Source organism: Cricetulus griseus, chromosome 4 (genome assembly GCF_003668045.3).
Source record: "Cricetulus griseus strain 17A/GY chromosome 4, alternate assembly CriGri-PICRH-1.0, whole genome shotgun sequence".
NCBI lineage: Eukaryota > Metazoa > Chordata > Mammalia > Rodentia > Cricetidae > Cricetulus > Cricetulus griseus.
Genome location: NC_048597.1, coordinates 6,686,443 through 6,747,390, shown reverse-complemented (window position 1 = coordinate 6,747,390; position 60,948 = coordinate 6,686,443). Strand labels below are relative to the sequence as shown.

The 60,948-nt window shown below is 44.0% G+C and overlaps 2 protein-coding genes across 2 annotated transcripts; both read right to left on the bottom strand.

The window, feature by feature from the left end:
- Positions 1–896: 896 nt before the first annotated feature.
- Paxbp1 (PAX3 and PAX7 binding protein 1) lies at positions 897–32,887 on the bottom strand. Its single transcript, XM_027415748.1, is given in 20 exon segments — positions 897–2,003; positions 3,472–3,626; positions 5,543–5,689; positions 8,751–8,817; positions 9,428–9,504; positions 10,194–10,315; positions 10,823–10,967; positions 11,933–12,132; positions 13,331–13,446; positions 13,532–13,631; positions 16,817–16,940; positions 22,260–22,449; positions 22,969–23,186; positions 24,059–24,162; positions 24,615–24,836; positions 25,441–25,617; positions 30,383–30,511; positions 32,269–32,471; positions 32,473–32,521; positions 32,524–32,887. Coding segments are annotated over 20 exon segments (3,027 nt in total). The 3' UTR covers positions 897–1,885.
- An 8,307-nt stretch (positions 32,888–41,194) lies between these two features.
- On the bottom strand, positions 41,195–41,860 carry CUNH21orf62 (chromosome unknown C21orf62 homolog). The gene has a single exon (XM_035444102.1). It carries the CDS (start codon positions 41,831–41,833, stop codon positions 41,195–41,197), a length of 639 nt encoding a protein of 212 aa, XP_035299993.1. The 5' UTR covers positions 41,834–41,860.
- Positions 41,861–60,948: the final 19,088 nt, after the last annotated feature.

Genomic DNA, 60,948 nt, shown 5'->3' with positions numbered 1-60,948 from the left:
GCTTCAGTGGTATAGTCTGAAGGTTTGCAGAGAAGCCAATGCCTTGACTTTGAAAATGAGCATGAGGCTCCTGATAAACCACCTCAAAATATTCACACTGATACTTGAAGCCAGCAAATGGTACATGACTAGGCAAAAAAATCCGAGGTGGTTTTGGATATTCAGTAGATCACTGTGGATAGCAGGAGTCCTACATGAAATCACAAGTACTGTTACAAAGGATGCCGAAGAGAATCAGATATTCATGAGGACCAACGACAGACTGGAAAATTATGGTGGGAACCTTCATAGGACACGAACACTTCCAATTTCTGGCCTTCGGCACTCAACAGAGTCATTATTTTAAGACACTCAACTAGTACATGACACTGTTACCGCAACTGAGAATTCCCTTTTTAGTGTTCTTTACTCGTTTAGGAGCTACAAATACCTTGTGGAGACATAAAGACCACTATTTTAAATGCACACTTCTGTGCTACTTTTACCTCGTATCAAGAGTCCCAGGATAGTTTCAAACCTGTTCCTGAAAACTAGGATAGAAAGTCTCAGGGCTTATCTAAGAGTTACTAAAAACATAGAAGAATGGCTTATATGACAGCTTGGAAACACATCGTTTAAGGCCCAATACCTATTTGTGTTTAATTCACTGACATTGAGAATGAGCATTATAAATTTTAATTCCATTCAGGATCCCACAAAGTTAAAACAAAAAAGTCACCCAGAATGACTACACGACAGTAAGACTGACCCTGCAAACGTAACACAACTGATGGAGAAAGGACACTGTCCTATGTAACTATCTGGCTTTAAGAGTATTCACTGGACTGCTAACAGCCTCACTGTACGCATCATCTGAAATACTCTAAACTTAGTCACCAGCAAAATACAACAAAGGATGTATTTAAAAATTTAATGCTTGGCTAAAGCTTAATTACACATAATTATCAAACAATAGTCCTTAATTTCCAAAAAGTTCCTCTTTTGAAAACCACAGAATCAGAAAGCATTAACTTTAAAACAAGTTTCTCTGAGTATTTACAATGTGGTATAAACATTACAGAAGACCACCAATAGTAAATTGCCTGGGTGCGTCTAGTCAGCAAGGCATATTCTTTATTGCATATATAACTCACATATGTGGGATTTAAAATATGATGGACAATAGAAATTCATGTATCTATAAGCTGGGCCGGGAGTAAAATCATGAATGAGAAAGGACAGTCAGCCTTAAACCATGCAGTTAGTTTGTGGGCTTATTGTCAAAAACTAAACTGAGCTCCCACCCCAAACTCGTAAGCATCACCTGCAGCGCATATTAAACCCACACTGGCCTCCAAGGCTGATGTACAGACATTATACACTCACTCACTTCGCTCTCGTATAAGGCAGCAGAGCACAAGTGACAGAAATGCCAGCCAATGGGAGTGAAGATCCACCCACCGCCTACCAGCCCTTCTGTTGCAGCAACACAGTGTTCCCTAAATTACTGCGTAATTTTCTGTTGTTAAAAAACTTCCTCTGTAGAAAAACACTGCAAATTTCCAGCATGAAAGTCCACGGTGGTAGAAATATACATATATATGTGCATAATTACACAATTTACACTGCACACACATCATTTATAGAGGACACTTAAACCAAGTTAATTTAATGACGATACAAAATACTTCCATAAACAAAATATGACAGGCAGTAAGGAAAACATTCATAGACTCCTAGAAATAATCTGAATTCCTTTCGTTCTGAAGAAATCACATTTAAGGACACAGTATTAATATAATGTTTTTGTATTTAAACAGTTATCTTACAGTTTAAGAAACTTTACATATATACAAAATTTACACACTGGGAATGGTAGCAAAGCAAACACTTTTCGGTCTCAGATCTATTTTCCTTCAATCAGAGACTTAAGTTCTTTCACATTGTGGTCACTTGCAACAGACACAGCATGATCCAAAGCCCGAACACTTGCAAGAAGCTTTACTATCTGTTTTATGTTTTCTCTAAAAGAGAAAAAAAAAAAATCATCATGTTATATTGAGATAAAATTTGTTCTTGATTTTACAACTACCTTAGAGAATCTGCAAAACAACTTTTCCAGGCATACATTCTTAAATACTGAGAACAAGACATGCAAGCTACAACTGTTTTAAAACATCTGTAGGGCTAGCAAGATGGCTCACAGTATAAAGATACTTGCTACCAAACCTAATGCAGAGCTGCTCTCCAAATCCTGCATGGTGTAAAGAGAGCCAAACCCTGGGAGCTCTCCTCTGCCCTCCACACATGCACCGTACAGTATGTACCCCACTCTCAAAACAAACAAATGGAAAAAAATGTATGTTATTTATCCAAACAAAACCTATGTTTGAATGACTGGCCCAGAAAAAGAAATTCATTCTAAACAGAAACAATTTTATTGTGAGAAATGATTTTCATCAATATCTGGGAAGAAAAGCAGTAAAGATCCCAAACCCCTTTGGAGTTCTGTCTCTCTGCTTCCCAAGCAGAAAGCCCCAGCTCTTGTGGAGCACTACTTAAACAAAAACCATTTGTCCTCATTATCAGCCTATGAAGAGACAAACTTTCAACTCCTTTAAAATTGATTCAATAAAGCCTAGTTCTGCTTTCCTTATCAGACCTGCCTTAAGTCAATCCACCTTGTGAAGAAACTCGGAGATACTGACATCAGAATTCTGGAGAGGATGAGAAAATGCCCATCTCCGAGCCTCCCTCCAGGGTTACTCAGTACGGAGAAAACAGAACACATGTCTAACAAGCTCCAGTTGCCCCTATGTTTACAAAGTTCTTAGGCTAGCCTGAGCTCACTCTGAAGCCCAGGCAGGCCTTGAACTGCCTCAGGCTCCTAACAAGCAAGCTGAGGTTCACACTTGTGAGCAGGCTGGGGTCTGTCCTAGAAATTTTTCATGAAAATTAGAAATACTGTTCCCAAAACAATGAGGGAAAACAAAACAAAACAAAAAAAACAACGAGGAAATGGTCCAGAGCATAAAGGCTCTGAAATACTCTTTAATACAGTCCACACGTCAGTGATCATTCTTTCCAGGCTTCACATCCCCATAATGAAACATTACAGGCGAAGAATCACTGTACCCCAAAACTCACAATCTACTCAATTCCTCATGGCAGACAAAAATACAAGTTTATCCACTGCCACAGGCATGACCCTTACTCTAAGTTTTCTCTAAAAGCATCCAAATTTAATGGAATGGGGAAAAAAAAGACAAAAATTGTACAAAAAATTATGTATTTTGGTAGGGTTGTAACAGTAAATAAATGTACAATTTAAGAGAATATGATCAGAGTACATCTTATATATACATACATAATATAATGAAATTATTTAAACAATAAATTAAGAAATAAGTTAAAATGACTCCACTTGATTTAATATTAAATCTGACTACTAAAGAAACTCTATCATTTCATTAACTGAAAAAAATAAATTACCTTGCATTTCTTTTTTCCACGTCAGAGCACCCAATACTATTTCTATAAATTGTATCTGCTAAATGTACAAGATACCGGCAAAAATTTTCTAACTGAGAAATAGTTCTTTCTCCTTTCAGATTCACAAACCACTGCTTGGGGAAACAGTTGATTACCTATGAAGAAGATGCAAATAAAATAGTTAAAACAGAATGAAATGTCAAAAAGCTAAAGCTACATAGTGGCTATCATTTACTACTATATAAGGTATCTTTTTTTAAAACCTGACTTCCTACATTAACTATACCGATGTCTGATTTTTTTACAATACGTCAGACACTCAAAACAAGATAACTTGTCAAGTATTTAAATAGACATAAAATTGATAACTGGTTGCCTTTTTTCCAGTTATCACTGTGACTTAAGCAAACCAAGTCCCCCTTATGAAAACACATGTATAAACATGGTACTAGTCTCTTCCTTCCAGAAAACTTCAGTGAGCAGCATTCATGTTGGTTACCGGAACCCATTAGCTCAAAGTAAAATTAAGACTATCTATACCAGAGATACAGTACACAGCCAGATCTTAACCCAGTGGAACAGGGGATTGTGACAGTCCAGTCTTAGTGCCAAGGCTTAAGAAGTATGAAACTGGCTCCCTCAAGAGGACAGTCTACTTCGTGCAGCTGTTATCCAAATGGCTAAAGAAGGCTGACCACTGTAAGAAGCAAGGGTTACTGAAGGAAAGACTTAGCCCTGGGACACAGCAGGTATAAAATAAGCCAAAACATCTCATTCCAGAAAGAAAGCACTCTCTTAAAGGGGGGACATGTTCACCAGTAAGAATCACTGGTCTGGTTCAAGGCCCCTGGTCTCTTCCACATCATCGACACTGGGCGCGCTCACTGGGACTCTTCCAGGACATGTGGGATGCCCTGGGAGTGGAGACCCTCAGCCCTGAATCTGAAGGTCCCACATCGCATCGCACCCCTCCCACCCCATGCCTGCATGTAAAAATGCCTGACTCACTGTGTCACACGGCAGCTTCCATGAGGAGATTGTCCCCCCTAAATCTTATTTTGTTTTATTGGGGAAGGGAGGAATGGGTGGGATCAGGACGTATGATGTGAAAGACACAGAGAATAAATAAAAAGTTAAAAAAGGGAGGGGGGCGAGTTGTACGACTGTAGGTTGCAGAAGTGTACTTCTCAGGATTAACCACATTCAGGGAGTGGGGAACAACCTTTAGCAAAGATGCAGAACCTGACTCTAATGGAGCAATCTTAGATGAGCTCACACCAAAAGCACATTACAAATAACTGCCTGTCACCTTCAGAGATGGCAAGGTTGTAAAGGTCAAGAGAGAATGAAGCACTCCTCCTGATTAAAGGACACTAAAAAGACTTGTTAATTATAAACTGGGTATTTCTTCAGCCAGTGAAGATGTTTTACATTACTGAAAGGCTGGAATAGATCACTAAGATTAGCCAACAGTACAATGTCAGTGCGAATGCCCTGATACTAATGGCTCTGGTCTAGCCATGAGTAACATTCAGCTTTGCAGGAAATATACACAAATATTTTCAAGGTACATGTCAGAGACTTAGTCTGAGATTTTGAAAAAATACTGTTATTAGCTAATTTATATTAATTTAATGATTGTTGTAACTGTTAATGATTATTACAAATACATAATATTTAAAACCATCAAATTGTATAACTTTTGACTGCAAGTAGAAAACCCAACAATATTAAAATTATTTAAATGAGAGAAAAATAAGTTATTCTGAACTGTTCAAAACAAACTATGAAATTACTCCTAAAATAAAAATTTAATTGGTATCTACAAAAACACTCACAAAACCACATATATAGACAGATACACGTTCAAATATCATATCCTGGCTTCTTGGTTAAGATCAATTGTCTTATTTTGGGGGGTTAAAAAAAGGTAACGTGTTTGGGACTCCCTGGGTAGTTTAACTGTTAACTTTTTAACAGTTAGTATTTATAAAAATCCTATTCTTCACACAGAGAGAACTGAGCTTGCTTTGATGTGGAAGCTTTACAACTACAGTGTTATCCAACTCACATTTTGGGCTTTTTTGATGCTGTCATCTCCATATTCTGAATTCTGAAAAGCCATGAGAATGTATCTATTTAACAAGCCATCTATTGACAACTCCTGAAGAGTTTTGTTTGAAAAAATGCCATACCACTGGAGGAAATTTCCCAATAGCTGAAAAGAAAGAAAGAGTTATTGAGAGGCAATAGCAAGCAATTATTAATAAGTACAAAGTAAATTAGTTACATAGTAAAACACCAAATAAAATAAGAATGAATGCCTGGAATAAGCATTAATAAACATTTCTGAAGTATCTAAATGTTTCCTGCAGAAAAAAACAAACAAACAAAAAATACTTGAACTTCAAATTTTAATTAGCTAAAACATGGATGGCAGCATGTAACTAACGGATATCACACTGGTCACCACGCCAGAGACCATTTCCTGTCAGTGTAGAAAGTACTCTCAGGCATGTTGTTTCCCAGATCAACCGGCCCTCACCAGGACTTTATCTCTGACTCTAACACGGCATGGCTGACACATCACCCATCTTAACTGAGTCCCACCTTCTGGACGGCTCCAGCAGCTCACGCTGGACATGTATGGATAAGACGAAGAACCCTGTCGTGAGATGAGAGCCTCACCCACCCCACCACAACGTCTAGTTTCCCAGTGTTTCTCAGTTCAGTAAATAGAAGCATCATGCAGCCAGCTACTCAGGCCAGAAGTCTCTTTGTCAAGTAATGTGACTCCACCTCCATCCAACCGGTCAGCTTCTCTAACCCTCTTTCTTCATTCCACAATTATCCCAGGGATTACAGCAGGCACACCAGTGCACCTTTTCTCAGGCAGAGTTCCACAACAGAAATAAACCTACAGAAATGACCCAAGTATCTCCACTCAATTTCCTTAAGGACAACACAAGGCTAGTCCCCTTAAGAGACCAGTCATTACACACAATGGAGACTCGAAGGTATTCAAAATTAATTCTCTTGCAGAATTCTGTGAAGACGAGCTACTCAGGCAGGCTGGCCTGAATTAGACTCACATTTTGTCTTACCAATGGAACAAGACTGCAGGTCAGACTGTACCTCCCTGACCTACACAAAGAATGGCTGTCATAGTGTCTACTTACAGACATTCTGAGGCTTCAATACAAAGGGTGCAGCACAATAAACAGATAACAAAAAGTTCCAATTTTCATTATCACCATTCTCAGCCTACTCCAACACATTAGCTCTATACAGCACAAAGTCATCTTAAAGGTGGCCACTTGTTTCTCCTTTCCACACTAAAAACCATGATTCTCACATCTACACTCAACCAACTTTCAACTAAGGTGAAGCAACTCAATGGAGAGAGGACTGTTGTCACAGCAAACAGCACCGGAACAAAGGATCAAATCCAGGCCTCACATCTACAATAAAACCTGAATTTTCATTTTATTTAATTTTGTGTATATGGATGTTCTAGTGTCCTAGAAACCAGAAGAGGAAGTTCCATCCCCTTGAACAGGAGTTACATACAGGTGTTTGTGAACCACCATGAGAGTACTTGGGTCCTTACTTCTCTTAACCACTGAGCCATCTCTCCAGCCCCAAAAATAAAAATGTAAATGGATGGCACAGCTAATGTAAAACCCAAAACTACGAAATTTCAAGGTACAGGAGAAAGTTCGTGGCTCTCTGTTAGGAAAAGATTTCTAAGTATGACTGCTGAAGCACAAACAACCTTAACAGCAGAAGGAGACAAATTAGAACTGTGGTGCTGAGGATTTGGCTCAGCTTGGCAGGCAGCGGGGTCCAAGGCCCAGAACGCAGCATCATCCTAAGTGATGCAGCTTGCACTCTGCACTGCGGTGAGAGGGTAGGAGTTCAACGCAGCGAGTCTGAGTAGGCCTGGGCTACAGACGACCCGGTTCAACAACAACAAAAACCCACCAGAACTTCTACATTTGCAATACTTGAACGAAAAGTTAAAAGACAAACCAGAGACAAAGGTTTAAAACTCATCTCCCTATGTTCCCTCCAGAACACAGAACAATAAGCTCAATAAGAAGGAAAACAGTCAACTTAAAATATGAGCATACCTAAGAGCACACAGAAGGCAAGTACATGAAATCAGGCTCAACACCACTAAGGAAGGCGCAAAATGGAGAGTAAGGAGTAAACAGAAGGGTCACATGCTGTTGGTGAACACCAAGAGCACAAAGAGCCCCTCCTGCTTCTTCACTCAAGAGAAATGAAATGAGCATACACACACATCTCTATCTCTACTCACTCCAACTGGAGACCATTTCAATTCCTCCTAGTTAGGAAATGAACTAAACCGAAACAAGAACTCAACTCTTAAACTCCACAAGGCACCTCACAGAATCCCTCAGCAGTAAAATACACAATGCAAATGAATCTCAAAACACTCCCAGAGAGTCAGACTTAGATGGTCCCTACGGTAGGCTTCCACTGACAAAATATTCTTGCAAAGAAGACCACAGAACACGAACAGGTTAGGATGGTCAGAAGTGGGCTAAACTCCACAGGGGAGTTTGGGGGAGATGAGTCTTTCATCTTGGTAGTGGTGACAACTGTACTTTATGAAAACTCATGGAGCTATGAACTGAAGAGCAAGTGTGTGTAAACTACCCTAAGGAGAAATGGAGAGAGACAGAATTTGATGGCTTCCTATAACCTTCAGGATAAGAACAGCCTTTGCATGACCCTACTGTTTCCCTAACCCTGGCCATCCTGTACTTGTTTCAAACATTATCAAAACCAGTTCTCCTTTACCTGGATTCTATAACTTAACTAGAGTTGCCCATCTCAGCTCCCTGGGGATTCCTTCATCGACACCACAACTGGAATCAAACACCATCTACCTGCAGAGTGTATGTCAACTCCACTGGAAAGGCTTCTGTTTTGGCCAGTGCTATACCCTGAAACTCAAGAGAGAGCTGCTGTTCCAGCTACTGAACACAACTCTCTGTATTCAGTACTGTGACCCAGTTAAGCAGTCTGTGAGACAGCCTGGGCCTTACTTTCAAATGTTCCTGAGAGACGTCAAACTAAAATAAACTTTTAGAATAGTATTTGGTTATAAGATATAGGAGAGACACAGAGAGAGAGAGAGAGAGTGTGTGTGTGTCTCACAATACAAGCCTAGAGTCAAACAAAAATTCTTTCAAAATATACTAAAGCCCAAAAAATTATATATTTTCAGATGGTCTATGAATACATACCTTGACAGAAGACCAAAACTGTCGTTGAAAAAATAAGTAAGGCCCAGAATTTTTATTTTCTAAGACACTAAAAGAGAAATAAAACACAATCAAATATCATGTAAGTAAATGCTATTTGATTCTTATCAACAAGAATATCTACAAATAAACAAGATCAGAACTCAGGAGTGTGAAGCTCAGGTGAGGCACAGGGCAGAGAGTCTGCTTAACATTCATCCCAGAAACACCACATGGCAGGGTATAAAGAGGGACAAAGAAAGGGACAGGACTATAGAGACTGGAGAGAGGGTCAGGGATGGAGAGAGAGGAGAGGGGGCAGGGAGACAGGGGAAAGGAGAGACACCAGAGGTATACAGAGGAGAGGGAGAGAAGACCAGCAAAGTTGGAGAGGAGAGGTAGATAAAAAAGAAAAGAGGAAGAGTCTGAAGCCCAAACAAAACAAACACACAGAGCAAACCAACACAACCAAACTGACTTCTGAGACACTAAGAAAGAACACAGAGCATTATCTGCTTTATTCTGATCAAAAAACCAATCCCTCCAGTCTCTCTGAGGGATTTTTATACGACAGTGGTACAGTTCGTATTTCAAGCTATGTTTACTTTTCTAGAACTTTATAGACTCTGAAAGCAAACACGGAATGAATGCTGTGCTTCATGTTTGCATGAATTACTTACTTTTTGGGATATAAGGGCATGAATACATCATCATCTAAAGTTCTTCTCATCCTCAATAAAAGTGCTTTCAGATACACCTACAGAGTTAAAACAGTCACAGTGAATTATGTCAATAAAAGTGCTTTCAGATACACCTACAGAGTTAAAACAGTCACAGTAAATTATGTCAATAAAAGTGCTTTCAGATACACCTACAGAGTTAAAACAGTCACAGTGAATTATGTTAAATAATTTTAATACAACTCTACCAGATAACTTCAACAGTTACTAATCAATACAGCTATTTACAAATTTTCTTGACTCCAAATTTACTATATAAAGATCATTTTCAAGTGAGGTTAGTTGAATTCAACAACGATGAAAAGCCTTTTCCAGTCAGCTCAGTGAGAACAATTTTACATTTGGGAGTAACCATAAGAGTATCTGGCCATTTTTGAATATGCCATTTAAGTTCCAATCATCAATTATCAACTAATCTACTGATTAGTTCTATTCTCCCTCACAGTACAGTTCTTACTGGATGTTTGACCAGTGAAATTAGAAGGGGCTGTGCTGGTGATAGAATAATGGTATCTTTCTGCCCTAGAGATTTGTACAACTGAAAACTAGCATCTTAATTGTATATACTCCAGGCTTTAACAGCCCAGATCACCCAACTGGGAGAATCAGATCTCTGGCTGGTTCAGAATAACCATTTATTCTCTTAAACTCTGGCCCATTTTTAAAAGAAGAACAAAAACCTTCCGAAGCATAGGAATTAAAGTACCTGTGTGTTTTTATTTTCTGCATTGACTACCGAAGGATAGCCATTTATTAATTTTAGTGTGATTCCAACCATTCTGGAAGTCTGTGTTGTAGAAAAGGGATCCCACATGTTTTCAGCTATCACTGTTGCAAAACAAGAGACAAGATGTTAAAAACTGCAGTTTCCTTTCAATGTCTTACTTCAATGTCAATCTTATTTAGACAACCAAAATTTCTAATTACATTCTAACTTTATTTTTAATTATTTTCTAATTATGTTAATAATTTTTAAACTTACAATCCTACCAGATAACCTCTCAAAAATTAAATAGGTTTCTATAACAGTAATTTCTAATCTTTCAAGAAAATGAACAAAACAGATGTGTATGACTCCCCAAAATATCTATTCAGTTTGCAATCAAACCATCTTGAGTCTCTGAAACCAACCTATTGATCAGGCATTGCTCTCTATGTCCCCTGCAAAGTAGTCTTCAAGCCTCTGACTAAGAATTTTCTATCTTTAACATGCCTGGGTCATGCAGGTGGTAACTAACACAGATTATATAAGGTCAGTGATGAAATGGTCACTGGACTATGAGCTCTAAGCACGTCTGAGAAATGCAGTGTAAGGAGGCCCCTGCCGATAGCTACCTGTCAGCTTGGGAAGAATCACCTTCTCCACAATGGTGGGTAACAGAGCAACGTCAGCATCGTCCTTCTCCTGCTCCCGTTCTTCACAGCCATAGAACAGCAGAGACTCAAACCACAGCATATATTCAAAGTCACAGCATTTTGCCTACAACATATTAAAAACATTATTCAAAATTTAAAACATTATCTACTTCCAATTTCAGCCATGCTAGCGTTACCCCTCAGCTGTAACAAGCAAGCACTGGACAAACAAAAAACTGTTTTCAAAAGGTGCAGAGGACTGTGAGCATTAAAAGAAAAGAAGCCCATGAAGCAAACCGCTAGCTAGCTCAGGACAGCTCTGTGAAGCTGGGACAGCAATGGGTGCTCAACAAGTCCAAGAAAGCTGCAAGCTGTGGCTAGAGGAAGAAGCTACATAAAAAGATTTCCAGTGCACAGCCCTGCCTCCAGTCTATGGAGACAAGCACAGGACAAAACTCTACTGGATCCGGCACCCCCAGAAGCAAGCAGTTTCCAGAGTTCAAACTCCTTTAGCATGTTAAGAGGCGTCATCAAAAGCCCCCTTTTCCTTATTGTTTGCTCATCTCATTCAGTAACCATCAATTGGTATTGAAACTCTCTGTCAGTAACTTAAAAAGATGCTATCAGAACTGTTACAACCAGGGACAAAACAGTTCTACTCCTCAAACACACACACCGGAAACACAGGCTCTCCTGACTCCCTCTTCATACGTGCCAGTTTGTCTTACCCTTTATTTTTCATAATCACTTAGTTCAAGTCCTCGTTTTACAACTGCCCTATTGTACTTTCCCATCAGAGTCCAAGTTCTCCTAGAACAAAAAGACTAACTTCTCATCTTTGTGCTCATAACCCAGTGTTAATGCACATAATTTTTCCTAAGAATAAAATTTTATATAAACTGAAATCACAAAGAAAGCTTTTGGAGGAGTGATTAGAAAACCATTATTTAAAAACAGGCTAACCTCAGATACAGTCTAGGTTAACTGATTACAGACTATGCTTTCTCCCTCTCTTTTAAGCTTTTAAGGCAAAAGTATCCGAAGGCTGGGTTGCCTTGCTTTTGAGCAACAGTGGACGCAAGCACACACCTCGAGAGGGGTCCAGGTGAGGAGCTGCAGTCTGATGAGAGGGGCGAACAGTCTTGGCAGACAAAGACCAATGTACGCATCCTTGTAGGACGTGTAGTACTTTGAACGCCATGCTTCAAACTGTGCTTTAATGCAGTCAATTGAATAGAAACTCTCAAGGACGTCTTCAAACACTTTGCTGGATTCTTTCACAATGCGATCTAGAATGAAAAAAAGTTTGAAAACAGCACAATGTCACTTAGTGTTCACAGCACACAGGTACAGAGACAGGAGAACTGAAACATGTTCCCAATTCTTTACAGGTAAAATGTCATGGTGTGTACAGTGAGGCATTTCCAAGCGGGCAGTGACATACACAGACACAGAGAGATAAAGCAAAGCAGTAAAATGTCAGCATCTTCCAGCAGATGCTGCACCAATGCAGAGTATCAGCATTCTTTCACATTTCCACATGTCCAGAAATGTTCACTACAAAAATACTGACGTTAATTGTGATGATGCACCCTGTGACCCCAGCATTTAGGAAGTGGAGGCAGGAAGACAAGGAGTTTAGGAAAATCCTTGACTAGGTAACAAGTAGAAACTCAAGAGTGGGCACAGGCTATGAGACCCTATTTCAAAAATCCCAAGTGAGAGAAACTGGGCCTGGTAACACTAGGGTGCTGAGGCAAGAGGATCACAAATTCAAGGTCAGTTTAAGTAACTTAGCGAGATTGTCCCTCAATCTATTTTTAAAGGCTGAGACGATAGCTCAGATGGTTTGCCTAGCAAGTGTGAGACCTTAAATTCAATCTCTAGTACCCCAATGGAGGGGAGGAAAAAAGTCACAGCGAATAAGGTTCTCTAATGGCCCATAGTCAATATAGTTCCAAATGGCTACAGCCAATGGTGGGAAAGAGAAGTTCCTCAGGGGTTATGCTGGAAATGCCCAGCATCCAGCTGTACTGACTACTACTTTTGGTTGAAGTCACAGATCACTCTCCAGCCTTCACTTTCAGAGCAGAAGCTTCAGTACACTGGACCACAGGCTCCAACACATGGTTTTGTATACAAGTATTAAATCTCCTAACACTGTACCTCTTATCATTGAGAACTGTAATATTCAATATAAAGAAAATGGGTATAAAACAACACCTTGCGTATTACAGAAGACACAAAAATTCTATCCATTTCACAAGGGTCATCAAGAAAGCTCCAGTGGGCCACCAAGCCTGGTAACCTAAGTATGATCCAATACTCACAACTTGCCCCTGGCCTCCACAAGCCCATGCTGGATTACAGACATACACACAAAAAAATAAGTATAATTTTTTTAAAAAAATTTCAGTCAAAAGAAAAAATAAAGTACAACCAAGCAGAGAAAATTTGATGAGTCTCATTTCCAAATAAAAGTCTAACCTTTCTCCAGATTGAAATTTGTAATATCTGTTGACGTCTCCTCATCATCACTGGAAAGGCCTTCAAGGTGATCCGCCATCTTACCAGTTTGCTCTCTGGCTTGCCTTCGGCGAGTCCTAGATAACAAACATTGATTTCTGAATTTAGATAAAAGAAATTCCAGCTTCCTTAACAAGGCACAGCGAGTATTTTCAGAATCACCTCCTAGCCTCCCGCTCTGCTATCCGACGTTTTGCATGTTCTTGATACAGTGCCCGATCACGTCCAAAGGAATCAAGATTTGGTGCCATCAAAGCTTTATCTGTAAAACAACAAATGGTTAAAGTTAACAGTCTTCCTTCAACAATCATGAGGAAAGAAATTGCACAGAACAAGCCATTATGTTAAGACTGCTTGCTAACCCCACAGCAAGATTCTGCAATGACTAGATAGGTTTTTAATATAGAACTAGATAGGTTTTTTAGTATAGAACAAATCTTGGAATTATTGAATTTCCATGAGAAAAAGTAGAAGAATTAAAACTGATTTCTTAAGAGCCAACTACTGCTGGGCTCATTCACTATTTCTGTCTAAATAACAGGACTAGCTTATCCTATTACAATGAACAAACCAAAAAAAAAAAAAAAAATCTACATTATCCATGCAAATGAAAAAAATAGTATTTTTAAGAAAGATGCTGAATGATATAAAATGACAGCAAAGAAACATGTACAAAGACGTAACAGATTCATAGCCAAGGGTTTAATAATTTGTGCTCTCTTAGTCCACGGGAGTTTACTGAACACTACTCTTGGGGCAAGCAACACTGCAGACTGACACTTGAGCAAGAAAGACCCTTCTCCTCAGCGCTTTTCACAGCAGGCATCCCTTGTCACTCTTTAATTCCTCTTAGTAATAGTCTAGCCCTCCTGAAAACTCCATGGTACTGTTCAACCTTTAGTTTCCAAATCTTAGGTTTAAATTTATATTCCAGCAGCTTCATTTTAGCTTCTTTCCTTAACAGCATCCCACCCTCTGTTAAGCGGTTACCTAGGCCAAGGACACAGGTCAGCTGGTAGACAGCTTGCCTGCAGGTAGGAATTCCACATCTAAAAAAAGGGGACACCCCACAAATTATCCCCTGAAGCTATAAATGAGCTCTGAAGTTCCCTATTGTAAACAGCAGTCTGTTTCCTCTGTCTCTTGAACCTATTACTAGTACTACTGGCCTTTGTGGTCATAGTGCCTGTTCATGCAGAAGACACAGATTAGAACGGGAATGGTGACCCAGTAATTACGAGTGCACACTGCTCTTGCAGAAGGCCCATGTTTGGGTTCCAGTATCCACATGGGGGGGGGGGAGCTCACAACAGCCAAACTCTAGCTACGGAGCTGTAGGCTTCTGACCTCCAGGGGCCCCTGCACTCGGTACACACACCCAGGTACAGACACATGCAAATAAAGGAAGACTGGAAGCTGTGTGAGAACTAGGTGCTTCCATTACATCACTGATGCAATGACAGCTCTGTCAGTGGCTCTAGAAACTTGCTTAGAGTACGAGGTGAAAGGAAAATGTCTTCTGCAACTCCCTCATTTCTACTTAAAAGACATTCTGGAAAATACAGAATAGTTATTGAAAAGCAAAACAAAAAAACAAAAACAAACACACAAACAAAACAACCAAAAAACCAAGCGACTGGTGGGCAGACAGACACATACAATGAATGGCATCATTTAAAGCTCATGTAGATTTTTCATGTAGATTTTTGCTACTAAATGAGCAACAGGAAAACAAACCCTAAATACTGCTCTGCAATGTCTCCAAACTATTCTAGAGCTCACTATTTTCAAAAGGTGACTTTTTAAAACTCAGTTTTTTGTTCTTTCTTCAAAAGAGCTGATATTAGGAACTATTCTCCAGAGCTTACAAGTTAGTTGAGAAATCCTCATGATTCGGCTTCCTTCATTTCTATAAAAACTTAAGTAACTGCAGGTAAGAACTTATAATCTAAACAGATAGCCCTGACCTGATGTGCTGATTCTTTTAAAATAAAAGGACAATGGACTGATTCCTTAATGTCTCATGCAAGTTTTGTCAGATAGCTCACACAGGCGATAGCCACAGCCTCCAGATAGCTACACAGCCTCCAGATAGCTACACAGCCTTGTAGTATGAAGACTACATTAGGAAAAGCGAGGACAGCGAGTGTGATACACAGCTCACACCACCTAACTTAGGAGGAACTGTTGCCTTTAGATGTGCAATGGTTACCTGTAGTCTGCCCCCGAAATCTGGCTCTCTGGATCAAAAGTAATCTGGGAGGGACGCATTAGTCATTTAGGTTCCCAATGTCAATTAAGTAATTTAAACTTTTACAGCAAAACCAGGCCAAAGCCATTCAAACGGCTCGCAGTTGAAGCTACATGGGTCAGATCTGAGAGCCACTGTCTCTTCTCTTTACGCCTCTCCAACACCCATGAGACACACAGGAGGATGCTTCCCATGGATCTAAGGCCTGACTCGGAGGACGGGCTATGTATTGTTCTAAAACAGCACTAGGCTCCTTTATGAATCATTTGGAACAGTTGTTTAACATGCAGATCTCTGGATGGGAAGGGCCTAGGAAGAACCTCCAGGTATGTGACTGGAAGATCTGCATTTTAAATGCGCACATCAGGTGACTGATACACAGACTGCTAGCACAGGTACAAAGAAACCATGAGGAGCCCACACTAAGAAAACTCCCACCAGACCACCCAAGAATATGGAGTGCAGCGACAGAAGCAGAATTAAAAGGTTTTGAAGGCACCCCGCTAAAGAATCTTAACCTCGGAAATTTAAAAAGGTTTCCAATTTTTTTAAAAAAAATGTGATATGTAATATAATTCAATTTCTACATTTTCCACAAAATTTCAAGAATTGTAGACATTGGCTGACTAAAAAAGGAAACACACAATTATGTACACACAGTAAACTAGAAAAAAAAATCACATTTTAAGAGAATACAAAAGCATTTGCTTTACCCAGAGGGTCAGCTCCAAACGCCTCTACTCCTGAAGCTACTGTGTGCCACACGACACAGCTCCCCTTCCCTCCCCAGAGTTCCCAGGCCCCTAAACCCGGCATTTCCTACTGTGATCAGAGGCAGCATTTGTATCAGTCATGAACAGAATGGACTGAGAGGCAGGGGTGGGGTGGGCTGTCCGTTAGGGCAAAGAGGCGGTGGTTTTAAGATAAATACTGATCGTGTACTGTCGGCTCTAAAGGTGGCAGACTGGAAAGGACATCCAGGAGAAAGTGACTGACAGAGCATTAGTATATTTTTCAGTTCCTTGGTTAGGTCACACAGAGTCTTAGACATACTCCAAGTCCATGCATCACAACTTTTCATCTACCTAACTGATGGACAAGGAAGCTTTAAAAGAAAAAGGTCTAATTTTCAATTAGGCTGCACTAAGTAAACAAGGTTGTTTAATGAAAAATAAAAACCTTCAAGATGGACTGACTTGAATGGCTTGAAAACTCCGAAGATTCATCTTTAATATCATCTTGTCGTCTTTGGACAAGGCGGGAAGCGCGCTGTTTGTACAGCTGATGCATTGCTGATTCAAGGTCATTAATCAGTGGCACCTGTGAAAATACAACACACTCCGTAACACCAAGCTCCTCAGCGGTCGCTCATCTGAGGGCTCCATGCTACTTCCGGTTTCCTCAACAAGCACTCTCTATGGACAAAACACGCAGGATCCCCACCAGAGCAGACAGCAAGTCACTGTGTAAGTGAGGAAGCCCCGCCTCTAAAGGCTGCGTGCCCAGTGCCTGGCCACCACAGCAAAGGCAACTTCAGCGCAGCGTGCTAATACAACAGGGAAGGCAATGTGTGCGTTTACAAGTCTACGTTCTTATTTTTAGTTTTCCAGCAACATGATCTACACAGCCATTTTGTAGATTTCTTTCTGCTTTTATTTTTGAAGGTGAAGTCTCTCTCTCTCTCTCTCTCTCTCTCTCTCTCTCTCTCTCTCTCTCTCTCTCTCTCTCTCTCTATGTAGCTTCAGCTGGTCTAGAACTCAATGAGCCCTAAGCTGCCCCGTTTCATCCTCCTGAATGCTGCACCTGCAGGCACATACCACATTTGGTAAACTTTCTGGCTTAAATGGCTGTTGTGCTGTGCTACAATGGCTCCATCTATGTCAAATTTTAAGCTGCTCCCCCACGCACTCACATACACAACGCACCCTATAATGTTAGGCTAGTCTGCAGCTTTATTGTACATTGTACAATCACACCAAAAGGGGAAGTAAAATTTCTAGCTATTACTAACCTATCTGAAATCAAACTCTGCAATGTCTCTCTTCCTAACAAATGGAAGTTTTCTTTATTTTGCAATAAAATCTTTACATAAATTACCAGCTTTCAAAGTCAAATGTTTTGAAACTTCCACAAAACACTAAGGACCACTACACATACCTAAGGAAACCAGAAATTCTATGGTGGTTAGTACACTTGGAAAACACACTATTTAGAGTTTGGGAACACTGGCACAATGTTCCAGCATCTTCCTGAACTGAACAGACTATAAATGGAAAATAAAAAAAGGCAGGTGGAATACAAAGATGTCTGTAATAAAGCAGCTTTATATTCTTGCATGATTCCGTTGTCGAAGTGGCAAATGTTCACCAAAAGGTCAAGCTGACTGAGGCATTCTGTTCTTCAAAATGCCACACAACAGGCAACAATGTCCCCAGATCAGCAATGATTATACAGCGTTTAAAGTCATTATCTGAAATTTTTACTTCCCAATTACTGCCATATCACCGTCACTTACAATTCTCATCTGTACTCCCCCAATGTCCTTTTTTACAATCATGCAAGACTGAAGACATAGGCACCTACGATGCATCCTTCAATCCTTAGATAAGGCATCCCACCCCCTACTGTGAGAGCTCAAGCCTGTGCTGGCATCATAAAGAGTTCTCTGACTTAGGTACTTGGAATGTCTCTTTTTAAGCTGGGAAGACATCTCTAGGAACTAAAGCTTAAAACTGGCTTTTAATCTCTTTTGAAGTTTACAACATCGACTTATCTCAAGAGCCTCCACCATGACAGTTTCCTTGTCCTCCCCAAACTATCATTATTACTATATTTAGGAACAAATTTAAGATGAAAAAATGTAACAAGATAACTGGAGGGGAAACTAAGTTATGGAAGTTAAAATGACTTACAGATAATTTAAGTTTAAAAATCTAACTTTCATAAAAAGCAACAAAAGAAATGTCTAACTTTCTCTGAAAGAATATTTACACAACATAGCTAATCATAACACTCATATCTATCCACCTCTCCCTATTTCTAAACTTTTATCTTCAAATATTTTAAAGATGACAGCTCCTGGCATTTTGTTCAGAAGCACACACAACTGGATGCACACATATGAGGATGGGAAGATGAGCGACACTGAGGATCACTCCCGCGCACAGTCCTGTCTCACAGAGATCACTCCCGCGCAGTCCTTTTACTGAACAGTCCTGTCTCACAGAGTCACTTCCTGTCTCACAGAGATCACTACAGTCCTGTCTCACAGAGATCACTCCCGCGCACAGTCCTGTCTCACAAAACATCTAAGTGACTCTCACGATCACGCACACAGTCTGATCACTCACACAGTCCTGTCTCACAGAGATCACTCCCGCGCACACAGTCCTGTCTCACAGAGATCACTCACAGTCCTGTCTCACAGAGATCACTCCCGCGCACACAGTCCTGTCTCACAGAGATCACTCACAGTCCTGTCTCACAGAGATCACTCCCGCGCACACAGTCCTGTCTCACAGAGATCACTCCCGCGCACAGTCCTGTCTCACAGAGATCACTCCCGCGCACACAGTCCTGTCTCACAGAGATCACTCCCGCGCACAGTCCTGTCTCACAGAGATCACTCCCGCGCACAGTCCTGTCTCACAGAGATCACTCCCGCGCACAGTCCTGTCTCACAGAGATCACTCCCGCGCACAGTCCTGTCTCACAGAGATCACTCCCGCGCACACAGTCCTGTCTCACAGAGATCACTCCCGCGCACAGTCCTGTCTCACAGAGATCACTCCCGCGCACAGTCCTGTCTCACAGAGATCACTCCCGCGCACACAGTCCTGTCTCACAGAGATCACTCCCGCGCACAGTCCTGTCTCACAGAGATCACTCCCGCGCACAGTCCTGTCTCACAGAGATCACTCCCGCGCACACAGTCCTGTCTCACAGAGATCACTCCCGCGCACAGTCCTGTCTCACTCACTCCCGCGCACAGTCCTGTCTCACAGAGATCACTCCCGCACACAGTCCTGTCTCACAGAGATCACTCCCGCGCACAGTCCTGTCTCACAGAGATCACTCCCGCGCACAGTCCTGTCTCACAGAGATCACTCCCGCGCACACAGTCCTGTCTCACAGAGATCACTCCCGCGCACAGTCCTGTCTCACAGAGATCACTCCCGCGCACACAGTCCTGTCTCACAGAGATCACTCCCGCGCACACAGTCCTGTCTCACAGAGATCACTCCCGCGCACACAGTCCTGTCTCACAGAGATCACTCCCGCGCACACAGTCCTGTCTCACAGAGATCACTCCCGCGCACACAGTCCTGTCTCACAGAGATCACTCCCGCGCACAGTCCTGTCTCACAGAGATCACTCCCGCGCACACAGTCCTGTCTCACAGAGATCACTCCCGCGCACAGTCCTGTCTCACAGAGCACTCCCGCGCACAGTCCTGTCTCACAGAGATCACTCCCGCGCACACAGTCCTGTCTCACAGAGATCACTCCCGCGCACAGTCCTGTCTCACAGAGATCACTCCCGCGCACAGTCCTGTCTCACAGAGATCACTCCCGCGCACACAGTCCTGTCTCACAGAGATCACTCCCGCGCACACAGTCCTGTCTCACAGAGATCACTCCCGCGCACACAGTCCTGTCTCACAGAGATCACTCCCGCGCACACAGTCCTGTCTCACAGAGATCACTCCCGCGCACACAGTCCTGTCTCACAGAGATCACTCCCGCGCACACAGTCCTGTCTCACAGAGATCACTCCCGCGCACAGTCCTGTCTCACAGAGATCACTCCCGCGCACACAGTCCTGTCTCACAGAGATCACTCCCGCGCACACAGTCCTGTCTCACAGAGATCACTCCCGCGCACACAGTCCTGTCTCACAGAGATCACTCCCGCGCACAGTCCTGTCTCACAGAGATCACTCAGTCCTGTCTCACGCACACAGTCCTGTCTCACAGAGATCACTCCCGCGCACACAGTCCTGTCTCACAGAGATCACTCCCGCGCACACAGTCCTGTCTCACAGAGATCACTCCCGCGCACAGTCCTGTCTCACAGAGATCACTCCCGCACACAGTCCTGTCTCACAGAGATCACTCCCGCGCACAGTCCTGTCTCACAGAGATCACTCCCGCGCACACAGTCCTGTCTCACAGAGATCACTCCCGCGCACACAGTCCTGTCTCACAGAGATCACTCCCGCGCACACAGTCCTGTCTCACAGAGATCACTCCCGCACACACAGTCCTGTCTCACAGAGATCACTCCCGCGCACACAGTCCTGTCTCAGGCAAAGGTCCTTCTCCTAGCTGGCTTTGCCATGTGGGTCCCACTTCCAGTTTTGCTCCAACCCCTGCTCAGCAGACAGCTGAGCTCATGCTTCCTTCCAGGTCCCACACAACTGTCCTGCCACAAGGACTGTCACAACTGAGGTGCTTCTCCAAAAGCTCAGTAAAGCATGCTAAGTGCTAAAGAGGGTATGGTGAATGCTACCATCCCAGACCTGACCTCACATAAATGAACCACGAAGAGCCATCAGAGAGACAAGTCCAACTGCTCTTTTAAAAGCCCTTGGTTTTATTGTAATGAAGTAAATATTTCAAACAAATCATCCAACTATACTTTATACTTAATGAGATTCTAGAGAAAACCTAGTTAGTGAAAAAGGAAACTGTGCCTTCCTATCCGAGATTCTGAGAAACAATATTTAAGGACCATGATTTTAGTATTTTTCAAAGATAAGAGGAAGTACACGAACACTTATAAGCCAATCCATCAAGCAGACATCTATTTTCCCTTGGATTTTCTTCATTGCCATGTATGCATGTGTGGTGTGGTGTGTGGGGAGTGAGAGGACAGCTCTCTACTGCCATTCTCACAGGGCGCTACATACAACAGGAAGCTCCTTTACCTGCTGAGCCATCCTGCCCTCCCCTCCCACATGTTCTGTGCGTGACACGTGTGGAGTACATTTACCTTAGAAACAAACGAACACACACACACACACACACACACACACACACACAGGAACTTACTTGAGAAGTTAGCATATGCACTATTTAAATGTATTCACGATTCTATCAATTGTCATACTAAAGCAATGAATCCAGAAGAAATGAGAAATGTTCAATGAATAAAAACTTATGATAATGAATGGCTTCTGGAATGAATGAAGCATTGGTTTAGTTAGGTGAAAACTACTAACAGAAATAGCACCAAAATATCTAGTATAAAAAAGTTGAACTAGCAAAACCCTGTCATGTATTCAACTACTTACTAATAGTTATAACTGTTTACAATTACTGAAAAAACAGGATAAAAATGCTTAGACCTGAACCATAAAAACAAAACACTGTTAAGTGAATCCCTTTTATTCTATCAATGAATTCATGGCAGGCCAGTAATCTAACATGGTATCGAGACAAAAGGTGCTCTCTTTAGTTTGTACGAGGCACTGAGCTGCCCTCAACTATCGGAGCTAAGAAAATGAAGCATGACTTTAGCACTTCTAAGGTTGTGTGAGTGTATTATTTTCTAAGAATTACAAGAAGCTCTACAAAAAGCCATCTAAACCTCCCTATTTTTGCCTTATTCAAAGAGATTAGTAATTTTACATTCTTACCTTTTCACTGAAACACTCAAGCAAGTCTTGGACATACCCTCGCATTTCTTGCAAAAATTTATACCGTTCACCAATACCCCCAGAAGCCCCTTCTAATCTCTCAATAGCCCTGGTGGAGTCCACTCGGCTTTGCAGGTGCTTCTCATGCTGCTGTCGATTGGTTTTGTGCAATTCTTTCATGGAGTCCAACCTTAAGAACACAAAAGGATAAATATAGCACATTGACATCTAGAATTCAATGTTGTCAGGACTCTTGCAATATCATAATGCATTTTAGTTCCACTATTAGAACATAAAAATACTTGGAATGTATCTTTTTGTCTGTACTGCTTTTCTTATAAAAAGTAAAAATAAAAATAAATTTAAAAAGGCAGTTTACAGACTTCAAATAGTTATTTGGAGGGCTAACCAAAGTATCCTGCTTTGCGTCTCCCCCCATCTCTTGACTACACTTTCAGAGTCCAAAAGGTGCAAACTCAGCACTGTCTTCGACAAGCTCATGGAGTGGCATTTTAATAACTTTGAGGCTTCCACAGAAGTAATCCAAGAAAGTAGCAGAGCAAAGTATGAAGTCATCTTCTGTTTAGCTTTTGAAGGTGGGCCAGTGAGTCTTCTTTGCCGGCATTCTGTATCTGCTACCCCAGACTACAAGTTGCCTGAGGGACCAGAAAGCAAGCGGACAGGTCTTTAAGAAGTTGATCTGCCCTACCTGTCTTTAAGCTGTTTCTTTACCAAATCAATAGTAACGGGAGCCATCTCATTACTGGGAGTTTTGAAAGGGACTGTACTATCTGTTTTTTGAGGCTTGGCATCTGATGATCCATAGGCTGTGTAACTATAAGGTATGCCATAGGATGCCCCATAAGGCATTGTCTGGTAAGTGTTCTGGTAGTACATATTCACTTCAGTCGGCTGACTTGCTTGAACCTGCAGAGAAATGGACAAATATAAAATCCCTTTGGAGTTATGAACGAAAGCAAAATTGTACCCAGTTCCCAAATAGGAATTAAAATTAAATGCAGAACTCTTCAAAATCAAATGAAAAGTTGTATAAATAAAAATCACCAGTTATATTTCTAATGATTTTCAGAAAAACAGATCCTCAGAGTTTAAAGATGGAATGATGCAGGTAACATTTTATCAGAATACATGAGTTGCCTATGGTCAGAAAATAAACAGGCAATGAGAGTTTATGACCAAGATTCTCGCAACTAGTCCAAGGCTTTCCGCAGTGAAAAAGACCCACATTATGCAACTTTCTCCACACTGCTATAAAACACATTACTGGAAGTAACTGCTTTGGAGGATATTTTTGGTCAGTCTCATTAGTTTGCATACCTGGGAAACTATCTTCCAAATCAAAACAGCAGCAACAACAGCAAAAATCCCACTATTTGGTATAAGGCAGTATTCTCAAACTTTAGCATTTGTTTAGCCCAACCCCCACCTTCTGACTCTAGATTGAGCCTTTGTAATGGGCTTCCAGGTGCTGCTGCTGCTACAGAAGAACTAGTTAGAGAAACTGGACATTTGTTCACCATTCTTAAGGACTAGCTGGAGAAACTGGATATTTTGTTCACCATTCTTAAGGACTAGCTGGAGAAACTGGACATTCACCCACCATTCTCACTACAAAAGGCAAAATTTAAAGCCATTTCTTCTAAAGGCATTATGACTACATAAGCATATGCCAAGTTTTTGACTATGATATGCAAATGAGTAGCGAAGACGCAATATGACCATGTTTACACTTTAACAACAATAACAAAAAACCCTCAATCTACTTCTCTTTTCATTACCTGAGGGATATTAATTCCTTTTCTAATCTGCTCCTGTTCCCACCGGCTGAGTTCTTCGTCTTGCTCTCCAGTTACTAATGCGTCATCGTCACTCCCCTCTATGCCTGCAACCACAACAAAAGAAGTCAGTATCCAACAGTGGGAAGGAAAAGATCTTATCCTGTTCACAAGAACTGAGCACAAGTACTAATCTTGCTAATATGTCCATTTTGATCTACTTGACACTCCTGACCTTGCATGTTTTAGTGACAGTACCCTTCTTTAAAGCTAAAGCAGTATTTAATGTTATGTTTACAATCTTTGGTTTCTTAACTTAAGCGTGACATCAACTCTACAAAAGGAAGCACAAAACCAACGGCTTAAGGATACTTAAGAGAATTATATAAATTTATGCAATACTGGTTACCCAAGAAATGTTGAACAGCTATCAGCTATGGAACATACTTGTACCCGAGCCAAGAACAGTCCTCTAAGGCAAAGCAAATGTAAATGCTACAGTTTCAGATCACATTTAAAAGCAATGCCTCATGACTGCAATCAAGTTTCATCAAGTTACCTATTTCTTCAGCGATCTTTTGTCTTTGTGACTTTTCCTTCACAGAAAAAACTATCCGTCGTTTCTCATCATCATCTTCGTCATCACTGGCATCATTCTCGTCCTCTCTGACAAGGCGGCCTTTCCCAGGCTCATTATCATGAGGGGTGAAATCTCCCAGTTCCCGGGCCATCTGGCGTTTTTTCCTTGCAGCGTGTATAAAAGCTGCATCTGGAATTTCTCCTGCAAACAAATGATAAGAATTACAAAGCATGGGTAACAAAGGTTATTTTCTTAGAAACAGAAAGAGTAAAATAATCCAAGATAGTCCTGTCAGTACGATAGTTAACACTGGCTACTGGTGCCTCTTTTGTAGTAGTTGTAAAAAGAGTTAGTCTTTATATGATAGAGAGGTGGAGAAGAAACCACCTGAGATAAAGAAAAACTTTAAGACCATCTGGCATCTACGTAAGGCCCATTTGTTTCACTTGAGGAGGGGCTGAAGAGATGGCCACTCTTCAGAGGCCCTCAGTTTGGTTCCTGTCACCCATATCAGGTGGCTTGTAACCATCTGTAACCCCAGCTCCAAGGGAACCTAACATCCTCGTCTGGCTTCCTCAGGTACCTATACTCATGAGGACAGACCCATACATAGATACACACATACTTTTTAAAGTATTTTTTTAAGTATAAATAAACTTGGGAAAGTTCTGTTTTTATTTTCTACATTTGCAAACATAGAAAGAGCCTGCCTTAAAAAGATGTCCTCATCAGAAACACACTTACTTAACTCTTGTACTAGCGCAGGTACCCTGAAGGTGGAGCTAAGAGTTACTTGAACACACACCTGGACGAAGAACGTTCAAGGAAGATAAAGCATTGGAGAAGGCGCCAGCAGCCTTGGGTTTTTCCTCCTCCTTCTCACTCTCCATGTCCATTTCATCCTCACCATGCTCACTGATGACAACTCCATCTTCTTGATTCGTGTCCTTAACATGGCACGCTTTGTCCAGAGGTTGGTCATCTGGATTATTGAAAAGAGCAACTGAAATTTATTTAAAATAGAAACTCAAACACAATCACTATCAAGGCACTTTTTATTAAATCATGAGCTCAATCCACTAAAACTTACATTATTTCTAGTACTTGAAAAACTCAAGCATGGATATGAAACAGCATGGCAGACATGTGGGTTAGGGTTATACAATACAGAGGAGACAGGGAGAGAACGACATTTTAGTTAACTTTGAGAGAGATTTATCAAAACTTGTACCTGTCTCTAAAACTCACTGGTAATGGTATCATTGTATAATTTAAATTTATTATTCTTAGCTATGTAATTATGTGCAGATATATGTGTCTGCATGTGGGAATGTACACAAACACAGGTGCCCTCAGAAGCCAGAAGCATCAAATCCCCTGGAGCTGAAGTGCAGGCTATTCTAAGTCGCCCCATGTAGGCGCTAGAACTGAACTCAGTTCTGTTCCGCAAGAGTAGTCTTGTAACTACTGAGCCATCTCTCCTGTGCTAGTCACACTTTTTTATCATTTCATTTTCCACTTTACATCAGTTCCTCACTGGACATGATACCCATTCAAGACAGTTTTCTATTGAGAACAAAATATTTGACGGTTCAGAGTGACCATATAAATTTGACTGTTCATCTGGAAGAGACCCCAACTATTACATTTACACCATATAACCCTGACCCAACTGTCACAACTCAGTGTATGTACCGTGAAGCACAGAAAGCCTGATAGTTCTGAGAGCCCAGAATTGAGACAGACAAACCAGAAACGGCATGACACTAAGAACAGTGAGATGTAAAGAGGGAGGAGGCTCTGGAATGTAGACAGTTATCAGGTCTAGTCTAAACTGAAGGCTGATTCAAGATTACTTTCCCACTATGAGTTCAAGTTTGTGATAAACTGTCTTGGTAACCTCTACTACCACTTGTTCCAGAAAAAAATGAAGAAAATCCAAGTGTTTTTACTTGACCACTAGCCTTGAGAATGCTCATTCTTCGAACAATGAATACAAATTAAAGAGTAAAGCAATACTTTATGCTAAAAGGAAAGATGCACTCTGCAACCTGGCCAAGAACACTCCGCTCTTCTTTCAGACTTGGAATGGTGAGGAATTCAACCTGTTGCCTTAACTTACCAGTCCCCGACTTCCCTTTCAAGTGCACCCTGAAGCCAAGACTTTAAAATCAGTTCACCAATCACTTGGTTAGATGAAGTACCACTTCCTTTTTCCTTAAAAATGTATTTTGATATTTATTTTTTGTGGGTGGCTACATGGTCGCAGTGTCCATGCAGAGGTAGAGGACAGGCTGCAGGAGCCACCTCTCTCCTACTTGTGGGTGTCTAGCAACTGAACTGAGGTTGGTCACACTTGGGCAAGTACCTTTCCCACGGAGCCACTATGAGCTCTGCTCTAAGTCCAGTGGCTTTTCAGACTTGAAAAGCACTCAAATAGGAATGATTCTGTAGATATTTTAATGTTCTTGTGTCACTTACAATTTATTACTGTGGTAAAATAAAATATACATTAACTTGAAATACACCATATGACAATGGCTCAGCAGATAAAGTGTCCTTCGAGCCTGATGACCTGAATTTCACCCTCACTATCCACATGGAGGGAGGAGGAGAATGACTCCCACAGGCTACCCTCGGACCTCACATGCACCTTGTGACATGCATGCACGCATGCATACATGCGCGCGCGCGCACACACACACACACACACACTCCAAATAATTTTAAATTAAAAGATTTTTTAAGTGTATAGTCAGAATTAAACACATTCACGATATTGGGTAAACATCACTGCTACTGATCCCCACTATGCTTCACATATTGTTAAACTGCAGACACACACCTACTATGAGTCAACAACAGCTTCTGTCCATCCCACCTGCTCTGGTCTTTGACTATTTTATCTTCTCTAACTAGAATCACACTGCATCTGTTGACAACAGTTGCTTTGGTGGACTGCCCCCCAGTTTATTCAATTATAGTGTGTGTCAGACTTTCCTTCCCAAGCTTCAGTGTCCCTCTGCATGTACACACACACACCCTCTACATATAACTAAGTTAGTCATCTGTGGACAGACATGCTGCTCCATGTGCTAGCTGCAGTGGTTGCTATGAATATGAGCACACAAATCCCTCTTCAAAAAACCCCTCTTCACGAACTTGGTTTTGCTTCTTTTCAGGGTTACAAGTGGCATTCCTGAACTTTTAGTCTATTCATATACTCATCTCTACCTCTATCCAGTTCCTGGCAGCAACTATTCCAGCTATTAATTTTGACTATTTTAAGTATCAAGTATCAAATCATACCTGTATTTGTTATTTCTTTATATTATCAACATTTGCTATTTTATGAGCTGTTTTTCCCTTCATTTTTTAAAAATAGGCATGGGTATACAGGGGTATACCATACAGATATACAGGGATAAACAACACCCAGTTGGTTCTCAGTTAAAAGAAAAATTACCTTATTTATAGCATAGTATATAGTACCTTATATACATATAGGTGTGTGTGTGTGTGTGTGTGTGCACACGCGCGCGCGTGCACTGCATGTTATGTATTTTTTCTTCTAGTACTACAACTCAAACTTATGTACATGTTGAGTTCTATGAAGGGCAAATTCTGGTGGAGAGAGTAGAAAAATAAATGGCAAATAATTTGTCTTCAGGGAATTGCTGTACATTTCAAGATTCCACTAAGTTCACATATGTACAGAGTAAATTACAAGGGCAAAGCATGGTGACAACACTTTTGTTAGTGGCTATGTTGTCCTTTTAGCAATTCTCTCTGCATAGCAATGCTAAATTAACATTGTTGAGGACTCCACCTAAAAAGCTGAGGGTATAGCTCAGTTATTATTCGAGTACATGAAGCCCTAGGTTTGACACCCAGGACTGCATGAACTGGGGCATGGTGGCCCACATCTGAAAGAAGGTAGAAGCAAGATGATCAAAATTTCCTAATGAGATCTAAACCCAGTGAGAGCAGAAGACAGAGAGATCACAAAAGATGGTCTTAAAAACTTGTGGAAGGCAGAGGCAGTCGGATCTCTGTGGCTTTGGAAACCCTGTCTGGAAAAAAAACAAAACAAAACAAAAGAAACCCAACTTCGTATTTACTACAATTCTGAACCCATCAGTTAAGTGGACACACCACCAGGCCTTTCTTAATGTCTACTCTGTCACCTTCTGAGCAGTGTTTGACCATACATGATGGGTTCTCAACATCTCTGGAAAAAAAAAAAATGGAGCAATTTTCAAGATGCTAAAGTCTAAAATATTCTTTTCCCACCTGCCTTCCCTACACCAGAACACAATACTCAACAGCTCTCATTTACCTGGCACAAAGCTTTAATTTGGGTGCTTCCAACAGCAAAAGCATACAGAAGGGTAGCAATCTTTTCTAGGAATGTTTCTCAAATAAGCCAGTTTCCACATGGCCAGACCCACAGCAACCACTTGTTTGTTTGCTTGTTTTTTGGTTTTGGTTTTCCAAGACAGGGTTTCTCTGTGTAGACCTGGCTGTCCTGGCACTCACTCTGTAGACCAGGCTGGCCTCAAACTCAAGAGATCCACCTGCCTCTGCCTCCTGAGTGGCTGGGACCAAGGTGTGCTCCACCACCACCCAGCAACCACTTTTAACCCACCCACAACTTCCCAATCTTACTCAATTTATTAACGGCACTATTAATGGATCAAAGTTGGCCACTGAGTTTAAAGTAAAGTTTTAGGCCTTCAATCTCTCCTTGTACCAATCCATGATGCCTGGTAATACCAGGTTATGGTTTCAAAAGCTATTTATCATGTCATATCTTGGCAAGCCACTACATGCTGCAACTCTAAACCCCTTACTGCATTTTAGTCATTCTTTACAGTCTGTCAACAACTTTTCTTTCACATTCTAACACTAATATTTACTTCACAAATGACTAGTCAAATGTACTTGCTCTGAATCCCTGGTGATATTCAGATACTTTCTCCTGTATGGGGGATTCTATCATCAACTATCCAGGTTCATGTCCTGCTTTGCTATGAAGTTGTCTACCCCCCCAAAAAAAGGTAGTTATCCTTTGGCCTATCCATTGGACATTTTGCTAACATTTCTGTTAAATAGTTATGTAACACTCTCTCCATAACTACATTGCAAATTTGAGAAACTGTTGCATTCTTATTCATGTTGTACTTGTAGCTGAGGATCTGGGAAATACACCCTTTAATTCTACAGCAAAGTCTTCTCTGAAACACTCGCACACGAGTAACTTGGATTATAATGACTATACACATTCATCATATAAAGTAATTACATCAAACACTTTAAGCTTTGGGCCTGACTTGCCTCCATCGAGAGAAAAGAGAGGCAAGGGAAAGCAGACTTAAACGTGGATATCCAGAGGACGATGTCCCTGGTCTTGTGTCAGATAAGGCTGCCGAGGGCTGGTGTTATCTACCACATTAACCTATGCCAACCCAAAAAGTACTGTAAGAGTTAAATCTACAATGGAAATACAGCCGAAGGAATCTAAAGTTTATGTCTGCAAAACAGCTGCACTGGAACTTTGGATAGAATTAAGTCTGTCTCCATACAACAGTCTACCTCCTTCTTTTAATGTGTGAAAACAATCACAGAACAGGACTGCAACCTAATGTGGACACTGTCAGCAAAGTGAGTTCACAAAATGTACTACAAAGCCCTGTGGGAAAGAGCTCTAATTTGTCAGTCATTTGAAAGGATTATTTAGTACTTACTGTCAGCTGTTGTGTTGAGCTCTGTCTTGATCTTTGATTTCTCAAGATCTTCCTTATATTCTTTCTTAAGCAACTTAACTATCTTTTTGCTGTAACTTGACTTCTTTACTTTAAAAACTTCTTCATTTTCTTAAAAAATAAAAAAGAAACAAAGTCCGTATCAAACAAATTCAGAAAATGTTTTCCCTTCCCCACGTTTTTGTGCTGCGTGAATTCTCCCAAATATATTCTCACATGCAAAAATCACTTAGAAATTACAATTTATTTCATTTATTACAATTTATTTCAATCTATCATAGCCTCAAAAACTGATATTGCTACTGTCGGTGGCACATGGGCCTTTAATCCCAAGCACTGGGGAGGCAGAGGCAGTGGATCTCTCGAGTTTGAAGCCAGCCTGGTCCACAGAGTGAGCTCCAGAGCAGTAAGAGCAATAGAGCATACTCTGTCTCAAAAACAAACAAAAAAAACTGAAACCACTCCCAGAAACTAAATGAAAATTTTCGTGGGTGCAAAAAACTTCACAAAAATGTTAATTTTTGGCTTATTTCACCTATCCCAGGAGAAAAAAAAATTCAGAATGTTTAGATTAAATCTATATATAGAGAGAATATTCAGAATATTAAATCTAGCCGGGTGTTGGTGGCACACGCCTTTAATCCCAGCTCATGGGAGGCAGAGGTAGACAGACCTCTGTGAGTTCTAGACCATCCTGGTCTACAAGAGCTAGTTCCGGGACAGCCTCCAAAGCCACAGAGAAACCCTGTCTCGAAAAAACAAAGGGAAAAAAAATAAATCAAGATGAGACAACATGCCCAAATTACATGGTCCTCCTGAGTCTTGAGTAACTCTCATCACAGTGAGTTATTTCAAGAATACGCCTCAAGTAAGTACATCGTAAGTACATCACTTTGCAAAACTGAGTTCGAGTGATTTTTTTGTTTTGTTTTGTTTTTCGAGACAGGGTTTCTCTGTGTAGCTCTGGAGTCTATCCTGTAACTCTCTCTGGAGACCAGGCTGGCCTCGAACTCACAGAGACCCACCTGCCTCTGCCTCCCAAGTGCTGGGAGTTCGAGTGATTCATTCCTCATCTTTGACTTGAAAATGCAAGTCAAGAACAAAACCCTTCACCACACCGCCCATGTGTGTGTCATCCAAGTCAAAACTCGGCCTGCTGCACCTCTGCAAACAGCACAGCAGCGAAGGCCAAAGATAAACCACGCATCTCTGCAAAACCACGGGAGCGTTTAGAAGGGCGAGCCGAGACTCCGGAGATGCATCCCGTTTCTCCCAGCACGACCCCGAGGTTCGAGTGAAACTTGGGAACGCTCGGGAGTCTACACGCCCCGCAGCCCCATCTCTCCTGGGCTGCCTGAGAGCGGGAGGGAGCCCACGCCAGAGCGACGTCTGCTCCGCCCATTTCCTTCTGCCGGGGCCGGGGCGAGCGACGACGCGGGACTGCCGCGCTCAAGGTCACCCACCGGGCCCCGGGGCCGGGGCTCCACACCGGTTCCCAGCGCCCCGCCTGGTCCTCGTCCTCCTCGGCCGAGGATGCCTCAACCCCGGGTACCAACCGGCTGCGGGCCGGGAGGCCTGCAGCGCCCGCCCTAGGGGCAGGCGACCCCGAGGGGCAGGCGACCCCGAGGGCCGGGCGAGGCGGGCCGGGGGTACCGGGCCGAGGCTGCCCCAGGACGGCCGAGGGCAGCTGACAGCGCTGCCGCAGCGGGGATCGCCCCGGCCCGGCCGAGACGGGGCCGAGGGCAGCGCGGGAACGAGCCGGCCGGGCCGGGCGCGGCGGGGTCCGGAGGCCCGAGGCGGGGAGAGGGGCGCGGCGGGGCGAGCCGGGCTCGGGGCCCGCGTGGGCCGGGCGGGCGGCGGGGGCTCACCTTCCTCCTCGTCCTGGAAGCTCAGCAGGCTGGCCCTGGGCACCTCTTTGTTCTCGCGAGGCCTCTTGCGCGGCTTCAGCCCGTTGCCGGGCTCCGCGCCGCCGGGGATGCCGCCTCCGGCCTCGGCGCCCAGGCCCGGGGTGTGGTGAGCGGAGGAGGGCGGCGGCGGCTGCGGCTGCGGCGGCGGCCCGGGGCCAGCAGCGACTCCCCCGCGGGGCCCGGTCGGCGCCGCCAGGGCCCGGCTCCTCGCCCGAGGCGGCGGCGGCAGCAACGGCGGCGGCTCCTGCTCCTCGTCGCGCTCCCGCTCCTCCTCCTCCGAGTCGTTCCGCTTGCGCACGTTCACCCGCCGGGCCTTGGAACATCCCCGCCGCCGGCGCCGCGCCTCCGCACCCGCTCGCAGACGCCGAGGACGCCGAGAGCGCGGAGACCGCCACGGCGCACGCGCGCTCGCCGGGGCTCTCCGCCGGGGCGTCGCGGCGCTCGCCCGCTGCCACGCACGGCCGAGTGCGCACGCGCGCCGACCCTCGCGCCGCCCGCGCCGCCCCCTGGCGGCCCGGAGGACTGTTGGCGCGGAACCCTCCGACCCCGGAGCTGTTCCAAAGGTCACAAAGAGGATCATCGAGACGGGGCGGGGCGGGAGAGAGTGTAGTCCGGCCTGCGGCTCCCGGGACGTGGCTGCGGGGCGGCGGCCGCGCTTCCACCGAGCCTTTGCGTGTGCCAGCCTCCCGCGGCGCGGCAAGCAAGCGGGGTAAACAGAGGCGGGGTGGGGAGGGGTGGGGGCCCGGCCCGGCCCGGGAGGAGGGCTGCGGGTTTGGGAAGGGGAAGCGCGTTCCCATGGTTACCGTTGCTCCTGGTGACGGGAGGCGATGCTCACAGCTCCGGTTTCTACTGCTTTATCGCAGCGTAGCGCCTTCGAAGACACCCCCCCCCCCCCAGGGCGAGCCCCACATACCAAACCGAGCCAAGAGGTGAGCCTTAATCCCAGAAATTAAACAGGTAGAGAGACCCTGCCTGCCAGAAAGAGAGCGGGGAGGGGTGGAGGAGGGAGAGAGAGCGAGCGAGCCTGGCGTTGGTGGAGCACACCTTTAACCCCAGCACTCGGGAGGCAGAGGCAGGCGGATCTCTATGAGCTCGAGGCCAGCCTGGTCTCCAGAGCGAGTTCCAGGACAGCCAGCCAGGGCTGTCACACAGATAAGCCCTGTCTCAAAAAAAAAGGAAAGAAAAAAAAAAAAGCCAGAGATGATGCCCTTTCTTGCTACCACAGCCATTCCCAAGCAAGCAAAGTTGATTTAAAAAAGCCAAATTTACTAGCAATAGTACAATTATTTTCCCCCCAAAAGCATAATGAATTTCTGAAAGAAATGTGTGGTAGTTTGAATATAATTGACCCCCATAATCGTATAGGGAGTGGCACTATTAGGTATGATTTTATTGGAATGGGTATGGCCTTGTTGGAGGAGCTGGGTCACTGTGAGGGCCGACTTTGAGGTTTCCTGTGCTCAAGATGCCACCCAGTGTCTCAGTCGACTTCCCGCTGCCTGCAGGATGTAGGATTCTCGGCTATTTCTCCAGCACTATATATCTGCCTACACACTACCATGCTCCCACCATGACGATAATGTTGTGAACCTCTGAACTGTACGGCCCCCCAATTAAATGTGTTTCTTTATGAGAGTTGTGATCATGGTTTCTCTTCACAGCAATAAAAACCCTAAGGAAAAAAAGGAAGGAAAATTTGACATTTTTTTCAGGCTGTGTCACAGAGGAAAAATATGAACCTTGAAGCCTGAAGTTGAGCTAACACACTTTTCCTTTTCATCACCAAGCTGGAATCTTGTCTTTCCCTCACAAAACCACAAACATCGTGGTGGTGTGTTTGTGGTTCGTTCACTGTTTCAAACCCATAAAACAAGTGAGGAGGTGGCTCTGCAGTTTAGACCCACCCGTTGGAGTCCCAGTACCTACACACCCACAGGGCAGTGCAACTACTTAACTCCAGGTCCAGGGAACCATACGCCCTCTTCTGGTCTCTGCATGCATGTGGTGCCCAGCTATACAAGTCATCCTGCATGCAAGCTAAAAGCACTTGCGTTACACACCATTTGTGTCAAAAGGGAGACTGATTTAAAACATGCATGTTATGGGCAGTTAAGAGCCCTTTGCTGCTCTTGCAGAAGACCTGGGTTTGGTTCCCAGCACCCAACATATACAACTATGAATAACTCCAGTTCTAGGGCATCCGAAACCCTTTCCAGCCTCCTTGAGTGCCAGTCACACACATAGTTCACATAAAAGCATGAAGACAAAAACACCGATGATAAAAACAAAAGCATTTAAAATATATATACTTATTTGGAAGTAATCCCAGCACTGTGAAGTGGAGGCAGGAAAATCAGAAGTTCGTGATCATCTGTCCTCCAGTTGAAGCCCAGCCCAGTGTTTGTTTGTTTTTGAGACAAGGGTTCTCCGTGTGGCTTTGGAGCCTATCCTGGCACTCACTCTGCAGACCAGGCTGGCCTCGAACTCACAGAGATCCACCTGCCTCTGCCTCCCGAGTGCTGGGATTAAAGGTGTGCATTACCACCTCTGGGCTGAAAATGTCTTAAAAAAAGAAAAAGTACAAAAAAAAAAAAAACTCCACAAAAAACACCTCAAACTATGGGGCTTTGTGTGGTGTTTTAAAGGAGAACCAAGACCCCTCTAAAAAAATATTGCCACACTGTCTCCATTAGAAGAAATGCAGAGAGAGGCTTTCTCTGAAGGTCTCCTTTCAACCTAAAGATAGAGTTCCCAAAAGGACACACAGTTGTCCAAGTTTCCTCCCTGGGAATCTCATCAACTAGGGAACACTAGCATCGGAGGAGAGGCTGAAGGGGTGCCATGTCAGATGGTTCCCGTCACCTATTCTTTAGGTGGGCTGCTCTGATGTGACTTTTTATCACCTAAGAGACTTATCTGCTTGGTAAGGTGACCATTACTCACCTACTGTTGCCTCCCTCCTCCCCCCAAATCATCACCACCTGTCTCCCCCAAAACCTCAACCCCTATTCCTTTCTGTAGTCAAAGGTGTTCTAAAAACTTCATCTCCTTCTCTGGGTCTCAGGTTTTATGGGACGTATGTACATACATGGTAGCTTCCTTCCCCCATTAAGCTGTGACTCTCGGTGTATTTTACACAATAATTGAAACTTCTGAGACTAGAAATCTTTCTACTATTCTGTAATAGTCAACACTACCCAGAGAGCTTTGAAAAATTGTCACATCCATAAGGTTACCCTAGATTAGAGTTGCTATGGCCCCAGGTTGCATTTTTTTTTAATTTTTACTAATTTTAGCTTACCCTTGTGTAGAACTCGTGCGGTTTGTACTTGTACCAGCAAACGTGACTGTCTTTTTACCTGCACCATGACCCCCATTGTCAATGAGATTTACATTTCACACTGAAGTAGAAGGCCCCACAACATCTAGCAGTAATTTTGTTTTCCTATACTTTGGTTCTTTTCTCCAGTTCTCTTTGGTTCGACTTGAGATCTGCCCTCCTAGGACCCAGATGTGCAGTTTTAAGTGTCCTCTCCCACCCTTTCCTCAGTGATCAGGAAAAATTAGTATCCTGCCACTTCCACTGTACTCCCATTACTCTGGGTTCTTATGTTCTGGCTGTTCAGCATTGATGACATTCTGGTCACAGCATCCTTGGTGAAACTCAACTCCCATTTTCAATAACAAGATTCAAATTGTGCCTGGTCAGCTTCCAGATCTGCACCCTGAGAGATAGCTTTGCAGTAAAATAGAGACAGCAAAGGTAGGGCCTATACAGTAAGTACCCTATACGCCCTGGAGTTGGACGGACTGGCTGTGGGTGCCCTGGAACCTTTATAATAAGCTCCCTTCTTATTGTTATTTTGTGTGTGAATTTACTTAGAATGTATCAAATTTAAAATACTTAGAACCCCAGTGGAAGCAGGGGGATCTCTGTGAGTTCCAGGCCAGTCTGGTCTATATAGCAAGTTCTAACCCAACCAGGACTAAATAGTGAGACCCTATCCCAAACAACAAACACACCAACCTTAGAAACAAAGGATTCTAACAAAATAGGTGAGTCTTTACATTTTTATATTATTTTTATCTCTTCAATTATAAAAATCCTTTAAAGGTTTGCTAGCTGAGTAGTATTTCAGATATACGTTTTGTTCAGCCAAAACTGATTTGAGACATGCAGTTGTTCCAAGCAACTTGTGAGTAGAGGCCAGTGCCTCTAGCCCTAGTATATGGCTGGACCTGACAAAGAAAATTTAAAAGTTCCTAGGTTTAGTGTGTGCCTTAATGGCAGAGTGTGTGATTAGTTGTGTGAGGTCCTAAATTCAATCCCTAACACCACTCCCCCTCAATTCAAAATTATTTGTCTTAAAATCTATTAAAATCTAGCCACTGATTCTAATTCAGTGAAATAATATTTTTATCAAGCCATTAATAGCGGCCCAATCTAGATTTTAAAACTCTAGAGCGGGTTTTTTATTTTGTCATTAAAAAAAAAAAACTTAACACAGGTACCAGTGGCCATTAAGTATCTTTATTTTTAAAAGTGTTTAAGGATTTCCAGAATGAAGACAGGATATTGTCCCCATACAGCTCACAGTAGCTCCAGAGTACCCATCTCCTGAAGAACTGTTCCTAGAGTATCTCATAGTAAAAAAGTGTTGACAGCACTTATCCAAGTTAGAGTCTCACATACCCACCCTCTTTACAGGAAACTCAGAACCAGACTTCTTTTAGGTTTAGGTTTACTTTTAGAATTATTTAGACTTGGATCATATTCAGTATAGTCTAAATATATTGAATACAATCTAATTCATAATGCATACTTTAAATGCATGCATGACCAGTGCAAAAGCAAAATTACCAATGTATTCTTTCTTAACATTACGAGCCTCTGCGGGAGAATTTTAAAGTGCATAAAAATTTTAAGACAACAAGATTATAAACATCCCCTATGGTATAGAACACAATATTTCTTTTTGTGTATGTATATTTTGAGTTTTTATAAGAATCCAGCACAGCTATGTAATAAATATGCAGTAAGATTAAAGTGATTGCAGGGAGAAGAGAGAGGTAGAGCTTGGAATTTATTAAAACTGAAGTGGACTTTAATCTTTTCTCACTGAAAACATTGCCTTCACTTGAAAAACAGAAGATTGGGTACATGGGGTATACATCTCCGCTATGCTCGCTCTAACTGCGTTTCCTCTCAGCACCAATATTTGTGAATATTTGTGAATAGTCTTTCATGCATCCTTAGCCCCAATCAGTGCCCCAGTGGGACGTCCTCACATTCCTGACTGCCCAGCGACTTTTAACAACCCTCCTCACTGCCACTCTGCCTCAGCCTGTCTGATGACTGCAGCTGGGACCAGAACCCCTGTTCCTGGGAGTTACGAGTCCTCCCCAGTGGCTGGAGACACCACTCTGCCTGTCCAGTGAGCTCAGCACTGTCTACTGCCTACCCCTCCTCTTGCCTGCTTTCTTGTCACCAGTTCCTGATTCATAGGAGAAGATCATAGCCACACCCTATAACAGCAAAGTTCACAGTTTTGTTATTATCTTACTATATTGCGCTTGTATTCATGCTCCTGAAGTCATGTGTGAGCATTGGATCTACATGCTGTGTGAGTGTGTGTGTGTGTGTGTGTGTGTTCTCTTAATAGCCTGAAACTAATAGTCAACATTTGCATCACTGAAACTGGGAAGAACTGCATCTATCACTCCTTTTTATTTTGTTGGATACGGTAGAAAAATACAGTTTAAATTTATAAAATGTGTCATATCTACAACCTTTATATTGCAAATAGTATTCCAAACTAAGGAAATTCCTGTAGTATCTGAAAATACTACTTGATTTGGTAAAAAGTATTTATATCATTGACTAACAAATAATATTCCATGTATCTTTGCATCTTAATGTTACATTTATCCCTAACGTAAAAAACATCTAATTGCATCTATATGAGAACCTTATTTTCTAACCAGTTCCAACTCTTAGATATAAGAACTTGCAAAAGTCAATCAAAACATTCTTTGGGAATTGTACACAGAGGGCCGGGCACGCCTTTAAGCCCAGCACTCGGGAAGGCAGAGGCAGGCAGATCTCTATGAGTTCAAGACCAGCCTGGTCTACAAGAGAATTGTATACAGAGCTTAAAATATAAAATCTATTGTTATTATTCATAAATTGTGTGTGTCACAACCTGCGTACTGGCACAATATTTAATGCCCCCTTGAGTGTGTAAGGAAGATACGTATCTTCCTTCTATTCCTCAAAATGATGCCTAAACTTTTACCAGCTGGCTGCAGGTGACAAATGGCTGGCCCAAGCCACATGATCCACAACAATTCCTCATAAGAGTCATGTAAAACATTTGTGGACGGCTTTCGAGCCAGCAGCAGCTGCCAGATGGAAGGAATTTACAGGCACATGTATTTCTAACTTCACTTCTTTCACACGTTATTAATAGGTTTCCATCAAAATTCAGTTTGCAATATAGTCAGCAATGACGGCACATAGATTCCCCAACTCCTTGTCTTTTCCTGACTTTAATGTTGCCTCTGAACTATGTCAGTAATGAGGTCATTACATTTGCTATTAAAATCCATAAACTTTGTTTGGCCTAATTTAAACGCTGACATTATGGACCCACGTTAATTAGTCTGAATGGATAAATCCCCTGCCATCTATGCAAGTGTAGAAGTTTCAGGTTGAGTTACCTTATTATTGAGGTTAAGACGGAAAAAAAAATGATGACTGTGACTAACCTATGATCTTATAGTAAAAGTATTTTGTATCATTGTATCATCATGAATTCAGTAATGTTTCAACTTTGTTTTATTCTCAGTTTAGACAACTGGCATGTTTTGTTTGTTTTTTCCGAAACAGGGTTTCTCTTTGTAACAGCCCTAGCTGTCCTGGAACTCACTCTGGAGACCAGGCTGGCCTCAAACTCACAGAGATCCGCCTGCCTCTGCTTTCTGAGTGCTGGAATTAAAGGCTAGTGCCACTGCCACCCAGCAACTGGCATGGATTTTAAATATTTAGCTTCAGTCTTTATTCATGTGACTGTTTGCCACATGTGTACAAGTTCCAGTGGCAGCTAGTAAAAGGTGTTGAATCCTCTGGAGTTGGAGCTACAGATAGCTGTGAGCAAACCAGCTAAGGAGCTGGGGACTGGACTGGTGGCCTCTGGAAGAGCAGTGTGTTCCTAAGCTTAGAGCCACACGTCTATCCTCCTGACAGGGGTTTTACAAATATTGCACATTAATAGTAAATTGGGTCTCTATGAGGGGAACTTTTCTCTGTGTACTCAGGAACCAATTTAATTCTTTTTTAAATGTTGCTTTGGTTCCTTTTATCAAAATATATGAGTTTGTGTTAGCTGTCTTGTATGGAATATCTTAACTTTCTCATCTTAAACTTCCAGGTGGACTCAGAACCCAAATTTCGTTTTATAATTAAGTCTTTATACTTTGAGCCCCGAGTTAGAAGTGATTGTTAGATTCCCAAGCTATTCCCAATATCCCCTTTTGTGGCTTAACAATTCTCCTGACAGCAAACAGAGTCCTGATTCTGGAGCGAGAAGGAAAAGTATGGGAGGGCAGATGATAAGAGACAGGGGTCACCATCGAGAGAGAACAAAGATGCTTGCACAAAAGCAGGGAAACGAAGAGGAAGGACCAGGAGAGCCTTGCCCAAGTCATGCTCTGTGAGAGGGAGGGAGGGAGCAGAAAAGAAGCTCCCCTGAACTGTGCTTTGTGCACAAGAGTGACGGTCAGTGTGAGACTGTCTGCACCCTCACTCTGTGTCCTCTCTCAGAGCCCCAAGGCCTTCATTAGGGTTAAGGTTCCACCAAATCCTTCACATACCTTCCCAGTCCCCAGAAATACACCCTTAAAATCCCAATTTCTCAATGCATTTGTTCTTAGCAAGTGTTTGGGAAATATCAGCCTGAACAAAACTGCCATTTAGAGGAATTCAGGCCTTGTCACAAAATGAAAAAGAAAACAGGGAAAGGGGCACAGTGGTCCCTGATCTGTAGTTTCACTTCCAAGCCAGACGTTTTCAACTTTGGGTTGTTCTGAGGAGCGTGAAGAATGTAGTCCGCCCCATCCCACCTGGGACATGAGCCATCCCCTTGCCTGCCGTAGAAACACTAGGCACCGAGTGGCTTGTCTCTCTTATCAGACCGACAGTTGTGACTGCCAAGTTAGTATCCAACAAACCCATGACTTACTCCGTAATCACCATTACGTGCAAAGCTGCAATGCTGGAAATTTGGCTATACCAAAGAGAAGCCATCGTCATGGAAAGAATGAGTACTGTGTAATAGTATGTGAGAACATGTTTGCATAACATTCTTACAGTGTGTTACAATTTTTGTTAATCCCACGGTGGTCTCAATTTATAAATTAGATTTTGTCATATGTCTCTATGTTTAGGAAAAATACGGTATGCATAGGGTTTAGTACTGTTTGCTCAATCAGGCATTGCCAGGGTCTTGGAATGTACCCATACAGCTAAGGGAGGGTTACTGTTTTCTGAAAGAAGGTCCCTTCCTTGGGGCTGTGACTATACTGGGCTCCAATAAATAGTTCCTGGTGTGCACTCCTCCCTCCCCTTCTAACCTGGCATTGCTCCACAGGCTGCCTGTTGCAAACACCGCGCTACTAGCTGGTCCTCAGGACGTATCTCAGGAGTCCAACAGCCCCTGGCATTGGAAGTAGAACAGAGGGGACTGGCTGCTCTTAGGTGCAGCTCGGTTGTAAATGGAGGCTGAGAAAAGGAATAGGGACACCTGTCTCGTGGCCTTACTCCCAGATTCCTTGTTCAAATGGGCCATCATTTTCTTTTTCAGAGTTCCTGGTGGATGGACACAGGTTGCTAGTAAATGATGGTGACAACACAGCTTTTGTTGTTTGGAATTGGGGATGTTTTAAAGTAGGGAAAATCAGGAAAGTCCCTGGTGAGGCTAGAAACGTTATCAATGCTGTATGACTTTAAAGATGAGTCCCTGTTGAAAAGAGCCATATCTAAGAATGAGATAAACATACATGTTTGCCAGCCTTTGTACGAGGACCTGCTGTCCCTTCTGCTGGGGACGAGCAAGCTCTGCTCCCGGAAGGGACGCTTGGCCTCAGCACTGATTCGAAGCCTCTGCAGCCCACAGATAGCCAGGTACTTTGTGGGGAGAGTGTAGGAGCCACACAAGGAAAGCTTCAGGTCCTGGACCAGAGTGAATTCCAGCAGCTGGCCCAGTGTGGATGCATCCGTGAACCAGATGGTCAGGTGGTCATACCTGGTTTGCTCCATGGCAAAAGGCAGGACAGATTTACAGCTGCACATCAAGCTGGCCAAACTGTAGTCACAGTCTCTGACGCCAACAGGGCAGCTGCAGTTGCGAATGGTATTTCCCTTTGTGAAAATCAGGGTGCTGCTGTTCTGACCTTTTGTGAAGTGGCCCAGTGCAAAGATGCCTAGCTCTCCGAGCAGAAGCAGGCAGAGGCTGGCAGGAGGTGTCATTCTTGTCCGGCATGGACTGGGGCGTTCCTGTTTCCCCTCGTGAGGCAGTTCAGTCGAAATCACCTGAAAGGAAACCTGATGCTTTACTCTCACAGCCTGCTTAGAAGTGCACGCCCTGCTGGAAAACCACCCCAAAACACCAAAACTGCTGTGTGCAGTTCTGATTGGAACTGTGCAGGCCGCAGGACTTCTGCACTCTGTTGAGGCATAAAACTCCCAGTGATAGGTGCTGACAGCAAGACTAACATGCCAGGGAGCTGGGTTGATGTCAGCAACGGGGCTGCCACATCCCGTCTACTTCAGTAAGCACACCCTGCCAGCATCCAGTTTCTGCCTACCTGTACTTGCATAGCCCAAAGCAAGCACACGCCCTGCTCCCACACAGGATCTGCCTTCCGGGAACTCAAAGACAAGCAGTTCCTTGTAGGAGTCAGCTGCCCACCTACGCACACTGGCTGCCCACACACGCACGCTGGCTCGCTGGCTGCCCACACGCGCATACACGCTAGCTAACCAGCACTGTGTAAACAGCCATTAAACATTTAATGGTAAAATTCCTTACAAACCCCACCTCCTCCAACACAGTAGTCCCTTCTCTGGTCCTACAAAGCCTCATGTACCAGAGTCAATATCGAAACTATGTCAACAATGATGATAAGGCTAATCAACCACCAGTTTTAATCTGTTATCTATCCCAGAACAAATCTTATGAATTGATTTTGTCAAATAATTTATTGTGGGGTCCCAAAACTAACCATTATATAAGCGCTGGAAAATAAACTCTGGGAGGCAAATGGGAAACATTTGTATTTTAAGGAGTGACTGGGGACAGTGATGTGCTGGCCAGGCATATAGCTGATGAACACCCCCTCTTTTGATGTCTCTATAGGAAAGCTAGCATTGGGGCAGAAGGCGTCAGATTTCAGCTTTGCAAAAACATCTGTGTTTCTTGGACACCATAGGGATTGAGAAACACTTGGCATATGGGCCTGGGAAGATCAGAGCTGTACACGGGGCCACCGTTAGAAGGGACAGGGAGGCAAGAGGAGGTTATTCTGAGGTGCTAAATGTCTGTCCAAAGAATTTGATGGCGGCAGGAAGGGGGTGCACTGAGGGTGCAAGGTGAAGTCACAGGCACAAAGAAACTGGAAGGAGGCAAAGCTGAAAATGCCAGGGCTCTGACAGACAGACACAAGTCACAGGGAAGACAGAAATGGGCTCAGCCAAGTGAAGAACTGAAGGAAAGATACCGGCAGCAGCCGCAATACAGCTATCCCATCAGTTCCCACTCACCTGGAGTTTATTTGGTGGTGGGCACTTTGCTAGCCCTGAAGAAAAACAGCCTTGACTTCAGGTCCCTGCAGGGTCCTGCCTGCATGGAGCTTTTGTTCTAATGAACTTGATTCCCAACCCTTTGCTGTGATATCAGAGCCCACGGCCAAGCCAGACCTTCGTGGGAGGCCCCAGAGCTGCAGCAATGGGGAACAAGCCAAGTCAGAAGTCAGGCAGGTGCTATGTGCCAAGCCCTGAATCAGGCCAACCAGAAGAAACGACTATCACCAGGAACTGTATGCTGCCCTCCGAGGATATACTCAGTGGAAGAAGACGGACAGAGACAAACTGAGAAAAGCTACAGGAACACAAAGATGGCTATAAAGATGCAGCCGAGGGCTGGACTGACTTAACTGGAAGGCTGGATGAGCTCTTTTGGTAGTGTCTTGTGTTCGTTTTGAAGCTGGCAGAGGAGATTCTTAAAGAGTTTATAAAAAGGTACATTTGTGAGTAAAAAGCTCTGATAAACTTGGGGCCAGTGTGCTCCATGAGCAAGAGGCTTGCCTTTTTAAATGTCATCAGAGGGCATAGGTGACTGACTACCCCACTTTGTAAGGGACAGAAGGGACTTTATCAACTACAAGATCATTTTTAGACAATCAGTTGTCCCAGATTCTACCAGGTTTCTGGGACTCCACGTCCCAGTAACCTTGTGTTCACAACACTAGGAATTCTGTGACTGTCACTGGCTCTCTCTGATCCCTGCTTAAAAGAGACAGGGACAGGGGTGGTGCACCAGCCACAACCTGGGAGGAAGTGGCTGTCATCTGTTGGGTGCTGATGCTGTCAGCGCTTGTAGGAAGAGAAAGAGCAGGGAAGGAAAAGCATGGTGGTTCGCCGGAGAATGGACCCCACAAGTTTCCAAGGAGATTTGGGACTCTTTTTGTTTGCAATGGTCAGGGCCTGACTGGGAACCCAGGTAGTCCCTGCCCCCTGGACTCCAGGGAGCCCAGAGGCCGGGATGAGGAGGCCAGTTGCTGGAAGCTTCCCCAATGGTGTACAGGTTGGGGCAAATGTCCTGCTGGCCATTTCATTCCATTTTGACATGTTTCTCCTTCAGTTTGCCATGACCTTCTTTTTGCTTGTTAGACACAGACTGTGAATACCCTGGTCTCACTGCACGGTCACGAATTTGTACCTAAGCCATAAACAGAACGGGCATAACTAAATGACACCGCCTCGGCTTTACGGTAGCACAAGAGGGCATCCTACTGTAGTAGGGGTACGTGTGGGGGAACAAATGCTCCACAGTGGAGCCAAGAGGAGGTGGAACACTGAGAAAAGCATGTGTCGTGTTAACATGGGCCAGAGGGTTAACAGGACCCCTGGGCTCTCCCTCCCTCTGCCGCTGCAGTCTCCGTCCTCTCTGCCCTCTGAGATTTTCCAAGTTCTTGTCACTCTACTGTAACATTATGGGTATTTTTCCTTTTCTCCCACTTTAGAAATGTTCCCCTCCTCAGGATCAGAGGGAGTAGGAAGAGACAAGGGAGATGCGTAAAAACGTATGCGCACGCACACGTGTGTGTGTGTGTGTGTGTGTGTGTGTGTGCGCGCGCGCGCACGCGCGCGCCATAAATTCATCCTGTATAATTAATATGTGTCAAGACTTATCAAAGCAACATAACTCAGTTAGGAAATACTACCATTTAAAATGGCTTCCATGAGATTTATGGGGGTTACATATATGCAGTATTAAACATAGCATGCATCATTTTAAAAAGAAAAGAAGAAATAGTCCCTTCCTCAAATATCACCTCCTTTGTGACGCTCACCTGACATCTTCAGCCCCAGGTGTAGTTACACACAGATGTAATACTCTGTTCAGACAGTCACTTAGGGGTGGTGGCAGTCCACTGGGATTACTGGTTTACAGGGTTTTCTAGCGGAGAGGAACCCCCTCCCTGATGAAGGGGCCCTTGTTTGACTTTGTGTCTTGTTTCAGTGTTGTCCTTTGCTTCTTGTAAGGACTCAACCAGCTCTGTTGATGCAGTGGAGAAACATAGCTCAGCAAATGTCAGCTACAGGAAGCCAGTTCAGACTACTTGAGTAAAAATAATTGGCTTACATGTCTGAAGAATCATGGAAGCATTTTAAGCATGTCTTCATCTTGCTGCTCAGAATGGTAGGTTATCAAGCTTAAGTCTTCCTCCTCCATGGGCTGAATTCTCAGTGGTCTGAATTCTCAGACAAGCTCATACCTTCTAGAAACAAGAGAGTCTTGGTAGAGATAGGTTTTCTCGAAGCTGAGCAACCTCCAGAGGAATTTGTATGTTTAGCCTTCAAAAGTTAAAGAAATGCCTCCTCCCACCTTTACTTTCTTTCCAGTTTCCCAATAAATGGAGACAAAAATGTGTTGTCTCCCTGAGTCAGAGGCTCCACCTTGGAGCGGAGGAGCAGGATAAGGGACTGGGAAGGCGGTAGACTTGGGGGGGGAGAAGGCAAGCAGTATGCCCTCAAAACTCACGTGGAAACTGCCCCCCAAGCACTGATACAATGAGTGCGACGATGCTGGGACCTGCTCCGTTCATGTCTCCGTGGGTCTCCAGTGGGGTGGTGGCAGAGGGCAGAGGTGGTGAGGCCTTAGAGGCAGAGCTGACTGGAAGATGATCAGGCCACCGAGGGCATTGCTCTCAGATAGCAATGCAGTTCTTGTTGGGTTCTGACTGGTTGGGTGAGAAGGCTGTTAAAAAAGCGCGGGTGTGCCCCGCTCTGAGTTCTGGGTTCTTTTTCACGACAGTGTCTGTCTCCCATCTGCTTCCACCATGGTGCCAGTTGCCGTGGGGCCCTCACAAGAACTGGTGCAGTACTAGTTTCATTTCTAGCTTTCAAAACTGTAAGGTAAAGAAACTTCTTTCTTTAGAAACCTCTCAGCCTCGGGTATGTCTTTATAGTAACAGACTAACATACTTTGTGGGATACATTTAGTGTCCTCTTTATTGCATGACCCTTCATTTTCACCTCTTCAGAATCTTCAAATACTTTTGCATTAACACTTTGGGTGCCACATTTGTGATAGACTTCTCTGCTAGTTCCTCAAATACTAGCTTTAAAATGTGTTTCGTGGGGTGCTGGGCCCTGTTTTCTGCCCTTATCTTCAGTAGCACAGCTCAGGCTTAACTCTGAAACTGTTTCCTTCTTACTGCAACCTTATCAACCTCCAGCTCTCACATCTCCCCAGTTTTCTTTACTGGGTTATATCCTTAGTTGCTTTTCCATTTTAGATAAAAATCCTTTCTAACTTCTAATTAAATACACCTTCGAATTAAACTTTTAAATCATATTTGATTTTAATTGCTGCAATGATTTGAAGAATAGTACTACATTTTCCCAGTCATACTTTGTCCTCTGTATTCATTAAGTTTACAGAATTCAAGACATCATTATTTATGGCACTCCAAGTGTATTTGGGGTGCATGGCCCTGAAGCTGTCCTCCCTTGGAGAGGGTTTCTTTTTACAAATGTAACTCGTCCAGTTTAAGACAGTCCTTTTAGAGCCAAGTATAAACACGCTCTAAATGCTGGGTGTAACTCCAGATTGAGAAGGAATCTCTGTGGAATTTGTTCTGAAGCAACTGATGTCCATACCTACTTAATTCAAAAGTCTTTGCCTTCACACAGCTTGTCTCTCGAATTAGTTGCTACAGAGAGTTCTTCAACTAAGTCAGTCTCATCCGTGGACAGATTTCATAGTTTTTACCATTTTGCTCCAAAGTTTCAGATCTGCTGGCACTATCTGAGTTTTTGTCATCCCTTCAGTTATCTGCCTTCTGACCTGAGTACCCCAGCTTCTCCCCTCCACCCCCATCCCCACCCCTATCCTGGCATGCTTGACTTCATGACTTAAGTTTCCTTTAATGGTATGGTGCTATGCAATTGATTTCCAACCAGTGGGATAGAGAAGAAAATTCTCAGGAAGACCCGAGAGCCTAAGAAATGCCAAAACTACCAAGAAAAGCTTGAGTCTCAGAATGATTTGGAGAGGAGCATACCCCTCCCTAAATGTCACTGGGCTATGAAGTAAGGGCAAGGCTGTAAGCCACGGGGTTGGGACATTTGTGCACAGGTGCTAATCTCAGAGCAGACGGCACTGATTGGTGGTGCCGATGTTTCCAACTAGACCCTCTTTTCTCAAAAGACAAAGATGAATCGATGTTTAGAGGGCATTTAGTCACTCCCGGACCAACCGTGGGAATCAAAAGAAAGAAGGTACCACACATCTTTCACACAGCTTGATGTTTCCCACGGAACAATGCACTTTAGGAAACAGCAGCCAGGCAGCCAATGAGAAGACGAGCCTTTGGCAGCACTGGCTGAAGATGCAGATGAAGCATTGGGGGTGGGCACTGTTCTGACTCTGGGACTAAAAGGGGCTGGGTTAGGAGAGACATGCAATGTGGAGAGTAACTTCAGCACTTGGTGTGTTCAGAGAACACATCAGCTCATGGGCCCATGAGCTGAGAACATACACAGGGCAAGTCTAGACAGGACCTGGCTGGCCAAGCAGAAAGATTCAGGCTTATTCTGACTAGTCGGAAATCATCCCATCAGTAAAAAAATTGGAAAAATCTTCCCAAATAGTTATGGCACTTTATTTACTAAGACCATACACATATTGTCTACACTGTAAAACAAACAATTTTAAAATTTTGAGATAAGAAAATGAAAGTTTTCGCATCTCCCTCTGTACCCCCCACCCTCCGGCGTGGCCTGTGTGCCTTCCTCAGTGTCCACAGGCCTTGGGAGCATCTGTGAAAGAGGCTCACATGGACTGCTGAGTTATGTAGCAGCAGAGAGATCTGTGTTTAAGGAAGGTTAGCGGATGTGTCCTAAGGACAGGTCTCCCCGGGGGAGCTCGTGCAGCAGCAAGCGGGCAATGGGCTCTCAGGGACACTGACCGAGTTTTAGTGTAGGATCTTGGAAAGCCTCTTGAGTTCTTAGCACTTTTCTTTGGGTATGTTCTGGGAGTGCACTGCAGGGGGTGGGTGAGAGATGAACTGGGGGTGTTAGAGGGAAGATGTCCTTGATGCTCAGTATTTCAAAGCTCACAAAGCAGAAAGTTCAGTGAACTCAGATCTCCCCCTGATGTCTTCTTAATGTGATGAGTGCTGTTTTTTCTTTCTTCTTCACGTTCTGCAGCTGTCCAAGGGATGAGCCACTGAGTTTTCCCATGGCTTTCCAAGTGCCAGGCACTGAAGTCACTGCTCTGTGGGGGAAGAGCATGCATCTCTCTCTCACCGTGGCTTACAAAGTTCACAGTGAGGCAGGACCCAAACACGCCATCACTGATGTAGTCAACTATTTGCTACCATCTCACAAACTTGTTGTTATGAAAAAAGGAAAGCAAAAATTTATGTCTCAGATATTGGATTTTTGGCAAAATTAGCTTCAAGGATACAATTTGTGCCATTGTCGAACTCAATAATTTAAGATGTCTTTGTGACTGTTCACGTCCATCTCACTATATGTTAAGCCAGCCCAAGAGCCATTCTGAGTCCCATGTCCTTCAATGTGGTGCCGGATGATAATCCTACACACAGGTTAGAAACAGAGCAAACAAATGCATTGGTCCTGTTCATAAGCACTACTACTGCTGTAAGCACACATATGAGCCGTGGTGCTAAGCTCTGTCCACAAACGGCGAAGTTCCCCAGTGTTATCAGGGTTCCATCAGCACGCCCTGCCAAGACACACCCAGAAGCCACTTCAAGTCAGAAAGTGGTGTGTTCACTGCATTTTGCACCAACAGTTTGATGCAAGACCAGGTCTGGTGGAACACTCCCCTCTCGCCTCATATTTTTCTGTAACAAGTCAATTCAGATTTACAACCAATTGTGCAGACAGGGAGTTCTGTAATTATTACTGAGCTAACCTGGGAATTGATGGAATTAATTGTCCATCCCCATATCTACTGATTCAGATGTGTGGGAAATAGTTAAAGGAACTGCAGGAGTGCAGATGTCAACAAAGTACATTATTTTTAAATTACCCTCAATTATTTTGTGTATGAGGGTGGGGGTGCCCACCTGCAACTGTGAGTGTGTGGAGGTCAGAGAACACTTGGGAGAGCTGGTTCTCTCCTTCCGCCATGTGGGTCCTGAGCATTGAACTCTTTGTTAGCCTTGGTGACGAGCGCTTTTAACCACTGAGCCATCTCACTAGTTCCAGACACCATTTCTGATCTCCCGTTCCCACCCTAAAGAGGCCTCTATCCCAGCCCTGGTACACGTGATATATAAGCTTACAGAGTGGGGATTTGTGTCCAACAAGCTAAGCCCCATCTCCTGAATGTTCCACAGTGTCTCCCAAACAGCACCCCCAGCTGGGGATCAAAGGGTCAGATAGGTAAAGGACAGAGCCTCCTGGGGTTCTGGAAAGAGCCAGCCCTTAGGGCATTGTTTGTTTTGGGAGGTAGTGGGCAGATGTGCTGTGGACATCAGGTTTCTGCTGTGACAAAGTCCTGATTTTCTTGCTGACAGATGTTCTCTAGCTGTCAGCACAGAACCGATGGACAGGAACACCATGAGTTTATCATTCTACTGCTCTCCCATCACGGCTAAGTCAAAGATGTACCTGCGTGGTCTTTGTTTCCTTTTTGCTTTTGAAATTCTAGAATTGTGGAACGTACCACATCATCAATCACTCTCACATACCCGCTGTATCAGTGACTCCAGAGGCTGAGGCAGCGGAGAGATCACATCAGCCAGGGCAGCACAGCAAGGCTCTGGCTCCAACAAAGCAAAATCCTGCCATGCATGATGGTACATGCCTTTAACTGCAGCACTGGAGAAGCAGGGGCAGGCAGATCTCTGGGATTTGAAGGCCAGCCTGGTCTACAAAGTGAGCCCCAGGACAGCCAGGACTACATAGAGAGGCCCAGTGTCTAAAATCAGCAATAAAGTAACAATAAAGTTTTGCTGGGGTGACTTACGATACAAATATTGGAAGCAATGGATGTTTAAACTTTATTCCTTTTTAACTGATTTTTAAGAGACTTTTAAAATGAGTTCTGGAAGTTATGACTAAAACTAACATGACATCTGGAAAAAGACGAAGCAGCTTCAGTTTGCTAAAACAGTGCATTCTGATCACGGGCTGTGACAAATGAACTGAGGTGAGATGTTTTCTCCACAGGACCACTCAGCTATCTGCCTGTGTCTTTAGGGTAAACCTAACTCTAAGAGAAGATGCTGGCTTTCTTATCGACTGGTCCCTGAGTGTGCCTGTGGAAGACTATGTTCATTGTGTTCATTGGGATAGGAAGATCTGTCCGCTGTGGGCGGCACCATTCCCTGGATGGGATCTTGGACTTTGTAAGTGAAGGAAGGAAGCTGAGCAGCAACAGATGTGTGTCACCCTCTGCTTCCTAATCGGAAGCAGTGTGACCCAGTTACTTCAGTACCCTGGCATCTTGACTTCCCCAGCATGATGGGACCCAAGAACTGTAAGCCAGAATCAGCCCTTTCTCTCCTTTAAGTTGTTTTTGTGCAGGTTTTTTTTTTTTTTTTTTTTTGAGCAACAGTAAAAGAAACTAAGACAGTAATATTGGTGGCCAGGCATTTCAGAGATGCAAGTGAGAAGCAAACTATTTTATGAATTGCCCCAAACTAGGAGAGCAGAGACATGAGGGAATACCTTGCCATGAACCCTGACTGGTGTGTATTCAGGGAGGAGCATATATATCCTTGGGCTTCCACTGTGTTTTATTTTCTGGTTCTGGCTTGATTCCTTCCTCCTTTCTGTTGCTTACATTGCCTCTTAAGTTTGGGGAAAGTTTATTTTTCTTACCTGCTAAGAAACCATGTCTATTTCGTATGCTATCTTCAACTCTCAGCTCTTTCAGGAAACTTTATTAGGCTAGGGACATAGTTTATACCATAGCTAACAGATAGTACTATTTTTCTTAGCAGTTTGCAATAAAATAATTAAAACCATCCTTGCTAAGCGGATCTGTGATCATATAGCCTGCTACCCATGTGAGTGCTGTAAGCCTCTTCCATCAGGCTTGGTGTTGCCATTTCACCATTAAAATTGCTCCCATCAGTTTTTTGGGGACCCGCGCCATAACATTCCCAATCCAAGAGCTAATTTACTGGTCTCACTGCTGCTGACTTAGCACCAGGCTTTGACACAGCTGCCTACTTCCTCTTCCTCCTCTTTCTTCTTCTGAGATGGGGTCTCATTAGGTAGCCCTCGCTTAGCTGGAAAACATTTAATTGAGGCTGGCTTACAGCTTCAGAGGTTTAGTCCTTTATTGCCACGGTGGGAAGCACGGTGGCACGCAGGCAGACACGGTGCTGAAGAGGGAGCGGAGAGTTCTACAGCTTCATCTGCAGGCAGCAGAAGGCGACCGAGTGCCTGACTGGGCGTAGCTTGAGCATATGAGACCTCCAAGCTTGACCCTCACAGTGACTCACTTCCTCCAACAAGGACACACCTGCTAATTGCGCCTCTTTCTATAGGCTAAGAATTCAAGCACACGAGTCTGTGGGGGGCGGCTCCGATTCAGACCACCACAGCCAGCCTGACAAGACATGGCCACTTGTAGAATAATGGCGCAAACATCACGAGAGTAACCAACCACTCTCTGATCAAATTTAAGGCCCGGTCCTCAGTGTTACTGGGGCCAAGAAACTATGGTTGGATAGGTCATAGGCCCTCAAGGATAACCTATTACTATTATTATGTTAACCTGACTTAGAATTAAACAGACAGAATTAAACAGAATTAATGCGTTGTTGCCGAGAGGAGGGGCCAGGAGGATTCTAAGCGCCAGAAGCAGTGGATGGCACCCAGGGAACCACGCTTCCCGCATACAGCTGTGCCATGGCAGGTGTGAACTCACAAGGGTTGTGATAGTGTGCAAGCTCCAGTCTGACAAAATCCCAGCACGGAGAGAGAAGGCGGGCATGAGCCCTACTTCGAGCTGAGGAGCTATTGGTAGTTGGTAACTGCTGGGAAGAGGGGGAGGAGCCAGGGAGGCCCCGGTCTGTCAACCACGCCCCAGTGGAAGATCACACATTATAGAACACACCGGCAGCACCAATTAGACTTATCTTCTTTTAAAGGGCACCAAGTTGGGTGGGTGGAGAGGGGAGGAGGTGGATCTCGTGGAACCTGGGGAGGGATGAGTATGATGAAAATGTTTTGTAAGAAAGTCTCAAAGAAATAATAAACACAACGAGAAAAAATACACCACCAACAAAAAATGGCCATCAATAAAAAAAAGGCAATGGCCTTCACCAAGCAAGCACCCGTCTAGCACGCCAAAACTGACTGAAGTCAATCGAGTCAGGTGCTCTCTATATTTTTTATACACTAAATTGTTAATTTTATTTTAGAGCAGGTCTCACTGTGCTGCTCTGGCTGGTCTTGAACTCCTGAGCTCAATGGAACCTTCCACAGGAGCAACTGGCTCCCCAGGCTCACACCTGGCTTTCCTTAGGAAATACTAACATGGACTGACAGCCAGAATCAGCCATAAGGAGCCACGGTGGAATGCAGAGCTGCTACTGAGCCCAAGGTCCTATGAAGACTCCTGGGACGTCTCGCACCTCATAACCTATTGCTAGACTGTGAGGCTCTGACTGAACAACCGGCTATGGAAACCTTGTGCTTAATGAGATGCGATCAGGGGGTTCTGTTATGTATAAACACTTCAGAAACACTTTGCAAAAGAAACAGGTGTAAATTAGTCAAGTTCAAGTTCATCATTAGAAGGAAGCTAATATATGCCAAGTGCTGCTTCAACTAATGTAGGTATGGTGTGTGGTACAAAGAGCATGTCGGTGACAGCCCCAGGAATCCCTCACTAAAATGGGTGGTTACCTCTCCTGCCACTGGACACAGCGAATTTGGCAATGAGCAAAACCATCAAGTTTCCCCCTGCAGGGACCCGGAATATACTCTAGTAGTTTATTCACTGGCATTCGAACCCATGGATTTGCCCAGGTGCCCACTAGACAGACACTGTCGGGCTGTTCAGACTGACTGCTGTCCACACTGGTGACCTCTTACTTGTCTCTTAAAGGCACAGACACCAGCCACTGGGCACTGAGTCTTTAAAGCTGGTCATTTGCCAGTTATAAGCACTGAAAAACTGGTGTGGAAAAGAAAGTTGGGAAATAAAACTTAGCTGTTGAAAAATCACTAATTTCCATAAACACTTTCTGAAACTATTATTCTCAGGAACTGCCCTATTTCTGTCAGAAAAAAATTCATGAAAAAAATTTGTTTCCCCTCCAAACACATTGCATTATTCAATCCTAAAAAAAAAAAAACCTAAGAACTTCTCAAGAATCACCCTTACACACACTAAATCACCCCCGACACACACACTAAAATTCAAAACAAGTTTGCAAACAACTGAAGTCTGAGTTTTCAATATTTTATAAGGATTTTCCCCATAAATATCACATGCAATGCTTGAACCACTTCCCCCCAAATATATCAACATACTTTTTGCTAAAATCTGCCACAATCATGTTTCTAAAACAATAAGGTTGATATAGGAATGTGTATGGACTATGGAACTTGTATTAAAACACTCATCTTGTTCATTAATCACACTTTTCCACTCTTGCATAAAAGCACGTTTTGTTTTTTAAATTTAGCTATCCAATCTGCCTTTTAATGCTTATTTAAGAAGTTTACTGCTTATTTTTTTTCCTGTTTCCTGCTTTCTGGGGAGCAAACGCTATAACCCTGGCATGTAAGTGGCTGTAGACACCACTGAAGGATAAAGGCAAAGCTCCAAAGCCTCCTAGGCTATGGGGCTTCAGAGACCTTGGTGCTCCTTGCGATTCACTACTAGGTAGAAAACACTAACAGAAGAGACTAATGAAATGTTTAAAAATAGAAACAAGTGCAGATTCCTGTCTATTTACGGACTATCGAGATGACCATCCCATTTTTTGCTTAACATCCTGGAAAGTGTTTCCTTTCAACAGCAGAGAGGAAGCTAACCAGTTACTTGGAAGCCCCAAGAGTGTTTGGGGGTGCCCACCACCCTCAGGTGACATGTGCAGGAGGCCACCCTTGATAGAGCCCCTTCAGCAGTCTCCGAGCTTTCCGGCCACGCAGCCCAAAGCCTGGAGGTATTAAAGTTGTCTGTTGAGCTGACAGACTCTGTCAACAGAACAGAGGGACTACTTACATCTTGCAGCTCCTCCGCCGTAGGGCCGCTCCGCCACACGGCCTTGCCTCTCCCATCGACAGCCTCTCCCTTGGCCACTGCGCCTTCACCCTGGCTTGACAGCCGGTTTAACCCGGGAGCCAGGGTGGAATGCGTGGTCTCGTGGTTCTCACTTGCTGTTCTTTTCCATTTCCAGAGGGCCAGTGGCCTGGTGGTTTCCGTGGCAACCAGAAGGAAGCTGGCTGGCCTACAGGTTTTATTAACCACACAGCAGGAGAGAACCTGTCTCTTTGGGTCTGTAAGCCGGGAAATTTCCAGAAGTAACTGAGGGTACTGCTGCTGTAGACTGACTCCAAAGGAGAGACACAAATGGAGGAAACTCTACTCCAGCAGGAAATTGGATGGATTAATAGTGGACCGAGGAGGCGCCTCAATATTTTTACATCCACGATTTTTCCACTCTCTTTGGCCTGATGCATTGTTACTTACGGTAAGTGCCTCAGCTGGTATAAATTGTTACTGTTCCAAAAGTCTCTCCTCTCTCATTAACTCATTTTTTTTTAATGCTAGAAGCCAGAAAATAAGTAAACAGGGAAAAAAAAGTGTCCATTAAATTACGGCTTAATCCATTTGGGGCTGCTACAACATGCCCTAAACTAGGTGGCTTAAAAACAACAAATGTATTTCTTAGTCTTTTGGAGACAGGGAATTTAAGATGGAGCCTCCAGTCTTCTATTCAATGCTGGATGTGGGCAGAGGGAGCACATTTAGGCCCATAGACGGCCAATCTTCTAGGCCTGCTCTCCTAGCTCCTTGTATGGCTACTAACCCCATTCACAAAGGTTTCACTCTTGTGACCTAACATCCAGTCTTGAGCAGTGAATGAGGGTTTACTAAGTATGGAAGGAGTCAGATGGATGGAGGAGGGTCTCACTTAGGTAAAATACATGGGACTAGAGAAATGGATATAAAGTCACTTGGATTTGGAGTAACAATATTCCAAAGAGAATAACACTGTACTCTGGATATCTGTCCATCTGTCTGTCTGTCTGTCTGTCCATCCATCCTTCCATCTGTCCATCCATCCATCCATCCATCCATCCATCCTTCCATCCATCCATCCATCCATCCACAAACCCTTAGCACACATAAGCACTGTGCCAGGAACCCTGAAGACCACGGATATAAACAGGAGGGATTACACAAGCTAACTGTGAAAAACATGTGAAGGGAGGAACAGAATAATCCGTGCACATCTTAGAGATTACCAGGGAGATTTGAATTTGAATGGTAGCATTTGATCATGGCTCTAAAAGAGGGCCAGGACCGGAGTGGGTCAGATATTGGAAAACAGGACAACAACACTGTATTGGGTGATTATTTAACCAATGGTGTATGAACAAATATTTCCTCTTCTCTACCCTTAAAACTCTCTCTCTCTCTCTCTCTCTCTCTCTCTCTCTCTCTCTCTCTCTCTGTGTGTGTGTGTGTGTGTGTGTGTGTGTGTGTGTGTGTTTGACTCATGTAAAGGTCAGGGAACAACCTCAGACAGACGCTGCTCTTTACCTTCCTCCTTGGTTGTCTCTTTCTCTTCCTCCCCCGCCTCTCTCCTGCTGCGTACACTGGTCTAGATGGCCAAGTTTCCTACAGTCTGCCTCTCACTGAAGTCTCAGGTGTGTGCACTCCACAGCTGGTGCCATGTGGCTCCAGGGACATGAACTCATGCTCATATAACTAGTGCTTCACCTGCTTATTCCTCTCCTGACAACTGTGGTTTCTCACATATCCTGGGGTTCAGGTCCTCAAACAACTGAGCAAATGCTAGAGCTAAGGTTTAGAGATGGCACAGTCCCAGGCCTAGGGGGCTCTTCTGACCAGCGGATGGCAGGGAGGACAAAGGGACCTGACGAGCATTGACTCTTGCTGGCTTGTAGTCCCGTTGGTGGTGGCTACCTCCCACCTGAAAGACTGGCCTTGGGAGGGAGGGGAGGCCTGGGATGTAGAGAGAGGTCATGTGTGTGGAGAACAGAAACTTGGAAGATGCTTTGGGGCGCCTCACGGTCATCTAAAACAGTGAACAACTGAGCAGCCTGTGGAGCAGCCTACAAGTGCATGACCTAGAATACAGTGTTCTCAGCCCCTGTGCTGGCCTGGGCTTTCCCGTAATATAGGTCCTTTTGTGTCACCCCTGTACCTTGTGAGTAGCCCTTTACCCCTATTCTTGTTAGTAACCCCAATAAAAACTCACTAGTAGCCAGATGGTCCAGAGGCAGGCGGGTTTCTGTGAGTTCAAGGCCAGCCTTGTCTACAGAGTGAGTGCCAGGACAGCCAGGGATACACAGAGAAACCCTGTCCTGAAAAGTCAACAAAACAAAGAGACAAAACAAAACAACCAACCAAACCAACCAACCAACCAAACAAACAAACAAAAAACCAACTCACTGGTTCACCAGGTTGGATATTGGTGTAACTGTTACTTTGGTCTGCTGCAGTTTCTCTTTCTGGAGTGAGACGTCAGGTGTACATTACATTCTCCCAAGAAAAGTCTAACCCCAGCAAATGTAAACCCACACTGTTACACACACACTGTATACTGCACACACATTATTACACACATGCTGTGTACAACACTCACTATTACACACACTGTATACAACACACACACTATCACACAACGCTGTATACAACATACACTATTACACACACACTGTATACAGCGCACACACTATTACACAACGCTGTATACAGAACACACTATTACACACACTGTATACAACGCACACACTATCACACAACGCTGTATACAATGCACACACTATTACACACACACTGTATACAATGCACACACTACATACCGCGAACACACTGTTATACACATACTGTATACAACTCACACACTATTACACACACACGGTATACAACACACACACTATCACACAACGCTGTATACAACATACACTATCATACAACGCTGTATACAGCGTACACACTACATACCGTGCACACACTGTTACACACACACTGTATACAACATAGTGGAATGCTGACCTTGGTTCAAGTCTTGACTCCATTAAGTCTTTACACAGTTTTGGAAACATGAGCCTCCATCTCCTCATTTGTAAGTTGGAGTGTGATGCTTTTCTGAAAGGCGATGTACACTGATGTCAGGTCTGCTTTTCTCACTGGTTGAGCATCAAGCATTTCAAACCAGTGGACAAAATCAAGCAAGACCACCTAGGTGGAGGTGTCCCTCCCATTCCCAAGCACTGCCTCCAACACCATTGTAAACAAAACACAGATGGACCATGCATGCAGGTGGCTTTTGAGTTTTACCTTCCCAACACTCCTCTCTGCCCTCTAAACCTGCCACTAAGCCTTATAAAACTGCCCTGCAACTCCATTTGCTAAAAAGGGAAACCTTGCCACTAAGAGAAGTAAAATAGTCAGCTGTATTAGTTACTTTTTGCTGCTGTGATGATATACCCAACCAAAGCAACTTAAGGAAGAGAGGACTTCTCCTGACTCCCAGGCTGAAGGGCTCTAGTCCACCGTGGTGGGGAGCCATGCTGGCAGGAGTTCGAGGTGGCTGGTCACATTGCATCGCAGTCAGGGAGCAGGGATAAAGGAACCCTGGTGCTCTGCTCTGTCTGCTCTGCTCAGCACTCAGTTCCCCTCTGCTCCTGCTCTGTCATCTTTCTTTCCTGTTCCTTTAGGAGGCCAGAAGACTTCGGCCTGTGGAATGACCCCTGACCCCTCATTGAGGGCAGCTCTTTCCTCCTATGCTGGCTTCCTATTAACCCCTTCCTAGCCATACCCAGAGGTGTTTCCATGGTGATTCTAAATCAAGGTTGGCAAAGAAGATTAAAGAGCACACACACTTCATGTCAGCTTTACTTCAATTTTAAAATCTCTCTCTCTCTCTCTCTCTCTCTCTCTCTCTCTCTCTCTCTCTCTCTCTCTCTCCCTCTCCTTCTCCCTCTCCTTCTCCCTCTCCCTCTCCCTCTCTCTGTACTATAACATATGTTTGGAGGTCAAAGAACATTCTTTGGGAGTTTGTTGTCTCCTTCCACCATGTGGGATCCAGGAATTGAACTCAGGGCAGGAAGCACCTTTACTCAGCAAGTGAGCTTTCTTGCTGACCCAACTCTTTTGGGGGTGGGGAGAACAGGGTCTCACTATGTAGCCCTGACTGGCCTTGAACTCACGGGGATGTGCCTGCCTCTGCCTTGTAAGTACAGAGATTAAAGGTGTGTGGGCCATGCCTGGCCAGAATTCATTTCATTAAACTCTTTTCAGTTCTTTGCTCAGTGTAAGTTCAAAACCCACATACAGCTTTTGTGAAGACACCAGAGGATGCCTCCGAACACTCACTTAACCCTGACTCTCTGCTCTCTACTCGGTAAACCACACTTGGAGCTGAGATTCTTTTCTGTAGTGTGGTCAAGATCCCAGCTTCACCTGAGAGGAGGTCCCTAGATGGGCGAGTCTCTGGCACCAGTTGGCAGCATGGAGCTGTGTCTCTCCTGCTGTTGTGAGTAGCTCAGCTTTGCCACAAACTCCTTGCTATGATATACTGCTCACCATAGACCTCAAGCATCGGGTCCAACAGCCATGAACATAAACCTCCAAAATTGAACAAAGAGCAGACTCTCCCCTTTGCAAGTTAATTATCTCAGCTATTTTTACAGCAATGTAAAACCAACTAACACAAGGCCCCAGCTCAAGTAAGGAATGCAAACTTGTGCTCCCTTTGCCAGCAAGTGATCAGCTTACGACTCCCAATTGTGCAGAGAGCCTAGTACATGAGATGTTTGTCCAAGAGGGAGGGGACCAATAGAAGAACGGAGACAAACTGTCCATTTAGTAACAAACCAGTGTAATGGGACAGACAGGTTTATGAATCCAGGTGAAGGGCCAGCAACTGGAAAATCACTGAACTCAGGTCCTGAAAAATCAGCAGACTATGCGTTCAGCTAAGTGTGGTGTGTTCTGGGTCATCAACCGGCTAGGTGGAGAGGCCTTTGCCCAGGTGACTACAAGGGTGAGCAGTAAGGACTGGGTTAATGTGATCAAAATGTAAAATGTACATATACGAAAATGTCACAATCAAACCCCATCTCTCAAGAGAGTGTCTGCAGCCCTGGACATGGGGACTGCTAGTGGTTCCATCTTCACATAGGCCTTACATTTCCAATTATCCTGTGTCTCACTAAGTTAAACACCCACATCCTGATATTTCTCAAACTGCCTGGGCCACGAGCATCCCCTCAGGTTCTGCTTCAAACCTTGGGGGAAGCAAGCCACCTGCTGTGTCTGGCAGGATTGTGAACTTCTGACCAAGTCTGCCACCTACTGGTGAGACTTGATTCTCACCGGCAGACCTAATCCCTGACTGTCCCAAAGGCCTGCTGCCCAAGCTTTTTTCCTTCCGGTTTGTCCATACACTCTTAGCCCGTGGGCTGTTGGACATTTCCAGGTGTTAGTAGAAATGCTGATTCTTGTTACAAGTGACATCCATGCAACCATGATTTTGCCATGAGTGGGTACTGAGAGGATACAACTAAAGAGGCACAGCTTCTTGTCTTGGTGGGAGGGCTCTGCCAGGCCAAAGGGTAACAGGAAAGACCAACCGAGTGACTGGTTTATAGTGGGAAATTACCAATACGGAGTCAGGTAGAAATATAAGGGTATTTAATAGGGAAAAGCCTTACTTACAGAGCGACCTAGCCAGCCAGTGTGGCAGCAGTCTGTACAGCAAGTACCAAAGAGACACCGAAAGCGAAAACGCAGTCACTCTGACCATGCCCTCACAAGCGTGGCAGGCACACCTGAAGCCAGCCCCTAAGAAGGCATGGCTACAGCTTCCCCTACACTGGTCTCCTTTCTAGTTCTGAGTTAATTGCACCTAAGAAGTTGCTTTCAAGTAGGGGATTTGGTTTTCTAGTACAGGCAATGGCACTGCAGCCAGTTGCCTCCAAGGGTACCCATACGTATGTATTCCTACATACAAATGTGCACACACACACACACACACACACACACACACACACACACACACGTGCATATACACACATGCATGCATACATGCATACACACATACACACATATACATAATACACATATACAAACACACACGTATACAGGAATATATACATATAAATAAAAAATAAAGATCTTTAAAATAATAAGACTAGACATGGATCTGGGTCAGCTTCCATGCTGTCTAGGCTTCATCGGCCTTCATCGACTGTGCTATTCTGGCTGCTGAGAATTGTCGTCAAGCTTTTATCAGGTATGAACCCTGTAGGCAACTGCTCAGTCAAGAAGAGCCTGTTGGCAGAATAGTCAAGTCTGCCATGGGGGCTACTTGTTGCTGGAGAAGTCATAGGCCCTAGTGGGGTATCTACTGCCGCTGTTGTGCTATGTGGACAAACTTAGCAAAACAAGGGCACCTGTCAAACGGCCTTTTAAATAACCATATTTATGCCAAGAACTTGGTGTTGCATTCAGCTTTAGTTAGAGGAGCTTTTGCATCGATCATCTGTGACTGCAGAGACTTGTAACTGGTATTGAGAATAAATCGGCATTAAATGCCCATTCCTTGGTGGAGCATCTATAACACCCTTTTCCATGCTCAGGGGATGGGGAGAAT

Bases quoted from the DNA above. Each gene is read 5' to 3' on its own strand.
- CUNH21orf62 (XM_035444102.1), bottom strand. From the start codon at position 41,833: ATGACACCTCCTGCCAGCCTCTGCCTGCTTCTGCTCGGAGAGCTAGGC.